Consider the following 70,941-nt stretch of genomic DNA (forward strand, 5'->3'; position numbering starts at 1 on the left):
CCATCAGAGACCTTGAGATACAAACATTTTAGGGTGTACGCCACCTTGTGCACCATGTGCAGCCCTGCACAGGAGAAATAAGAATAAGCAAATCATTTTATAAAATATATTTAGCTTTTATCTATAATTCCTAGCCATTTAGGACACTTTTCTTGCTTCTTCAATCTCCAATTGCTTTAAACTAACGGGTGTAACGTTTGGTTTTCTTTAGACTTTCTATTGTGCCCTGTGGCCATGATCTGTGATCTGTGATCCTAGTGTAGATGGCTCCATGTGATAATGTTTCCTCATTTACATCCTCTATACTCAGCCGTGGGCCATATACGTCATTGTTTTTATTTTAATCAGTGTCTGTCTGTCAGTGTGTGCGTGTCTGTGGTGGATGGGGTTTTTAGGAGTGGGCATTTTTAACCTTGTAAAAGCACTTTTAGCTGATTTTATATATATATAAATATATATATATAAAAAAAGGATTGATATTGATATTGATATTGCGACTTGAAACCCATCACCAAGCTTCGATTAACCTTTTTTTTTTAGATGTAGGGCCTGTGTGGTCGTTTTTTAATGTCTGTATGACTTACACAATAAACTTTTTCTTTTGTCTTTCATTATTATTTAGTCTGTTTCACTTTCTTTTTTTTTTTTTAAAAAAGTTGAACTCCCCTGTATTAACGTATCATCATCACCATCAGCTGCCCTCGAGTTCTTAAAGGGTTAAGTTAGTGTGTGATTTTGGCCTTTTACATCATCACGCATGTGTCACGCATTTGGGTGTTGCTGATCCTCCTTATGTTGAACAAATAAGTTCAACATAGGAAATATGCATTGAGGTGTACTATCCATCACCTAGTGGTTTTGACATAGGACTATATATTAAGAATAAACATTTAAAAACATTTCCATTCAGAAAAAAAAAAACTTTTTACATAAGATTGAATGTTATTTTAGGCTTTTCAAAATATAGGGTGTTTAAAAAAAACAACTGTTTTGTCTATTGTTGGGAAATGAAAGTAACGACTATAGCCCAATGATTGATAGTGGATTGTTGGATCTAGATTTACCAACGAGAATCTCGGTCACTGAAAATGTAGTTAATTATAAAGTCTTAGAGAAAGCAATGACACACTGCTCCAGTTTTAAATGACAAATCTGTCTTTTTTTCTTTTCTTTATTGACTTCTACAATCACACGTCACTGAACAAGCAGCTAAAAACACACAGTTTGAGAGCGAGCATCACACTTTAGCTCCATAAATCCAGCACGTCATTCTTTTTGTCTTGTCTACCACACCCAATGGGTTTGGGTGCGTTCATTTGACTTTTAACAAAAAAAGGCTCCTCTTTCAAACATGTCCCTTTTCAGCCTCACGTCATACTTGTTGCAGCTATAAGTCACACAGCTTTCAACTTCTTCATCTTCGTTGAGAGAAGCCATTTTAAAAAGTACAATTTCTATGTGCAGATTTGTATTGTGTAGATGTTGATCAGGATTTTCCTAAAATCTCTTCCAGAAAAATAAACAATTCTTCATAAAAAAACATGTATAAAGTACATTTTTCAACATAAACATTTGCTTGCTCTATTTAGAAACTGCTATAGAGAAAGTACCCTTTCTACCACTGTATAATTATATTATGAAAAAGCTTCATTGAAGCTACAATGTCTACACAAAGAGTGAAATATTCATGAAATAAAAGCTATGGTAGATTTAAAAAAAAAAAAAGAAAACCACAGTTTCATCAAACAAAATTCTTCATTACTTTGTCTAGTTATGACTTCCTTCAAATATCGGGTTTACGAGGTTAAATGGTGACGTCTACATTTCTGTTTTCACTAGCGGCTGTGAACATAATCTGGTTGGATTTGAAGCCGGGTCTTGGTTGCCATAGCGGCCTTACGGGTCATGGTGGTGCAGCGGGTCATGATCTCCTCAGACTTGGGTCGTGGTGGAATCCTGGGAGCGACCGAGGGGCCCGGCCCAGCCTTGGTGCTGACGGATTCAGAGAAATCTGAGCCGCTGTTGGAGATGTAATGGCTGGATAGGCTAAGGTCGTCAGGCTGCTGGGAGGTGTTATGGCTGCTCTGGGGCAAAGACGAGTCACTGCTTGTGGAAAAGTCTGAGAAGCTGGTGGCGGCACTGGTGCTGCTCAGCCTGCGCGTGTCGTTCTCCGGGGCTGGCCGGACTCGCTGCAGCTGAGTCTGCGACCATGGTTCTGAGAGGACGTCCAGGGAGCGGGCTTTGTGCATGCGACGGGGAACAATGTGGTCACGCTGGGATGGCACAGAGGACTCATGCTCGGGATTTATCTCTTCACTGATACTTGGTTGGTAGAGAGCCTGAGAACTTCTGCTGGTTGCCAGGTTGAGTGTGGAGCTGTGCATCTTTTGCTGTACGCTGTAAAGGCCTGCCCGTGGGTTATTGTATGGTTGCAGATACATGGAAGGAATGTAACCGGCCTTGCCATTGCATCTACGGAGGAAAACAAATGAAAACATTTGTAATTCAATAAATGCCTTTAAGCTACATCAAAGGTTTTTAGGTAAACAACATCATCGTAAGAGTCTGCGTTGTAAACAAAGAAGAAAGAAATACCTGATGAGCCACCAGCCATTGTCAGACTTCCTCAGTACCTCCACCACAGTCCCAATGGACACAGAGACCTCATCATTCTTCTTACTAGAGTAACTCCTCACAGCACAGTATAGAGCACCTGGAAAGAAGCAACCAAGAGGACAACATTGAATAAGATGTCCGCCAGATACCTAAACTAAGCAATGGCAAAGATACATGTTGGCAAAATAGACAAATCATCATTTGCTGCTAACTAGAGGTAGTGCTGGATGCTCCGTTACATTGGCAGCTTGCAAAAGCTATTGCATAAGCTAACGCAAATCTGTGTCAATAAAAGTAAACATACCTCCCAGCTGGAATCCCGTGCACTCGTCATCATCCTCTCCTTCCCATAAATCCAGATAAGGAGCCGGAAACCAAGCCAGACGCTTTTCCTCGTTCTCAACTAGCCACCATCCTGAACGGAGAAGAATACAACATGAGACGGGTCTCCAAAACAAGCAGCAGCTGATTGCTTTATGCATCTCTTTAGTGATACAGTATGTGTAAAAGAGGGAAAACTCACCCGTCGGGTCTTTGATCAAGACATCGAGTTTCTCTTCCATAGCGACTTTGAAAGGGCGATTCTTGGTGTCTTTCGTCTCATACGGGGCCACGCAGGTATAAGTCTGAGTGATGCACGGGTGGGTGACGTTCCCAGCAGCGTGGGTGACACCGCCTTCCCCATCAGGGTGAACGTCAGACAGCAGGATCATGACACTGTGAGAGAAACAAGTTGAATTATTATTTATTCTTGTAACAGTTGAGAAACTCTGACCATGCTCACATGATCCGTACCAGACACTCACCTGTTCTTGGTGAAGTCTGGCTGCAGGTCCTGGTTCTTGGGGTTGAAGAAGCGTGAGACCTCTGAGCTCTGGGTCACACTTTGGTCACACTTCAGCAGTTTGATGCAGTAGCTCTCCAGAAACTTCATCCGCTGGACGGACTTTTTGGAGCCTTTCTTTGGGAGACTGCTTCTGATTGCCTTTCCTTCAGGGAGAGAGAAGAGAGGAGCTCAGTATGTATACAGTAGGCTTATAGTATATATATATTTATATATCAATACAAATCACACAAGTGATGAGTGATTTGATACTCACCCCTAAACTTGGGGATCATTTTATCCTTCTGGCGAAGGGGGTTCAGGTTGGGAAATTTCTTTTTCAGTGATTTCTGTTTAAAAAAAACAAAGACATAATTCTAATTAAAAATAAAGAAAAAATAGATATAGATGTCGGAGCTTTATTGTCATTGCACTGAAAACAATACAACGGAATCTTGTTGGCAGCAGTCAGTCATCATACATCAGAAAATTATAAAAAAAAATAACTTCCAAATACAAAAGTAAATTTTCAAAAGCAGATAACTCAGTTTTTAGTGATTTGAAAATATGTTTTTTCATGATTCAATTTAGATTTTATGTGTCAAATCAAAGATGAGTGGCTTGGACCAAAGGGAGGACATCACTTCTCTTGTTTTTTTAGTTAATGAATTACGTATCTGCTCTTGCAAATGAGCTCTTCAAATATAAATCAATGATTCTTTTTTTCTTTTACTTACGTGAAATTCCTTAAAATCCTGGAAGGACCTGTAGATGATCCCTTCAGCCTCATCCGACCATAACACAGAGACCATGAACATCTGATGGAGAGGGTGAACAAAAAGAGGATTAAATACAGCTTCACTTTTAGACAGATATATTAAAAACAATTAGATTACGTTTAGAATAGTTGACAGGTGAGTAAAATGTTTTTTTTTAATGATTGTATGAGCTCACCTTGAGTTTCGGTGTGTCCCTGTGAACACCCCCCACGATACGGGCACTGATCACAAATCTCTGGTCGGTCATTGTGTCTCTGATGGGTCTCTGAAAAGCTGTTGTCCTCTTCTGTGAGAGTCTGGCTGTGTGTGTCCTGCAGCGGTGCGGTAATATAAGGAGGAAAAGGGGGCGGGGCCTGAGGAAAGCGATGCTGGAAGAAGACGCGGACGTGCGCGAGGGCGCGGCCATCCTCAGCAGCCGCGTTCCCAGGTCGGAAAGCATCACCGCAGGGGAGAATGCGGTAAAACAGGTATAAAGTCCTCCACTCTGACGAACCCATCTATTCCTACGCTGCTTACTGTACACACTTTGGGAAAACCCGCATCCTTTATCTTTCCATTGACTTCATCGAAGAAACTTCTAGACGAGTCTGAGTCCACGTGCTTGATTGTCACTAATCAAAAATGCCTTTTTAATCTGAGTTTATTATTATTTATATTATTGCCCTTCTGTTAAAAAAAAAAACCCAATATATAACAAAATAATGGATTTTGTCTGTAAAGAATTATAATCGATAATAAGGGGGAAAAAAAATGCATTTGCTTTGGTTAACGAATTTTGTGGAAGCTTTCATTTTAGGTTTTATAACAGTCAACCCTGTGCTTGGCATGAAAAGTGCTTGAGGCCATTAGCAATAGGTCAGTTAAAACTTACACCATGTGACCCCTCCCTATTACATCACTTATTTTTTTCCCTTTTTTTTTAAGCTGCCCAGACAGGGTGTGGAAAGAGATGAAGTCTGCTTTTTTTAATTTAAAAAAAAAAAAAAAAAAAAAAAAGTCCTCTAAGTATGTGATGGAATTTGTGGTTGTTGTTGTTTTTTCAGTTAAGATACTTAATTTTGGGTGGTTTATTACCAGAAACTTTTCAACTAGGGCAGGAAAAAAATGAGTTCTTACTGACAACAATTGTTGATATTAAGTCCTTCTTCTCATTTATTATTATTACATTAGGTTACAAGTTGATTTTATTCACTCTTAAATCTTTTTTTTTTCTTTTCCTGTTGCTTTTGTGTGCACTGTATGCTGGAAATCATCTGTGTTTTACAAAGCAATAATACAAAATAAAAAAGTTAAATTGATCATTAGGTTTTTAAAACATTTAGAAAAAAAAATTTGAGTGCAGTGCATGGATTTCTTATGAAATATGGTGTATCACCTCTAGTTTTACTCCTAGAATTAGGTGTTAATAAGAACTTTGATGTTGTTGTTGTTTTTTTTTTTACTTTCTAGGTTTTTTCCTGCATAGAAATATCAAAGACTAATATTTTGTATCAATAGGCTAATAAAATCGCTACACAGAAATATGTTACAATTTGGGATCAATTGTTCAACCATGCAGACACTTTGTAGCTAATATTTAGCTAATATTTTGTATTTACATGCCCGGGGTTGTGAGTTTGAGTCCTGATTGACAGTTTTTCAATTTTTTGAAATGCATTTAGCAGCAGGATAACACCTGGATCACATTGCAGTGTCCTCAACTGACGCCTAACAATACACAGCCCGCAGTGAGGTTTTTGAACAGGATAACGCAGGTTTTTTTTTCTAAAGAAAGGTCAAGGAAGGTTTACAGTGGATCAGTTCATGTCTGACACCGTCTGGGTTTCTTAATTCAGTGAATATTTATGGAATGTGCCACAGGCTCCCACTTGCTACTTGTAAACTATCTACATCTAAAATCAGTGCCAGGTAACATGTGCAGGGGTGTTGTGAAATTTATGGATGGCTTAGGTTTTGGGTTTGGGGAAGGTTGCCTCAATGCAGTAATAATAATAATAATAATAATAATAATAGCAATAAGCAGAGGTGTAAAGACCGCTGATATATCCTACTCAAGTAGAAGTAATTCATACATAAAATACTCAAGTAAAAGTTAAACTTAACTTAATTAAATAGTACTTAAAGTAAACGTTACTAGTTACTTTCACCTCCCATGTTTATTTTTGGTAATACATTTTTCCACAGTTCCCTTGCATACAGTAAACATCTCATGTATAAACTTAAAAAGGAAAAGACGAGATCTTGCACAATTGGAACTTAATTTATTTTTACACAAATGCATCTAAAATAAAAAGGTTTGTCTATATATATATATTATTATTATTTTAAATAAAACAACACCAATGAATTCAATTCAATTCAAAATTCAGGCTCCAAGAATAGCTACATTTATGAAATCTAAAACAGTGCCATGTGGGTAACAACATAATAGGTAGAAACACCAACCTGAACCATAGAAAGTGGCTGGGCATATTGATTATGTTCAATGTTAATGAAACAGAAATATAAAAAATTATCACAAAAAAAAATCATAATTTACACAGTAATGGTTGGGTGTAGCAATGTAACTAATTTCTTTAAATTTTTTTATATGGGGTGCCAAGTGTAAACATTTAGTATAAAAGTTGTAGCTAACACATTTTCATTATTTATCTCACTTTTCTCATATTTAGCACATTTTACTACATTTCCAAATCTAAATATTTAAATCTAAATCTAAATGGTATATGTTATATCTAAATGTTGAATCTATATCTAAATATTTAATCTAAATCTAAATTTGAAATCTAAATCTAAATTTGAAATCTAAATCTAAATGTTATGTGTTATATCTAAATGTTAAATCTAAGTCTAAATGTTAAATCTAAGTCTAAATGTTAAATCTAAGTCTAAATGTTAAATCTAAGTCTAAATGTTAAATCTAAGTCTAAATATTTAATCTAAATCTAAATGTTATATATCATATCTAATGATACTTTTAAAGCGTACCTCAATACAAGATAAATTACTGATTTGGAAATATACTAAAAAAAAGTACAAGTACCCATAAAAGCAACTCAATTACAGTAACGTGAGTACTTGTAATCCATTACTTTTGCCTTCAGTGTTGATCTAAACCCAGCCCTCGCTAATTTAGGGTCCATTGACAGTAAAAACTGAAGTGAATGTTTCTGTAACGAGTTATTGTATAGTTCCTGTCTAGTCCCTCCTGGTATCTGCGGAATCCTTTCAATATTCAACGTGATCTGCTTCGCACGTGCAGGTACTTCACACCTGTCATCTGACAGTAATATCCCTTATCAAGAACAAACACAGAGTCGTGTGTGTTATGGTGCGTGTGGGGGGGGGTGGTCTATGTGTGGGTGTGGAGAAGCAGGTGTTTCTTCAAAGTGAGCATTGCATGAAAGGGTCAGAGTCAGATTGGGTTGTCCCAAACTCTTGTGTGGAAGTCCCGGGCACGAGGGGATGCCAACCTTTTATCAAACATACGCACGTGCACGCACGTGCATAAACAGGTATCTGAAACACACACTGTAATGATGTATAAGGTCAGGACATTCCAGCTTTGTGTACGATCCCACTGGATGTCAGCACCTGTGTGTAAAAGGCTGTGGTCACAAGTATTTTATGGACATCTGGTTGCAACACACGGGTGGAAATGGAAACGCATTAACTGTATTGAATGATACGCATGCACACAAAACGCAAGTGTTCACAGCTGAAACACGAGAGGCAAGAGAAACACGAGATGTAATTACTGTTTTTTTGTCAGTAAGACATACAATATTTTTACTTTGAGCAGCTTTGTTCAAATCACCAATGACTTTACCGTAATTATTGGTTTCTTCTTAATTATTAGCTGCAATACATAATTAGGTGATTCATATAAGAATGTTCCTGTGGTAAATGTTTATTTACCGGGTCTTTGAAATGCAATCTTTGCATTTAATCAGTTGCTTCTCTTGAACTTTTGTCCATTAAAGCTGCAACTATTTTTTTTGGCATCATTTGGTCAAAAATCCATGGTCATCTCTGAGCATATTGTAATCCAAAGCGTTCTGAGTGGACAGTGAATCTCATCTCCTTCTCCTGGCCCTGTAAACAAAGTTTCTAAATCCAAGAGCGTCAGCCAATCAGAGATCTTTCTACAAACACGTGTGCTCCATGAGCTGTTATGGGCGCACCTGCTTCGGAAGGAGAGCGAGAACAGACGGGATAAATCGTGTGTAAACTTAGAGAAGCCTATTCAAGGTGAATTCATTTTACAGCCTGAATGCGGCTTGGATCACATCTGTGTGTGTTCTCTGGCAGGGACGAGCCGACGGCAGCAGCCGCTGCTCAGGACAGTAACTACAGAGTAATACGTTTGTTCATTCATGTCAGAGTTTCTAAAACACTAGAAAAATTGCCACTAACACAAGATAACGTCCCTACATTTGTCGTTCACAAAATAATATACCGGTAAGAGAGGTTCAGTTTTGGTTTTAGTTTCAAAACGGAGCGGAGATAGGATTCTACAAACTGCAGCTTTAATGAAAGACATGTTTGTTTAGTCTTGATTTCAGCTGTAGAAACCAATAACAGTGATAATCACTTGCTCAGTCCTCTGTACACCTCTCAAAGTATACATTTATTAATATAAACCTGTCTGATCAAAAGCCCAGAACCAAGAGGCTCCAGCAGGTTGATTAAATGCATTCCTAACTTGTGATTATAGTGCTATGTTTACATTTTCTGATTTGTTAAAATTGATTTTTTTAAGTAAACCTTAATACTATTGCAGATATGAGAATATAGCTGCAATAATATTGTAATTTCCCAACCACGAGATGAAAATGAAGCACTGCTGTACAGAGAAACCTGTATCAATAATGACTTAATGTTGACTATAGAATATGCAATTCAGAGGTGGTGCTGGCAGTTGCATTGAAATGTAGAGAGTGTGTGTATTGGTTTTCTCATTGTAATACAAGTGTGAAAGCCTGATAATCAGTTTAATGTGACCTGATCCAAATGTCAAAAGCACTCTTTACTTGGGGTGGGACGATGTACAAACGTACACAAGATGATATACGATACTGGGCTTGCGATACGAGATGATATTTTGGGAAAATAATAATAATGCAGTTTTGAAAAATAACCATGTGTTTATTTACCAAACTCTGGGCTGACCTAATTAACACTGTCCTCTCTTTTTATATTCTCCTTTTAATAAAGTGTTTCTTGCCCTTCCTTCGGGAGGGCTGGTGATGGGTACAATTATGCAATAAAATGCAATGATAAAACATGCATTGCTGTTGCGAAAAGATTGCACTTATTGACCTTAGACAGCATGTGCAGACGAGGTTAAAAAAAGAAAAAATGTAGATTTATCAGTAACAGAAGTTAAGGACTTGTTCTTTTTTTTTGAAAATAATATTAGTATGTCGACATTTTCTAGCAGCAATTGAGACCTTTGAACATTGACTATGTCTCCTGCAGTTGAAAAGACAGATGTAACCAGTATGAAAAGGTATGCTTCACCAACACTTTATTCTTGCAATAAAGATGGTACAAGTCGATGTATTTTCATCTGTTGTTTACGTTCGTCTATTGGGACCTTGGTCTTATTCGAGTTGAGACTAGTTAGTGTTGGGAGGGAGGATGGCATGCTGTTTGACTTCAATATGTGCATTTAATAGCTCAACGGCTGTCAAGAATACTGGCGCCGAGGGGAATTTGGTTCACAGGAAAAACAAGCTTTGAGAAACGTGTCTGGTTATACCTGGGTGCACAAGGATATAGATAAACTTTGAAGGGATCTGTATTTAATAGTTACAGTATAACTTATAGGTATGATTCAAAACTCCTATGATAGTTCCATGTGATGAGGACATTATTAGAATTGACTTTGGGAAACAAAACAAAGAAAAAGACTATTATAACAATGAAGCAACAGATTTTTAAGTCTGCACCACATCTGTTCACACGCCTGATTCCATGCATTACAAAAGTGCATCGCAATTCCAAAATGTGCATGCATCCCTTTGATAGGGTTTGTCGATGTATCCCGTGTAAAAAACAACAACAATGTGCATGTGCAGACAAGAGAAAAAAAATAAATAAATAAATAAAAAACAACAACAAAAACTCACAAAAAAACAGAAGTAAATTATTGGCCTTTGTGTGAGAAAACAACCCAGGAAGAAATAAATAACCAAGTTGTTTGGCCTTAATAGAAATTATAATTGTTAAAGAAAGAAATGTTTGGCCTCTCCTCTGCTAAAACTTGCACTTAAGTATTTCACCGTTCTTTTTTTTTTCTGCTTTATCGCCTTTGATCGGGCCATAATTATGACTTTTATTCTAACAGACATTCAACAATTAAACCAAATTACATTATAATAGATGCTTACAGTTTTGAACAAATAATAATAATGACAGCAGTGTGTTTTCTTGTTTGCATGTGGCCGAGATCTCATATCAAGTGCATTTGACACTAATAATGGTAATCTGATCATTTTCTTTTACAGGATATCTAGAGAACTTGGTGTTGTGCCTGCAGAGGTGCAGCAGTAGTTTTTCCATTGGTAAGTCACATGGAAACATGTACAGTAAGTACTTGAATATTTTACATGAAGGATTAGCCTGAGGAAACATCTCAGAGATTGTAGTGAACGATGAGTCACCTGAGCTGTCGCTTCTCTGACGAAACAGAAAAGTCTTGATAGAACAAAGAGCATTTGTTTGCACTCTGATGTCACTGTACATGTGGTTTTCCATTTACAGTTTGGAAACAATGCACGTGGCGTTTGTGCCAGAGATTGATCTAGTTTCATCCTATTGTCAAGCAGGAGCACAGGCATCGCAGAAATGATTGCCTTGTTTGCTTTCTTTATTTCATTTTTTAATTTGGCACAGTTTAAAAATATAACAAAACACAAAAATATCAACAGTGGACAGACATTAACAGAAATCAATACACCAGATATTACATTTAAACTTTAACTAAAGAGAAAAAGTAAATAATAATAAAATAAAGTCAAGACAAAATAAAAAGAATGCCAAGACAGTAAAACCGTGAAATGGAGCAGAAAACAGGAAAAAGAAAAACATTACTATCAAAATAAAAAGTTAAAAAAACAAAAAGAAAAAACTACAACAACCAATTGCAGAACAAAAAGCAATCATTGTTTGGTTATTTATTAAGAAGTAGGTTTTTGATAGAAATTTTAAATGTGCACGGATAAAGTTTGATCACATAAGGAGGGAGTGAATTCCATATTCTAAGACCTTTGGTTGTGATGCTAAATTGAGAAGTAGTGGTACGTGATTGGGGGTGGGGTGTCGGTGTGTGTGTGGGGTTGGGGGGGGGGTAGTTTCAGAGCAGGGCGGTATTTCATTAATCCCAGCTCAAGGTTAAATCCAGGTATAACCTGAGAGTCCAGCTCCGTTAAGTCAGGCTCCAACTGGAACGGCAGTTTCATCAAAGAGAAAACACCTTGGTTACCATGGTAACACAGTCGTGGGTCAAACCTGCTTCTGTCCAGGTTTAAGCGGCAAGCTTGACTTAAGCTGCTTAAGAGTCAAAAAGACTTCTGTTAAAAGGAAATGAAAGAGAATATCATGGTAAACGCTTAATGATTAATGATTTTAAATCCATACAAATGATGATATAATTGCAGTCTTATTATTTATTATTTACATCATTTACACATGTACTGTATTTTTAATGAGTTTAATTTTGAATCAGTCTTAATCTGTTTAAACAATGAGTAATAATATGCCTATATATGAATACGTGCTTATCCATCGCTTCTATTTATCCCACGATCTATGTCTATTTATTGATCAGAGATTGATAATGAGAAAGCTCTGAATATACAGAGAGGGAGAGGCTGTTCAGAGACAATCATAGGGCAGGCTTCTATCGCTTTTGCACTGTGCACACACCTCACGTTTACTGCACGCCTGCAGGGTGCTTCTGCAGTGTTGAACGTGACATCCGGCAGTGCACACAGCAGAGCTGCTCCCTCCGTTCAATTGAATTTAATGTTTATTGCTTGATTCCAAGAAACTATTCACCAACACTCACAAGTGTCATAAGTTACATATTATTTAATTGTGAGTTACAGCATCATCTTTTATGAAACGCTGACAGGTGTAAAAAAAAAAAAAAAAAAAAAAAAACGTATCAGTTGCACATGATCACATGCTTCAGTTGTTTTCTACGATACATTGACTAAATAACACCAACTTTAACCCTTTATTACATTTAAAATGTTAAAACCACAGAAACTTGGCTGAGCTGGGGAGCTCCAAGCTGAGTAGAGTATGAAATACCCCGCTGTTCTGCTAGGGTATTTATGTATTTTAGAATTTTAGAATTGTTAAAAAATGGTGGAAATGAGCAAATTCAAGTTTGTTAATTTGATACATGTTAGATATTTGTCAAGTTTGCAAAACAGGGGTTAAAGAGTGACTTCTTGGAGCTGAGAAAGTCATAATTCTCACTGCTTTTTTTTGTAAACAAACTAATAAATAAATTCAAAAAGAAGCATTTGATATACTATTTAAAATACATGTATTTACAAAGGAGACATAGCTCTCTACTGACATGAACGGAGCAGCTACTTCTCAGTTGGAGTATTGGCAGCATCACGCTAATAATAAACCACATACTATATTATACCTCAGCAGACTGTCAGTAGCTCAAATTAAAACCCACTTTTCATCTCAATAATTACTAGTGAACTTGTCTAATTTGCAGAACAATAAAACAATAATGCCTGCCTCTGTCTTTCCCTTTATTAAACATGACAAATGGCAGAAAACAGCTAGATTTTGAGTTGTTTTTGAGGAAACTTCGGACCATGTAGTGACATTTTCAGCGGTACTAATGTTGTGGTTAATTTAGCACCAAACAATAGACATTACCGCCTGTCTATTGGAGAAAAAGACTGTGGAAGAATTCTCAGAAAAACTCAAAAAATAAATTCCCCGTCAGATATCAAAACACATTTGGATTTGGTGGAATTTGATGACAGAATTTATATTCCTTAATGAATGAAAATCAGATTCGTCTCCATGCAGAAAGAGAACATTTCATAACTATCATAACCAAAGATTATTATTGAAGTTTAGAATGTACAGTATGTCTAATCTGAAGGTACATTCATTTGGGATTCATAATTGTGCTCTTTATGAAGATGATTATAGAGTTTCACTCTGCAGGAAATATTTTGCTTTTATTGTCAGTGGGGTTTTTTTTTTTTTTCTTCACAATTTTCATCATATTATCGTGCTGCACTATTTTTTTTTGTTTGCACAGTGAGTTGGTTGCACAAGCACGTCTTTGTTCTAACATTGGAGATGTCAGAAGGAAATAATCCTGCTTTCCTGTCAGGTTTGAACTGTTACAACCTGAAATGTACATGAATTATTAGAGAGCTGATTGGTGTGATAAATAGTGCAAACCCCTCAGTTTGATTACCAGTGGTAGACCTGAAACAATACTGTGTGTTAGGGCTGGGCGATTTTTCCTAAAAAAAAATATAAAATTTGATTTTCGATTTCTTTTTTTTTAACGCACTTAAAAACCACTGCAGACATCAGATATATTGTCAAAAGTGCAACTTTATTGCTGTGATTGTCCTCAAGAGTAAAAATGCATAGAATGATCCCAAAATAAAAAGTAAATGATTCTCTGTCATTCAACAATTTCAAGCTTTAACCCAGGTTTAAGCAAAAGTGCAACAGCAACTTTACAGTAGCTTCAGTTTTCAGATTAAGAAATTAAACTCAAACTCAAATTTGCAAAATAAAAATAGTTTTTATCTACAAATTCGAATCATCGATGAAATCAATTTTTTTGCCCAGCCCTACTGTGTGTAGTTTAAAATGACTCTCAGAATGTTTGGGATTAAAGGTCATTTATTTGATTTTAAGTTGCTTTGTGTTATTAATACAGATTCAAACGCTGGTGCTACAGATTGGGTGGCTGGAGAAAGGGACTGAAAGATGTACAGAAGGAAAAGTACATTGTGCTCCCCACATTGTGTGTTTAAGGTAAGTCAAAAGATTGATTTATTTTACTGTGATTTGTAAGATTGTGAGCAAGAAAAACCAAACAAAAATGAAAGTGTGTACGTGACGTGGAAAACCCTTCAATTCAAAGGCTTTACAATTGTCATAAAAAGGTGTGATAGGTACCGGAATAGGCGTGAGTTCAAACCATTACTGGTTTCTGTGCTTTGAGTTATGGGAATTAAAAAAACTAAAAAAACACAGAGATTAAAACTGAGAATTTGTCTGAGAAGAGCAAGAACTTCAATTGCTCAATTTATCTGATTCTCATAGCATACAGTGTTACCATAATTCAAATATATATATTTTTAAAATCCGTTTGGAATTTTACAGTATTACTGGTGTATTTTTTGAATATCATGGTCTGTTTATTACATTTTACTCAATGTATTTGTTGTATTTATGTTGTTATAATTTATTGGCTTACTGTGTGTGGTTATTTTATTGTATTTATTTATTTTATTTTTATTTTTTTCAACCAAATCTGTCTCTGATGATTTTTCAAACATCAACATTTTCTTTGATGATCACGTTGCCAAAACTAACTGTAAACTTGAGGATGAGGAAGCTGCAGTGGGTCACATGACCCTGTGAAGAATAATAGACTTATTGTGAACAGATAACATGAAGCTGGAGTGATTGGTAAAATGCAGACGTTCATCCCGTAAACCTTGCAACTGATCCAGAGGTCTTCATTGAAGAAAAGTCAGAATCTGCTGCTGAGAAACAGTTTGCTTTGTTTGCTCAAATACAAGGAAGTTGAGCCAATCAACTTCCAGGAAAGTTTTGTCAATGCACTCATTCAGATCTCCAAGGGCTACATTAGTCATACCTCATACATCTGTGTGAACAATATGAATCAAGCCAAAATAAATAGGCAATACTGTTTATATAAATCTGAATATATGAAAGTTTGAATATATATATATATAAGAAAAGTTTAGCTATATATGAAAGTCTGAATATACTGTATATATAAGAAAAGTTTGAATATATGTATGAGAAAGTTTGAATATAAGAAATGTTTGAATATATATCTGAAAGTCTAAATATATATATATATATGCATATATAATCAGACTTTCATTGATATATTTAATTTTTTTTATATGTATATAATCAGACTTTCATATATATATTTAAACCTTTCTTATATATATTCAAACTTTCAAACTTTCATATACATATATTTATTAACTAAATGGCTTGAGATATGTGTGTGTATATATATATATATATATATATATATATATATATATATATATATATATATATATATTAATTTCTCCCTAAAACATATACTTTTTTTTTTTTTCCCTAAAACATATACAATAAATTATACATACATGTAATAACAATGTAATAATTTTGTAATTTTTTTTTTTTTATTAAGTACCGGTAGGTATATATTATTTTAAAAAATTGTTGAAAAAGACAATACACTGTTGATTAATCCTGAATTGATGTGCGACAATCTATTCTTTTTCAAAGCAGCTTATCCACCTTTCATTATTAATCACATTATTAATTACACTCCTTCTGATTTAAAATAAACCTTTAGGCAAACAGATCAATCTGTACAAGCCAAAAATGACTTTTTTTTTACCCATAGCTGACTCCATTTAGGGTGATGTCACTGATGGCATATCAAAATAACTCCTATAATTAACTAAATAATTTTTATTACTAAGCATATTCACAATGTGGTGTGTTTTTTCCCAACCAAAGACACATGTATGTACTCTACAGTTGAAAAGACGAGACAAAAGAGGAAAATATCTAATGAAGGGGATGGAGTGTCTAACTCCACAATAATACTTATAGCAAAGGACATAATCAATTTAGATATCACTGTTTACTTATCGGCCTTCCAGTTACTGAGGTCATAATGAGATTACACCTATAAGTGGAGTAAAGGTGAACAGCAGCTAGATTCTCACAAAAAGGAAGTGAAAGGTCTTCTATTACAAAGTTGAAGCCCATTTAGTTTAATGTATGAATCAGCCTTAGCTAAAAATTGTAGTTAATAATTAATATAATAGTTACTTAGTGACACAGTTGACAGAAGGTTTTCATTATAGGCTCTCATATGGACACAAATATGCTTTACCACACAGTGATCATGAACAGAATGTATCAAAATGCAAAACATATGAAGTATATATTAAAAATATGTATTTTACATACTGTATATATAGAATATTGCAAGTTTTATTTATAATATAATATAATTTTTAAAAAAATAGTTCATTACTTATTACACACTAAGTTATCTTATTCAATTTATCTGCATGTGTTTGTTGATCGTCATTTAAATTGAACTGGATTTCAATTTTTAAACATTTTTTACATTTTCATACGTTCAGTTCATGATCACTGCGCGTTAAACCTATTGCCGTAATAATCTCAACTTATTCTGTCCATATGAGAGCCTATACCAAAAAATAAATAAATACCGCCAACTCAGTCACTAAGTAACTATGATATTAACTTTTAACGGTAATTATTAGCTCCTTTTTGAGGGGATTTAGCTGCTGTTCACCTTTACACCACTGTCAGGTGAAATGGTAAATATGATAATGTGATAACAATAACTGGAAGGCAGATATTAAAGTAAATAATGTTATCTGAATTAATAGAAGTATTATTATATTACGAAACAGCTTCTGATGAATGCTCAGATGTAAATGAAGCCCACAAGTTACACAGAAAAGTTACACTTTCTGTAAATGATAATATATACAACAATCAGAGTTTGTATACGTATTTGCTGGTCACGTGTTCAACATAAACCGGATTCTGCCAATCCAACATGTTTGGTGGTAAAACAGAAGCCAAATCTGCCTCACGTGGTAAAACGTTAATGGGTTATTTTTCTTCCAATGTTTAAAACATGTATACAAGGTTCTGTAAGAATTTACTAGCTTTCTTTTTACGAAGCTGAGGAGAACAGGGCGTGTTTTTCTCACTGCTATTACTCAAGAGTCACTTCCTTACACAGTGGAATGAACGCGATAGAACAAATTCTGCATCATCTAACTAGGGGTTAGTTTAGCATTGTTCTTCATTAATGCTAAAGAACACTGACTAAACTGAGTATACCAAAGCGTGCCTAATTCACTTTTTAAGTCTATGAGTGAGTAAACACTTGTTTCTCCTTGGCTACGTTTGTTCTTTGGCAGTCTTGTCGGGGTTTCTCTGACATTAAACCTCCTACTTGGAGTTGTTTTTTGAAAGAAATATATACACTTCTTGACCACCATTAGACAGTTTCACAAAGAGGCAACACAATCCAACCTGATAAAACTGCTTCTAAAAAAGCCAATTTAACATAACAGTTGAATGTGTGGGTGAGGGATTCTTATGCTTCAGTTTTGTGCTAGTTTAAAAACCAAGTTGCTGTTTGCACTTCATGTTTAAAACCTTAAAGGGGACATATTATGAAAAATCCACTTTTGCAGTGTTTTTGAACGCATATGGGTTAACTTGAGTGTCAGCTGGCTCACAAAATGTGAAATAAACCCACCCAGTTTTTTGTTTGTGGTCTTACAACACAGAAAAAAATTGCTCAGTTTCAAATTTTCTCAATTTGTGATGTCACAAGTTGAATCGGGAAAGAACCCCCCCCCCCGCTGGTATCTCCTCCCATGGACTCCACCCCCAACCTGATGAAAACGCCTGCGAAAGTCTGCCATTGTTTTTCTCGCTAGCGAAGGAGTGATGCTACCGGTAAAACGAAATACAGAACTTCCTTGAAGTTCAAAGAAACCTATTGTACAAGTGGTGAGACATCCATAACAAATCTGTAAGATAGTCCACTTTTAATAAACTTTTATTACGTCTGGCTGTTGTTCCCTACAACCTTAGTTTGGTTTAAATTATCCAAATGTCAAAACATTCTGTTTTAGAGTGTTGTAAAAGCTAATTTCCTACAAATAGCAGTTTTTTATCCATTCATTTTTCTTCACCATTGATTCTTCCTTTTTGAACGTGTGACATTCATCTTATCCCAGGTCAGACTGGTTAGTGTTGGACGGCAGGTTACTGGACTTCAGGAGACGCCTTACTGCCGGTCGCGTTCAAAGTCAAACTCCTTTCCGTACGGCTCAAGGTCTGGTTGCGGAGTGGGGCATCTGTCTCCTGAGAATTATTATGTTTCATAGGTGTGGGGCGTGTCTCCGCTGGAGGGTGCCAGAGTTCTTTCGGGGGATGCGCTGGCAAGAAAGAAATTGTGGTAATTATTATCACAAAAAGCAGAAAAAGAAAGTGGGAAAGTGTTTGTCTGTGACAGCCTGTATCCAGGTTTTAAAATTGATGAAAATGTAAAGGTAAAAACTCACACGCGTCTTCAACTTGTCAAGAACATAAATTTAAAAAAAAATCACCGTCAAATTATGAACTCTACAGGAGTTTGCTTTTAAAGGCGATGTGGTTTTGCAAAAAATTCTGAAAAAGTGCCAAATTTGGGATGCTAAATTCAAAATTGCAGACTTCCTGTTGAATTTAGGTTATAGGTCCAAATCACATTTTTGCTCGTCACGGTTCACTGCATATACCTAGCGAATGCCATCAAGCCAGTTGAAACCATTGAAAAGTTACAAAATCTACAGGACTTGCTGGATTGTAGGTTGCAAAGACCAGCATGTGGTTATTATATGCGTTACCGTCATTTAAATATAAGGTAAATAAACACATTAGGCTACAGCACGTTCCAGTCTACAAGGTAGTCTCCAATGCACCGTAGCCATTAATAATACAATGTAAAGACGATATGAAGTTGATAACTTACCATTCACAAACTTCGCACTACTTCGGGAGAGCCTCAGGTTCATTAATACGGCTGCACCGCTGTGTTGTCACAGCCGTGTTTTTCTCTGGGGGCACGCTGACTAGTTGCTATGGAAGCTCAGCGCTGACCCTGAGCTGAACTCGTTTCGAGGGGTGTTGGGAGGGGGAGGTCTTCGGAACTCCAGGGACACACACCCCAAAACGGAGCGCTCTGAAAGAGCTGGTTTATACAGGGTCATAAACCTCCCCTGTTGCTTGATTCATGTTATGTTTATGATCAAAGCCCAGCACAGATATGTCATTTAGTTTTAAAAGGTGAAAAATGGGTATAATATGTCCCCTTTAAATGAGCAGAAGCCTGTTTGATTCCTGGTAAATTCCCTTCAACAAAATAAGGAAGTGTTGTTGATCATTATTATTATAATTGTACATTGCTAAATTTAAGCTTTGTTTTCTTTTATTAAAGATGTTTCTAAATATAAAAGTCCTCTTATTGATAGGTACTTTTATTATATGATGTACAGGCTTGAGGGAAAATACACAACCAATAATAGCCATGTGAAAGTACCTGGGACACTCTGAATAAATCCTAATGATTGAGATTCGATGACAAAAGAACAAGAGAGCAAATTAATACCCCTGACCGTAGAGTAAATACACCACATTGTGAATATGGTTAGTCATACAAATTCTTTAGTTAATTACAGTAATTATGTTGGTATGTCATCAGTGACATCAACCTGAATGGAGTCAGCTATGGGTACAGGATAGGGCTGGGGGATTTTGCCTATAAAAAATTTCTCAGTTTTTTTTGAGAAAAATTTTAGTTTCGATTCGATTTGTTTTTCTAATGCACTTAAAAATGACTGCAGACATCAGATATATTGTCAAAAGTGCAACTTCATTGCTGTGATTGTCCTCAAGAGTTAAAATGCATAGAACAAAAGTAAATGATTCTCTGTCATTCAACAATTTCAAGCTTTAACCCAGGTTTAAGCAAAAGTACAACAGTAGCTTAAATTTTCTGATTAAGAATTCAGATAACTACATATTCTATAACATAAAACATTACAATCATAAAAATAATAAACTTGCCACATGCCTGTGGCACACATATAGCCTACTCAAAGGGTAAACACATGTAAACAAAAAGGGGGCTGGATCACATTGGAACTCGAAAAAACAAAAAAATTACTATTATTTCATTTTAAACTCGAATTTGCAATTTTATTTATTTATTTGTTTTTATCTACAAATTCGATTTATCGATTAAATCGATTTTTTTGGCCAGTCCTATTACAGGATTTCCTGTTTGCTTTAAGATTTATTTCAAATCAAAAGGAATGTAACCTTATTAATAATGAAACATGTATCAATGCAGGATTGTCTTTTGTAATTATTGTAATCACTCCGCTGCATTGCAGAACAATAGTGCTGTGTTAACTGATTCTAGTTTAGTCTTTGCTCTTGCTTTATGATGGCTGTTGTACAACCTAATGAACTTTTTGAATTACCTCCATCAAGCAGTCTTTAAAGACTCAAAAAACCCTTCAGCGTCAGAAATGGATTGATGGATTAATTCATGTTGCGTACATGGTTCTGACTGAGAACCATTACAGACATGTCTGAACAAGCATGTGTCTGTGTCTGTGTCTGTGATGACCAGGAGCCATAACCCTGAACATGATGAATATTTAAAAGATGGATAAAGGAACTTATTGCATGTACTGTATATACGCAGTCTGTCACACATATGCACTTTAGATAATGGGTCTAAAGCTGAACTTTGTGATTAACTTGTGTAAGACATTTCTTTTGTCAACTTTAAGCCTTCGAATACATTTAATCCAACATTTTAGTGCTTAGCTACGCAGTTTCTGGAACGTTTTGACATTATTCCGGATGGATTTTAACGTTGCTCAGGAAATAAGAAATTAGAGTTTGAAGTTAGATCTGATGGCATTATTTCGATGCCACCTTCCCTGGTTGCTTACTGCTCGTATAATCCAAAATGGCAGGTTTCCTAACGCTTCTTTGAAGGATTTTGAGCAGAGTAGGGGCACAGCAGTGGTTTTAAATGTGATGCGATGCTGGCACTCCTGTATCCAGGTTTTAAAATTGATGAAAATGTAGCCCCCCCCCCGTAGGCCTGGCAATGAGGTAAAAACTCACAGTTTTAACAACAACGCGTCTTCAACTTATCAAGAATTCACGTGGGAGGAGTTTGCTTTTAAAGGCGATGTGGTTTTGGCAAAAATTCTGAAAAAGTGTCAAATTTGGCCTGCTAAATTCAAAATTGCAGACTTCCTGTTGAATTTAGGTTGAAGGTCCAAATCACATTTTTGCTCGTCACAGTCCACTGCATATACCTAGCGAATGCCATCAAGCCAGTTGAAACCATTGAAAAGTTACAAACTCTAGGTGGCGTTAATGAGTCCTGAAGTTGCATCAAAAAAACTGCACGTTCAATTTTTCACCAAACCGTCCTGCCAAATTTCATGAAATTGCACCCCCAGGAAGGGCCTCAAAAATCCAAGTAAAGTGTCAGAAAAAGAATCAATGCAGTACAGAAGAAATAATATATACAGTATATAATAACTTAACTGCTCTGGAAATGATGTGAAATATTTAACAGGCCATGCTGATCATAAACTACAACAGCTGTTCTCTGATTAAATGCTTTCAGGAAGTCTTTCAAGAATTTTGACTCAAGCAGGGACAATGTCTTCTCTACGCTGCCTTTTTTCATGTCTCCCTCATTCACGCCTGCAGCAGGTGTTACTGCTGACTAGACAAAAGGCTAACATGAGCATGCTTTAGGCACTTTAGATCACTGAAATAAGGCCACAAAGTGTTTGTAGAACATCAAAGGTCCCTAACAATGAACCAACAGATCCAGAAATCGATGACAGCGCCACTTGCGATCGCACATTCATTTAATTACAAGAGAAAAGTCAATTACAAGTCAAAAACATGCATGCATAAACATAGTTTTTCATCAATGACTTAAGTGAGGAAAAACAGTTCCAACAAGGCGTACGTGACATATTTCTATCAACGTTGTTTGTTTCCATGTTGTTAGGCGGACTTTTAAAAAAATGCTTAATAAGGTTCCGGCTCGCGCTAAAGTATTTGACCCGCCTTAATTTTCATATGCTTCATTCTTTGAGAGCCATAATTATGGCATTTATTTAAAAGAAAAAACCTTCAACAATTTGACAACATTATTTTTAATGATACTTGCACAGTAGCCTTGCTATTTAGCATTCTCTCAGACATTTCAGAAATCATGCACAAATACAGCAGTAATATTGGTTTCATTTTTACAGGAAATCAACGAAGAGAGTTCTCTCTCACAACGTTTGTTTCGATGTCCAGACATAGTGAGACATCTCACTCATATTGCTCAGAGAACCGGGGTTATGTAAATAACCATTAGTTTGGTGCCATGTTTGTGGAAAAGCAGCAACTCTCAGCAACGAATGGTTAGAAAAACCCAAACAAAAACAACAACAACAAAAAAACAAACACATTTTGCATTCTTTCTGTAGCAAAAATGCAATTAGAACTCCATTTGATATGGTAGCTAGCATTCATGTTGATGTAAGACTGACCATACTGCATGGTCAGTCTTAAAGAATGTTGTTTGTCTACCTGAGAACAAACAGCATTTTGTTGGCTGCGATAATGGACATGATGTACCATTTAGGGTGAGGAAACGAGGGAAAGATGTAATTGTCAAACCTAATACCATTGGATGGGTGTCATACACAACCTTATTGTTTCAATTGTTTCAGGCTTAAAGCACTTCTTAGTCAGTGGCTTATTTACCATTGATGCCCTAATCTGAAGTTGCATTGGTTTGTGATTTATAAACCTGCTCTATTGTCAACACTGAAAATTGTGTAAACGTGCACTTTGGGAGGAACTTGATGGAGTTTCACTCTCCAGCTTGCGTTGTCTGTGTGTTTTTAGCAGAACTTTCCTCATAGCATCACGCTGCATCATTATGGTTTGAATTGAGTCTTTGTTAGACACAATAGTCCACGTTTACCTTTTTTATTTGCACTTCTACCAAAGAGGTAATATTTTTTTTAATTTATTCACCAGTATTTGTTTCTCTGTTGGCAGAGTTACATCAAAAGTACTTGACGGATTTTGTCCAAATTTTAACCAACGATAGACATCAGGCAATGGAAGATTCTGTTACATTTTACAGGGGATCTGGATCAATACACTGATTCTAGAGCAGTTTCAAATTTAGTTTAGAAATCCCTATCTCTCATCATTTGCAACATTTCAAAAACATGTACTGTATCTCTGAAATTTGACTCAGTTAAGTCACCAACACATTCTACCCCAGTGCCATACGGTTACTGAACACATACAGTAAGAGGTGTTCAGTCAATTTCAGACAGTTTGTAACTGTGCAATATATTCATCCTCATTGTTCTCACTGTTTATTTATTTGTTCATTTATTTCAATGTATTGAATGTATTGATCATTTAAAAGGGACAATGCACATTAATGAACAGACATGCTGTAAATGAGCCAGATTTGGACTAAAGAGGCCAATTTTCGTCTGGTGTCCCTTGCCAGATTTTAAAAGGCAACCTAGAATATAAAAGGACAAATGAGAACAAGTATGACAAATAGCAATAATTATGATAAAACAAAGCACCAAGTCTGGACTAAAACTTCCACACAGTATATTACAACAGGAACTTAACACAAGAGAAAGAAAATAAAATAAAAAATCTTAGTGCCCCCCCCTTGTAAATACACATATCTATCTTTCTTCTTTTAATCTTGCACCACTCTTCATTTCGTTGTACCTAAAGATTAAGTTTTGATAATGCAGGAATTGTAAGGATCAGATTGTGAAAGCAGGTTTCATCAACATTAATGATGTTTGGTCAAAAAAAATATTTTACTTTGAAGATGGGAAAACCCTCAGAAACATGCCTGTATTTATTGAAAGTATGGGTAATCTACATAATGTTGGCCACTGGGTTACGGGTTGCATGTCATGAAGGTTTTTCCCAGTGATTCAGAAAACTGTGAAAAGAAAAGCACACAGGTGCGTACGTGACAAACAAATGTTTTACGACCGCTTATGCAACTTGTGACAACAAAACAAAAAGACGTTTGTCGGGACAAGCTGACGACTGAAACCAATGGTTTCCCCTTGAAATCAAATATTTTCTGTGCTTTCATTTATGAGAGCCTGATGACGGGTAACTAAAGATTAAAGATAAGGATACAACAACAACAACAACAACAAAAATGTGTGGCTCTTTGAATTCATGTTTGAACTAGTATTAGATGGAAGTTTTATTGTACTGAGGCAACATTGAAGTTTTTGATACAATATCCTCAAAAAACCTTCCAAACATCATTTGGTTTGCCTTTAACACATTTTACCTTTTTACTTCATCCATCCATATTCCTGCATTTATCATTTGGACATTTGTTGTGTTTTGTTTTTGTTTTATGCCATTGTTTTGTAATGTTAATTTAATTTTTTCTAATTTATGTCCCACAGTTGTAAATTTGCACTATTTTCCTGGTACGTTGCATGGCATTCTATTGTTGCTGCAACATGTGAATCTCCCTTTCTACACTCTAAAAAGTAATTACTTAACCCAACGAGAAAAATTGAGGCAACCCTCTCCATTGGTCTTTTTACATTGAATCAACTTAAGTGAAATTGTCTTCAACTGATTGCTTCTTTTAATTTTAGGCAACTTGATTTTCTCAACAGTAAAACATTTTTTTAACTGAAGACATACTCAATAAATATGTGCATTGACCTACATTTTTGAGTTGCTTCCATTCATATTGTATCATAAGTTTAACCCATAATAAAATGTTAACAACTTGAATTTCCTTGATGTATATACAATATTTTTAAGTTCGCTTAACATAACTTTATCTTGAATTCTAACATGTTTAGTTACATTTTACATAGAAATGATCACAAACCAACGTATGATTTGACAAACTGTATTTATTGTGCACTTCAGTGTGTACATCAACATTTTTAGACAACTGATAGACACTGACCAGTTAACAAGTATTTCTTTACTAAATTAGTTGACAATTATTTCAACAATCAATTAGTTCCGGCTGATCGACGAAATGTGGTTTTAATATGCAAAAAAGACTGTTGAAAGGTTTCAAATGCATTCACGGTTGCACACGTTGTATTCTTTGAAAGAAAATTGTACGCTGACTAACTTAATTAGCATGCTACTCCTTGTCAGTAGCTGTTATCACAAGGTTTGTGTTTGTAATAAGGGACACCAACCTTAAAAATGTAGCTTCACAATGTTTTTTTTCGCATTTGTGAAGAGGCCAGACAGGACGAGGACAGTGCAGCCATGTGCTCTCTTTTGGACTGGCCCAGACGTGGGTGATTTTTTCTGTCAATGCAACTAGATTTTCACTATAGTTGTTTTAATGAGAAAATATCCCTCTTAACAAGGGTGTATTTTAACCTAATACAACATTCTGAGTTTTTGAGTGAGGCTAAAGATTAAAATCACAACTGAAGCACATACAGTTAAGTTCTAATAAACAATGCAAATTTTCTACTTCCAGGAACACAATAGTTCAAGTCATTGCAACAGATCCCATGGATGACTTATTAGAGTGTAGGAGATCAATACAGGTCTGTTTATTCTATTGTATTCTATTCTATTCTAATCCCCCCCACCTCACCCCCCCCCCCCCCCCCCCCCACCACCACCAAAAAAATGACTAACCAAACGTGATCGTCACATTGCTTAAACAAAGGACCAGCTGGAGAACAAGGAAGCTGCATAATAGATAGATTACCTGTTACCTAGTGTTAGGGTCCATCCTGTAAACCTTCCAGCTGATTCAGACATCTTCAGAGAAGAAGGCGGAGTCTCCTGCTGATAAATGATCTGCTTTATTCCCACAAAACAAGGAAGTCGTACTTTATAGCTGCCAGGAAGATTGTGTGAATGTGTGTATTTAGGACTGCAAGGACGTGATAAGATTACACCGTGTTTGGCTCCAAGAAAGCACCGCCTGATGCTTTAAGACAACAGCTGTTAATCAAAAACAAATGAATATGTTATATGATGTTCAGAAAAACTACAGTAAGTGGTTGAACTTTGTAAGGTTGGGCCTTCTACTTGTGGAATGTTGGGATTTACCAAATCATGTTTAGCCTTTTCTCTTCCAGAAATGGCATCATGACCAAATGTTGTAGGAAAATATCAAGTATGATCTTAGAATAATAGATTATACACTTTATGAGTTTTTTAGTGAAAGAATCACACAATCCAGATCATGATTTTTTTTCTTCTTCATCCAGTACTTACAGTATTTATTTCCTTTTTGTTACTTCCTTGTCTGGATGGATGGATGATGGATGGATGGATGGATAGATGGATAGATGAATGGATAGATGAATGGATAGATAGATCGATAGATGGATGGATGGATAGATGATAGATGGATGGATGGATGGATGGATAGATGGATGGATGGATGGATGGATAGATGGATGGATGAATGGATAGATGGATGGATAGATGGATGGATGGATAGATCGATAGATGGATGGATAGATGGATGGATGGATAGATCGATAGATGGATGGATAGATGGATGGATGGATAGATAGATCGATAGATGGATGGATGGATGGATGGATAGATGGATGGATGAATGGATAGATGGATGGATAGATGGATGGATGGATAGATCGATAGATGGATGGATAGATGGATGGATGGATAGATCGATAGATGGATGGATGGATAGATGGATGGATAGATAGATCGATAGATGGATGGATGGATAGATGATGGATGGATAGATGGATGGATGGATAGATCGATAGATGGATGGATGGATAGATGGATGGATGAATGGATAGATGGATGGATAGATAGATCGATAGATGGATGGATGGATGGATGGATGGATGGATAGATGGATGGATGAATGGATAGATGGATGGATAGATGGATGGATGGATAGATCGATAGATGGATGGATGGATAGATGATAGATGGATGGATAGATCGATAGATGGATGGATGTATAGATAGATAGATGGATGGATAGATCGATAGATGGATGGATGGATAGATGATAGATGGATGGATAGATGGATGGATAGATCGATAGATGGATGGATGGATAGATAGATAGATGGATGGATGGATAGATGATAGATGGATGGATAGATGGATGGATAGATCGATAGATGGATGGATGTATAGATAGATAGATGGATGGATGGATGTATAGATAGATGGATGGATGGATAGATAGATAGATAGATGGATGGATGGATGGATGGATGGATGTATAGAAACTAAATAAACTAAATGTAATAAAACTTGTCTGTGTTATAAAAATCATTAAAACATTAAACTGAACTTCTGCATTGTATAGTAAGTTTAGGCTCTTGGTAAATAATGCCAAGCATTATTATTTAATCAACTAATAATCAATGAGTTAATTAGTACAGAGAGTGATTGATTTGGACAAAACAAATGTATTTGTTTTTCATACTGAAGCCAACCTAATGTAGTAATTAGATTACGTAGTTAAATAAAACAATCCAAACTGTAAAAACTATTTGAAACAGACGATGAAAGAAGTGAAAAAGCTCCATCATAAGCAGTCAAAACAGGAGAGTTTATAACTTGGCTTTAAAAATGTTCACGTTTAGTTTGTCTAGGAGTTTCTCTGCAGTATAACAACTAAAAACTGCTTTATCCTGTTTGGTTTAAACTCAAATTTTATTTAAAATAAAAAAACAGTGAACAAACACATATATTATATGTATTTGTGTCTTTTAGGAGTGCTTTTTGAGATTCATTGTGTTCATTAATGAGAGATGCACGATGAGTTCCACCTCTTCCAGTCAAAAGACAATGGTTGGTTGTTGATTTTATTTCCATGTTAAAGTGCCAAAAGGACATGTGATATATGACATATGTTATGTCAAAAAATATGTTTATATGATTCAGGATGTGAAAGATGATGCACTTCTTATCTAAGTAAACATAGTGGTTAATACGAAAAAATACTTTAGTTAAAATAAACGTTGAAAAGTTTCCTTGGTTTTTCATTGCAGATATAATCTAACATTGCAGATTTCTTAAAGCGATACACAACCCATCACATGAAAACACTTTAGATGATCGCTCTAAAGTTGAATAATAAAACATGTAACTAATATCTTTAAAGTCATTTACACAAACTTTTAGCTTTCAAATACACAATATCTCTACATAAGAGGGCATCAATATTTTTAAGTTTTCAGCCAATCAGCATTAACATATTATGTTCTTTTCAAATCAGATTACTCTTTATATTTCAGCTCTCATAGAGAGTCTACAGTGAAATAACATTTCAATCTGACGTTTTAGTGCTTAGTTATTGGTCATCAGGGTCTGACGTAATCCGTAAAAATACCAAAAACATTACGATGGATGCCTTCCATCTTAACAGTTAAAGGCACGCCTTACTCGCTCGTTTCTTTTGTTGAATTACTTTCAGTAAATTATTTTTAAAAATGAATTGGTAAATTAATCATGTATTTTTTAGACCCACAGAAGCATGTTAGGGCCAATCTGATAGAGAAAATGATTTTGGTCAAATCAAGAGTAAAGTAAAAATGTCGAGAATATAGTTGAAATGTCAAAATTAAAGTTGAACTTTCGAGAATAAAGTTGAAATATAATGTGGAGCTGTACGGAAACTGATTAGGGTCAGTTTTGATGGAGACTATTGTTGTATATGAATTGACCCTCGTCAGCTTCCGTAGATTTGACTTTAATTGCAAACCTTCAACTTTCATCTCAATATTGTATTTGGGTTTATTTTCAAAATTTCGACTTTAATCGTGTCTTTTGACTTTAATCTCAACAATTATATTTCAACTTTATTCTCGAAATTTTTGATTTTAATCTTGACATTTTGACTTTTTTCTTGTTTTTCTAAAATTATTTTCTCCATCAAAATTGGCCCTAATCCTCTTCCGTATCGACCAAACTGTTGCTTGGCATTTAAAGTAAAACAATTTAGTTTGAGTCATGTTTTTTGACTAAAATGTCATTACATCAAGATTTTTATCCGACTAAACCCATTACAGATGTAGTCGACTGAAATATAAAGCATAAGAGTTGATCAACCTAATATGGGATGTTATTAATGTTTGTAATAACACACAGACAGATTTCATGTGATCAATGCGTATAAGAATGCTCCAAAGAATATACCTCCTTCTGATTTCATCCCATGTGAGCATTATAGCTTCATTTTTATTAGTTAACGACATTTTGATACAGTTTCTTTCTCACAAATTCTGATGAACTACGGCCGGGCCCGCGGAACGTCTCCGCGCCGAATAGCACGTACCACGTTCCTGTGAAAGGACTCGGTTCCACCGAGTAAAACAAATGAAATTGTGCTACATAAAATTGCGATCTAGGTTGAAAACGGAGTGGGCCCCCGTCTCCCCCCCCTTTTCAAAATGGTCTCTAAGAGCTCTTGACATCCGCTCATAGAATATCCATGTGAAATTAGAGCCCGATTCAACAAGCATTAAGCCCTCTTTTTTTTTTTGTCTTTTTGTGTACTTTTGTTGTCCTTTTCTGTAATTTAATATATTTTCTGAGTCATTTTGTGTATTACTGTTGTCGTTTTGTTCATTTTGTTGTGTTTTTTTTTTTTTTGTTGAGTATTTTCTGTGTTTTTCTCTTGTATTTTTCTGCAACGTTGTAATTCTTTGTATTTTTTTAATGTATTCTTGCTTTTTTTTTGTGTGTGTGTGTATTTTTCTGTTATTTTGTATGTTTATTTAGGGGGCCACATGAAATTAGACCGAGGGCCGCACGTGGCCCACTGTATGTCTGTTGTAACTACACCCTCTGCTGCCACCCTGTGGACACTTTACGTTATTTCCTATTCATCCTAATGGTCGTTTTCTGCAAATCCTCATAAAATTTATAGATTTTTTCAATTCAAAAGTCTCAAATATGTTCTGGAATTTAAAAATTTCAAGCTCATGTATAAATAAAAAAAGTAGCTCAAGAAAAGTCACTAAATGTGTTTGTTCCCTTTACATAACATTCCCTGAGGGTCTTTTAAGGCTGTGGAGTTGTTCCACAAAGCTGGTAGGAATAGAAATAATCAATCCAAACAGGTTCCTATGAATAAGATGATTGATTATACGTTTATTTTTTTACCATCTAAAGCAGGGGTGCTATGTTTTGTTTTATTTGAAGAGCTAATGAAAATATTTGTTGTGCTCTTTTTTTGAAAAGCAAAAGCTACTGGAATGTTTAAAAAATGTCAGAATATTCAATAAACATTTACTTTCTTTTAAAAAAAAAACAAAACATGTATTCTAGGCTAATTATGCACTATCCAAAAAAAAAAAAAAAAAAGGTAGTGAAAAACTTAACAGCGTTCCATATTTGGTATTTGCGAAGCGTTTATATTTTATTCGGCTTCGGCCACAAATTTTCATTTCGGTGCATCTCTATTTATTTCTGATGTTTTGCTCATTTTCGAATTTGAATTTCACCTTTTGGTGTATTTTAAAAAGTTGTGCAAGTATGTACGTACATGTAAAAAATAAATTAATAAAAAAATCTATAATGTTAAATAAAAATATACTGACAAATGTTTCTATGTATTTAGAGGTGTTCGAGTACCCCTAGGAGTACACGTACCCCAGTTTGGGAACCACTTACTGTATATGACATACACACAGTATGGACAACATCTTTGTTATTGTAATATTGGTTTATTCATAGGTGAAGTAATGAAATATGTAGATTTATCTGAGTAAAAAGATGATTTTGTGTGTTTTTGTGAGTTGTTGGTATTATATTTAAATTATCTCTCAGTGTGGGTATTTGATGTCATTTGGTTGTTTATCTCATTTTGTTCATTTCTCTGTTATTTTTGTGTATTTTGACGTGATCTTGTGTATTTTTTCTCTCATTTAGTTTTGTTTTTGTCTGTTCTTTTTATTATTCAGTACCTTTTTCTCTTATTTTGTGTTTTTGTTGTCGATTGTAAGTTGCTGGTAATATTTAGTATGAATATTATTTTTAACTGAAAACAAACATTATAAAACCTAATCTCTCTATCTCAAGTAGTGCCAGCGCGTACCCCTAGGGGTACACGTACCCTAATTTGAGAAACACTGTTCTATAGCAGTGTTTTTCAACCTTGAGGTCATGACCCCATGTGTGGTCACCTGGAATTTATATCTATACTTTCATTTTTGTCAAGTGTAAATATAGTATAAAAAAAAAATAAATAAATACATGAAATAAAATGGCACTTCATCTAATCTTAGCTCCTCTGTATTTATTACATATGTATAACATGATAAAAAAAAAAAAAAAAAAAATCTATATTAAATTTGTGATATCAAAATTGGGTCACGATCCAAAAAAGCTTGGGAACCACTGTACTATAGCCTCAAAATAAGTTCATTAATCTATTTATTTTAAACACATTGTGTTTCTATGGAACTTTTTCAAAAAGATGTTACTCTTCTGTATTCATATATCTATAAATCAGCCTGTATGTCAGTGCTGCACCACCAAGTCAATGAAATATATATATTTTTTAAATTAATTAATTAAAAATAAATAAATGAATTTTAAAAAAAAAAAACAGACGACAGAAATGGAGACATTGAAGACACGCTAAAGAGGTTTTCATCCTTTTTTTCTTAATTCCATAATGCACTCTGTACACTCACACAAACACAACTCAATCCAGACTTTCTTCCAAACACACTTTAGATCTGTTTTAATACAACTCTGGTAAGCTTTAAAAAGATGGCACCATCACACGGAAGGCGACATGTTCAGGAAGAAGAGTTATAGACAATTTCATAAAAAATACTTTCTTTCATCAAGATAAATCTGTTCTTTTTTCTTTCTTTTTTAAACTATAAGGACAGTTATGTTCAGCCTTTTGTAAAGTCGCCATCTTCTGTTTGGAGAGTGCTATCTTAAAGTGTTGCATAGTCAAGGAGAGGTGGGGGGTGCGGTTAATTTAAAATGGAGCGTTAGGAGCAGAAATGTTGCGGGGGGTTAAAAACACCAAAGTGTGATGATTTGAAGGAGCGGGTTTTGGCTTTTTTTTCTTTTTTTTTTCTTAACCTCGTCACAGTTAAACCTGTCCCGACGTTTGAAGCGTCTTTACTGGAAAACGTGTCAAAGTTGTCGACTGAACGCGTTTCCGTAACATGTCGTCCATCTTTGTGCAAATGTAACTCATTAGAGATTTCACAGCAATCCTGTCTCGTTATAATATAGCAAGCAGATTTCTAAACACAGGGTGAAAGATTCTCATGTTTGTCGCTCAGATTGTGTTTCTAAAAACAAAAAAAAGTGCTTTTCAGTGTCCATCATCCAATGATCGTAGAATAAAAATAACAAATGTTTAGCTTTGACAATTGTTGATCAATTGTGGGTTTTAGAGGAAACTTTGATGACTTTATCAAAGAAAGCTTTGCCTCCACTTTAGATGTGTTGTTTAAACATGATTTTAGGAGCAGATTCCAAAGGGAATCTTTGTCAAAGTGTAGCTGATGGACTGACTCGTTCCGTACGTCCAATATTCTGAGCGTCAAAAATCAAAACAAACAGCTCAGTTCATAAAGTGTCTCAGATGCTGTGCCAAGCGTTTCAAAAAAAATAATAAAAAATAAAACACAACACACAACCAAACAAAAACCAGTCGTTACAGAAGATTAGGGGGAGGAGCACTAATGGAACCTCACCCAGGCTTCTGCTGCTGGTTGGTTGGACATTTACAAGCTCCAGGCGGAGAGCTTCTCCACGTCCACTGTGTGCACACATTCATTAGTCCTGCGTTATCGCTTTTCATCCATTCTACAGCGTGAGAAGAAAATCCCTCATCGTCCTGAGCCTCGTTCTTCTCTCCACAGCAGCATCTGCAGACGTCTGCTTTGCCTCAAGTCTCTGTCCAACTAAACAAAGATCCTTGATGCCTCCTCTGGTCACCGAAACTCATAGATGGCGGCACTGTGCTCAGGGACGTGGGTGAGGTTTAATGACTGGTACCTAAAAAAAATATATTAAAAAAACATTTACAGATAAAAAGTACCTGCAAATGCCGACGATGTAGAAATAAAATGCATAGACTAAAATAGATTAGATATAGACATATTAAAAGTAGACTGATAGTCTCATCTGCTTCAGCTTATATTTTTTAGCCTAAGGCATATGTTAAACTCAAGGTACGGGGGCCAAACCTGGCCCTTTAGAGCAGTGTTTCTCAAATGGGGGTACATGTACCCCTAGAGTGCTTAGAGAGAGATAGAGATGTTTATATCACGACAATCTCAAATTGTTAAAAAGAATTCTCGCTATTTTTCCAAAATCAAATTATTCCACAAAATTACATCAAAATTGGCCACAAAAATAAAAAATGTTGCTTTAATATTATCGTTGTCATATATTCTATAATTAATGTATACATGGAAGTGCAAACTAGAGCACAACAATAACTAAAGTGAGTTTGACACATCTGGCCTAAAGAAACCCACATTTTCTCATGTTTTTCCGAGGTGCTCCAGTTTGAAACAATAATAAGTAATTGTTCTATCTAACTGGGACCAGCTGCTCATACTACACTGGGAAAGTCTTTGGTGCACTGAACTTTGGAAAGAACTAAAAGATTTGACTGAAGATTATGGTTCTAAAACCTGAAATATCTGTATTGTCTTTGTACCCACAGAAACATAGATATAGTACATGTGAAGCTACATTTATTGATTTCAGCTCACGGGATGTATTGCTCTGACCTGGAACAATGTCAATAGTGCCTCCCAGTGGTTAAACCAGACACCGTCTATTCTGCTATTGAGGAGAATCACATATATTCATTAGAACAAATACATATTTTTAAAGATTTTGGGACGTTGTGATGTTTGTCTGATAACTTGACTCATTTTTAAGTACCCTGCAGTAAATGCTACCATTGGAAGATACTCACACAGGCTAAAGAAGCTAATGTTACAGCAGCAAGAGAAGCTATTGTTCCTATTTTTTTTTTTTATGTTGGTGTACCTTTATTTTATTTTTATTGTTCTCTACAATTAAGACTGTCTATAAACATCTCTATGCAATGAAAGTACTTATAATTATTGTATTAACATGGTCAAATTTTCAATAAAACATAATGCACTGTAGCATGTGACAATAATTTAAAAAAAAAAAATTATTAAAAAAACAAACTTTGGCCTTGTTTTAAACAGGATTTTTTTTTTTTTTAAATTAATTAATTATTAAAATATTAAAAGCAAATAACTTGCAAATGATTGGTATCTTTTTAGATAATTCTCTAAAAGAATTCAATCAAAGCAAAAAAAAATAAAAAATACATACAGTATATATATATGTTTTAAATGAAAGCCTGATCTTTCAACTATACAGCAGCAAACCAGCTCCTAATCACATCATTGATAACTTGCATTACCATTCAGAGCTCCTGTGGTAGTAGTAACCCTCAATAGTAGCAGTGGACTTCTGGAAGCAGATGTAGTAGAACCCAGCGAAGGAAGCGCCGCTGATGTCTTTGATCGTGTGGTCGGGGACTAGAAACTGTTCCTGAGAAAAACAGCATTAAAAAAAATATATTGATATAAGGCTGGGGAAAGTTAAAAATGTCTATGAACAAGCTGAATTCCAACTGTATCCCACCTTCCACCTCATGAAAATATAATCAGAGTTCTTCAGATCTTCATAATCAAACTCATCAGAGTTAAACGTCTTTGCATACTGGTAGAAAGCCTGGAACTTGCCCTGAAATGAAGCATTAGTTCAGTTTAACAACATGCTTCAGTGCACAGGTGATTTAAAATAATGTTAAAAAAAAAAAAAAAACATTTACCCAGTGTTTACGATCCACGTCTTCATCTGCATCCCACTTCCTGGTGAGAAATGGTCGTTTCCTACTGATGATTTCTCCGGCGAAAAATGTAGTCAGAGTTGGATATTCCTATAAACGGACACGAGACATTTTGCTTTTTATTTTGTTACGAGAAATACAAAGTTTCATCAAATCAGTTGAAGAAAGATCTTCAATCACCCAAAAACAATCGGCTTTCCTGATTCTCTGAAGTGTATAAATGCACAGAGCAGTTCTTTTTGTTGTTTTCAATATTCCAAATCTTTAGAGTGTGACATGTGTTCATAAACAAAATGTATCCAATTGAATTTAATATGATATTGTTAGATACTGTAGTAACGAGTGCAGGATTGACCGGTTTAAAGAAAAAGAATTATCTGATGGATGGATGGAAAAAACTATTAAATACCAGTAACCAAATAAAAATAATATATTATAGTCTCTGCATTTTTGTTTTGAAGCTCAACCCAGTGAAATTCAGCCCATATGTGTGGAGGCCAGTCAGTCACAGCACATAGACACACAAACACATTCACTTCTAAAGGAGCTTTAGTTTGGAGGTTGAATTTTTTTTATTTATTATTATTTTTTATTTTTTTAAAGAAAGAAAAAAAGCATGTTTATTTATTGTGGGAGGGAGCCAGAAAAAAAACAGCCCATGCAAATATTGAGAGATAATAAAAATGTAACAAAACAGGTCCAAAGTCCCCTTAGGAGTGCTAGCCAGAAAAAGATAGATAGGAAAATAATAATAAAAATAATAATAATAATAATAATAATAATAATAATAATAATAATAATAATAATAATAATAAAGAAAAGAAGAGGAAAATCAAAACAAAAAAGGCTCTTTGTGTGTTTGGAAAAAAAATAAAATTACATATTACATTCAGGTCATATAACAAACTATTTAAAATTTTGTCTTAAGCTAATTTGTTTGCTCTGTTTTGTAGCAATGAATTTGCAATTGTGCATTTTTTATTTTTATTTTTATTATGGTGTAGTTTATGTTTACTGATGTTGTTCATCAATAAAACAAACCATGTGTTGATTTGGCCTCACCTCTGTCAGCCCTTTAATCTTCAGGTAGCCACATAAGTAGGAATCTTCCATGGTTACATGCTTTAAAATAAATGAATAAATAATGCATTAATGACATTCATATTTGTGTACGTCTTATGCATCTTCTTTCACCTTTAAAACAACAAGAAATAGTCATCACATCTATATTAAATTTATATCCAATGTATATCGGGACGATCGTGTCATTTCCACATAAAATAACACCTGAAATGTCACTCCCATTTTCTAAGACACCAACAACTGATATATGTTCTAATAAATGATTATTTTGCAGGCATGAATACACCCTAAGCTAACTAAACGAGCTACACCGGGACAGGCCGCCACGGCTGCGCTTCTTTCCAGCTGTCATTGAGCACACCGCCCGTTTGACAGATCCACTAAACCCACTGACACATCACGGAGTAAACACATTACAAGTGCACGGCACCCCACCTGCAAAACAACCTCTACGTCGTATGAGTTCCCCTTGCTTTTCTGGTAGCCCCGAAACTTGGAGCCGCTGTATAGCAGCGACGTGACAACACCGGGTTGCTGCGTGTTTATCGGGGGAGGCGGGATAAGTGAGGCCGAGGATGTAAAGGCCGCGGTAAGACAGTCGCTGGTGTATCTAGCAGGGACAGGCATGGCTCCCGCTTTGCTGGCTGGGCTACAACCTTGGTCGGCGACCACAATGGACCCCGTCTACAAAAAGATGGAGGAGGGCTGAAGAAGCCCCACGGGCGTTCAAACTCCCTGATTCCGCAGCGGCCCAGCCTGCCAGCGTACCAGTCTCCGACCAAAGTGAGCGGACTCATACGCGACGCCGAAGCCATCAGTATCCGCACCATTCATTGGTCAATTTAACTAACAATTGAAGATGTTCAAACATCATTGGTTGAGTATGCGGAAGTTTTAATCGAAACGTCCGGATGTAGTTTTCTCCTCCATTCGCTGTCCAACAAAAAGGTGCGTTTAAAACTACATTTCCCAAATGACGCAGAAATGATCCTTTTCGTATTAAGACACAGCCGAAACTTGTCATTCCGTTAATTCATTGTTTTTAAACTGAGCCTGATGTCTTGTTGTGTCTCATTACATCGTTAAACCACGAATAAAGTTCGTTTATAGTTTATTTTTATTCAAACGTTGATTAATATGCTAACTGTAGCTGCTACATTGCTGGGTTAGCACATATGCTAACCCAGTTGAACTTCCTTCACGTTCTGTCTACGTGAATCACGTGACTGCCGAGCATGGCGAACTTCCGTTGTCGCAACTCTCTCGAAACGTCTGTGCACGCAACAAGAAGGTCAGGCATGCGTTTTATTTTTAACATATTGAGAAATGAGTGCAAAACTCATCGACTTTAAATTAGCACACCGTGCTTCATATCTAAGATTAAGTCAATAATCGTTTACATAATGAAATATTTGTATAACTGAGGCATTGATATAAGCAGTTACTGTACGCTTGTGTTTGGGTTAGCTTTATCACTGGAGTCGACCTTCATTATGTTTAGGAATATTGTTAGATTTCAGAGTCTGTATGGACACATGATTTGTAAAGTGTGTCCAAAAAAGGAGCTTTTCTATTCTACAGCTGCTGCGGGTAAGCATTTTATGGACACGTGCACGTCTGATGTTAGGCTACACTGGCTAATAACAACAAATCATGTTCTATTATTTAACAGAAAGGAAGAAATTTTATCAAGACGTCAGCATATCCCAGGGTGAAGGTAATTGCTGATATATATTTATAATTTAGTCATTTAACAATATTTAGATGTATTGTTAATAAAGGTTTCTCCTACCAGAGACTTGTCTGTAGACCATTCTAATGCTAACCACTTAGTTATTGTCTGTTAATGCTGATCACTGTTTCTTTTTTATGTATTTCTATATGTTTTTGTAGGTGGTTTGTTTGAGATAAATCTTGACCGTAGAAAACTTAAAACTCCTGGTGGGAAACTGTTCACAGTGCCAAATGAAGCCCTCGCCATCGCTGTTGCAACTGAGTGGGATGTTCAAAAGGAGACGCTCAAGTTCTACACAATGCACTTGGTAGAGTATCTGATGCTGCTGTGCTTGAACCACATTTGCCACAACAGCATGTCAAAGGCATGCAACCTTCTTTTTTTTTACTGGTCCAGTTCTTTACTGCCCCAATCTTGGTCATATTTTTTTTTTTTTTTTACATTTTTAGTTTCTTTTATGTACCTTGTAAGTATCCAGAAAGCATTAAATAAGTACTGATTTGTGTCTCCTCAGTCCACTCTATGTAACACAGCTTTGGACAATCCAACCCAGCGAAACAAGGACCAAATGATCAGTGCTGCCCTGAAGTATCTGGAGACGGACACAGTCTGGTACGCCTGCTTTAATTTATCAATAATCATCCCAAAAACAACATATATAGCTTTTTTCATGTTTTCTATTTTGGAGATCATTGCTCAGTAATACGAATGCTTAAATAGTATTGCATTTATCAAATATAGTATTTATTGCTTGCTAATAGGGGTGTCCCGATCAAATATCGATATCGGTCTGATATTAGCCTGAAAACGAATATTGGATTCAAATTTCAGGATTCTCAGATTTGTACTTTAATTTTTATTTATTTTTTCCCCCAATTCATTTTTTTTATTTATTTTATTCAATTGTGGAATACTGTAGATATTATGTTGAAGGTTAAAATGTATGTAACCAATTGGTTAATAATAAATGGGTCAGTTTTTCTCATACCTACTGTTGCTGACTGTTGTTATCTGTTTGAGTGACATCACTTGATCAAGCCTTTTCTAACATTCCACACTACAAAATACGTAATTATTATTAAAAGTTATAAGAGTATGTATGATTCATGCTGATATCAGATCAATTTTACTATCGGCCGATGTGCAAGGCTGCAATATCGGTATCATATCGGAAATGAAAAAGTTGTATAGGGACATCTCTACTTGCTAATGACAGACAATGCCAACACTAATGTTTAAATAAAGCTCTGATTTAAATTTTCAACTCTTTCTGGTGAATTGATTGCAGCATGTGCTTTATGTTTGTACATCCATTTTGTATTTTTAATAATCTTTTTTGCAGTTACAGAGTAGATGAACCCTATGGTTTGGTTGAGCTGCAGAACAATGAGTGGGACCCAGTGCTGCATTGGATTGAAAACAGGTAACATCAGCCTTAGCATTAGTAAACAAGAATTAAAGAATGTCTAAAGGTTTGTTGATAAGTTTTGGTCCATTAACTTTCTCTTTTTCAGATATAATGTCACCATTGGCTCTTCGTCTAATATTTTGGGTCCAGAGATACCAGAGGCAACTAAAGACACATTTCGGCAACATCTGAAATCCTACAACTTTTGGTCACTGACTGGTAATCTTGAATAAGCAGTTTGAACTTGTAGACGGAGCGTCACAGACTGTTTCACGTTGCTTTTGTCGCGCAGGGCTTGAATTTGTGATCACACAGCTGAAGTCTGTTGTGTTGGCTTTGGGGATGATTGACAGACACTTGGGTGTGGAGCAGGCAGTGTTGCTGTCTAGACTGGAGGAAGAATACCAGGTACAGGAGGGAAATCTTTTTTTTTTTTTTTGTGCTCACTGAAGTGACTTTTAAAGATCAAACTTTTGTTGAATCAGAAATTCTGCATGTTAGAAATCATGGATAGGCAACAAGTTATTTCAACTTATATATGTTATTTCATGAAAATCGGGTTTGATTACTGGGATTGTTCATATTTATATATACGGTAATAATGTACAATAATGAGGTAGCTGTTGATAAAAAATGCAAGTTTTGCCATTACTGTATAACCATTAGGGATGGGCAAAAAAAATCACTCTAACCTGAGATGCTAAGGGAAGAGTTTATAATTTTTTTAATTATAATGTTATAAAATATGTAGTTATCTGATTTCTTAATGGGTTAAAGCTTGAAATTGTTGAATGACAGAGCCTCATTTACTTTTTATTTTGGGATTGTTCTATGCATTTTAACTCTTGTTAAAGAATTGCACTTTTGACAATATATCTGATGTCTGCAGTCATTTTTAAGAGCATTAAAAAAAAAATTGAGAATTGAAACTCAAAATTTTCTTTAAAAAATCAAAGTTTTTTTTTTTTGGCAAAATTACCCAGCTCTAACCACCCTCCACACGGCTGACATTTTCATTTTAAAACAATGTTTTACACATTTCTGGTGGATTTTGTCATTTTTGTTTGACTCATCTGTTTTACTTTGGCTATAAGACATTTGTCCAGTATACATTCTTAAGTTCCTTAAACCCATTTCTGTTACAGATTCGCTGCTGGGGAAATGTGGAATGGGCTCATGACTATGACATTTATGAGCTCAGAGCTCGGACTGCTGCTGGGGCGCTGTTTGTTCAGCTTTCATCTGAGAGTTCAACTGTGAAACACAAACTGATGCAGGACTGAGAAACATTGATAACATTGAATGACAACTTTGCCCTCCATATAAGGATTTTGCCACTGTTGTGTGAAAAATTGTGTCTCGGTATAAACACCCTCTGTCCGTCTGTTTTGCAGTGACAGCTTCTGTAACATGGAACTGTAAGGGAGTCATTCCAACACTGTAACATTTGTTAGCCATCATTTTTGACTGTTAATGTGTGACAGCGTCCCAAGTGCTATTCCTCTCGCAGTGTTTTCATTCAATACATCAGTAAATTAGTTCTTAGGGTGTTTTTTTATTTTTTGCATTGGTTATTTTTGACCAGTGCAAAATGCATCCATCTCCAGCAGCACATGTAGTCAGTACTGAGTTTTGTTTGGTAAATGTTTATTAAATGTGAATCTATTTGCTTGCAATAAATACAATATTCACATTTGGTTGGGGGATTTTTGTTACATTTCAGTTACTGAAATAGTATCTGTGGGGATGAAAGGTTTTAAAATGAGAGCAATTGTGACGGTTATGTGTAAAAGAAATGAAAATCTTAGCCAAAAAACATCCAACAGAAGACAAAAAAATAGTGTTTGAACAGGCCTTTCAGTCATAACTATGGCTTTTTGCAAATTTGAATGACATCTGTGGCCAATTTATATGAAAAAAATGTATCTTTTCTAATGTAGAGTTTCTGGGTGTATGAGATTATAATCATGCATAGTTTTGATGGTTGTAAGTTGAGACAAACATCCTGTCCAATGACTTGAGTCAAAAAAGCTTCCCCATTATCAATGACAATACAGGATACATGGATATAAGAAGATTATTTAAAATGACCATATTTAGGTTAGTTAATAGTTTAATAAAAGCTTTAAACTTCTATTAAAATATTTTTTGTACTGCTACATTTCTTTGATACGCTGTGCCTTGGATAATAATGGCTATTAAATCAGCACCAGAAAATGAGAGAACCTTCACTGCTGTTTTTGGTTGCTTTTATTTTTATTTATATTTATTTTAATAGAGCAATCTGTGGTTGTTTTGAAACATTGAGGTTACCTTAACCATTGAATTTTGCGGAAAACTGCATATTTCTCTGTCTTAATACACCCACCGACCAACAAAAGAAAAAAAGCCACCTCAATACATTGATTTCATAAATATAACTTTTTTTTTTGTTTGTTTTGTGTCCAAGGTTAAATTTTTTTTTAAAATAAATAGTGCCACAAGCTTGGATGTCCAAACCCTATTGACCGATGTTAGGACTGACCAATCAGAGAAAATGTTAGTTAATTCTGACCAATAGTATTTCACTATGGGCGGGGCTAAGGGGACCCGCCTCTTCGATCGTCGCTATCATCATAAATCCATGGACTGACTTGTTTGTTGTTAAGCAAGATGGAGTTCCTTTTGGGAAATCCTTACACTACCCCTGTTGGACATTGTATCGGTAGGTAACTGAACCTCTGAGTTATTGCTCGGACAGGTGGATGTTTGTTTTTCTGTGACTGGATTTGTGTGACAGTCTTTCGCTGCTTTAAAGGGCGCTGAGTGAGTAGTCTACAGCTGTTAGCCACCGTTAGCCGCTTAGCTAACTAGTTACGTTTACTGTCACCTAGAACACATTGGGATTAGCACACGAATAGAAAAAATACTGTTTTGTGTCATTCGCACTCTTAAATATAATAATTAAAGCTTTTACGAATACTATAATGTGTTTTCTTTAATGGTTGGCAGACATTGGAGATAGCTAACTGAGCTAGCTTCCAGTCATTGTCATTGCACTGCTAAGACTACCTTTTACATGTTCTGCCTACGCCTTACAGAGAGAGCCACCGATGGCTCTTTACAGAGTGAAGACTGGGCCCTTAACATGGAAATATGTGATCTCATCAATGAAACAGAAGATGGGTAAGTGACTATTTTTACCTCTTGTTTATTTGGTGTGCGTATATTGGTTTATTTGAGCTCTCTTAGCTATATTTACATACTGGACTGCTATGCCTGTAATTCATATTAAACTAAATCCCCCTGCTTAGTTTCCATCTCAATACCACATTAATGGAGAGAATCTAAAAATAAATGTGCATACACTGTATCTAAAATTATTAGGACATCCTTAACAGTTGACTAGCTGTAATATTTAACATTTATTAATCAGTGGATTGTTTGCTTATCACTGTTAGGCTTGTATGTCTGTTCATATCTGCCATGTGAAGCCAAAGTCTTGTTTGATAAGTGGGTTATAATTTAACTAGTCCAGAAAAGACTTGTCGTAATCGACATTTTGTAAATAGAAGTGTGATTCATGCAAGTTCATTTGGTTCGTGAGGAATGCGAAGGGCGCAACACACCCTCTGCTGTAACACTGATCTGAAGGAAGCAAGGAATGACTGTTAATGATTGCATTAAGAAAGTAGATCAGTCACACAAGTCAATATAAAGTTTGAGAAAATAGAAAGAACGTCATTTGTTTTTAGGCTACATCTTTACAGTCTGCCTCTTTGTTTGTAAGACTATAATTTCTGATCTTTTCACAGTCATTTGTGTTTGTTTTTGTTCTGTGTGCTATGCTTATTAGATTGAAACGAGCAAATATGCTGCAACAATGTTCAGCTTAGTGTGTGCTTTTATTTAGTTGTCTGTTTGCTTTATTTATTTATTTGTCCATGTGTGCACAGGCCAAAAGACGCCATTCGAGCTGTGAAGAAGAGACTTAATGGCAACAGAAACTATCGGGAAGTAATGCTGGCTTTAACGGTGCGTCAAAGACAGCTGGTTGAGTTGCAGATTAAAATGATTCATAATACAAAAACATAAAAAGCATATTTTTTTACATGCATGACATGTTAAATGATACATATACTGTAAGATGTCAGATTAAGAACTAATTGAGGTGCTTGTCACAGGATTTTCCATTCACTGGGCTATTTTACTCTATTATCTGTCAGGTTCTGGAGACGTGTGTGAAGAACTGTGGCCATCGATTCCATGCTTTGGTGACGAGCAGGGATTTTATCGATGGAGTGCTTGTGAAAATCATCTCTCCTAAAAACAACCCACCTACTATTGTGCAAGACAAAGTGCTCGCCCTAATTCAGGTAAGATAAAAATCAACACTGGCTGTTCTGTCTGCTTTTGCCGTCCATCCTGTTAGACTGTTTTCATGAAAGGTTCTGATGTGCTTGTGTGTGTGTAGATAGGTATGAGTGTGTGTCTCAGGTAGACCCACGGGTAAAAACAAAGCCTCTCCAGGACTTCAGTGAGGAGTGTCTCTGGTTACCTGCAGCAGCTCGGGTAACCAGCTGCTATGGGGGTTATATTTGCTGCTCCTATTTCCACCTGGGGCACCATGTGTCAGTGTGTGTGGACTGAAAAGGGCGGGGCATGGGTGAAGAAGAGTCCAATCGTTTCCTCTCTATCAAGTGTTATACTGCGTTCACACCGAATGCATCACAAAATGTTCATGTGATCAGATTACATAAAAAGTCAATGAATAGATGCGTCCCAGATGCAAAGTCTTTCCTGTGCGGTCCGATCCGCATGTCAAGAGTGTTGGCTGTGCGAGCACGCTCCCGATTTTTGTCATATTCGCACATTCACAAGAGTTGAAAATATTGAACTCCTGCGACTGTTTAGTAGCAGGTAAAAGTTCTCTCTGTAGTTTTCATCTTTGAAAGTCGGCACTGAGCTAGGATAGCATTAGCCGCTAATCACACCGGATTTTTTCACTGGTGGTTTATGTTTATGAGAGGAGAAAAAGGAGCGCAGCTCCTCGCTTCAGCAGGCAGTGAAACTCACACAGTTGGATGTGTCGCTGGTGGGCGGGGCTTCACTACAGACGTGCATATCACGTAAATGGGGAAATTTTTTGATCCTGCGGAGCATTTTGTGCGGCAGATGCATCTGGTGCCGCAGAAGATGCATTCGGTGTGATTGCAGCATTAGAACATTAGAAACTGTTGATTGGCGTTAGGCTCACCTGGACAAACTCTGTGGTTTAGCTTATCCCTCGTACTGAAGTTATTTTGACATTTCTTTGAACCAGATGCATAATTCTCAGCTTTGAGTGCAGTTGTGCTAAACCACCTGTGTTATCATCCAGGGGTGATGTGTTCTTGTACTTTTATTTGGGCCAAGCTGTCAAAAGTTAAAAACTGTTCCCACAGACACAAAGCCCAGCGGCCTCTTCTTGTCTTGATGTTTCAACTGTTGCTCTGAGACAGTTTACACTTGGTTCACTGGTCTTGTTTTTTAACTCTTGTACTGGCCTCCAGCTGTCTGAGAGGAATGCCAGGAGCTTTGTGGTTTGACTGGCAAATGAATCACAAGACAGCAGGCTCCTGTTACTTTTTTCACTTAACATGCTTTGTTTGCTGTATCAGCGCTCTCTTTATTTACTCCATTTTCTAAAAATCCTCTTTTTTTCTCCCCTTACACCCTTTCTTTTTCTGCTCTGCCTTTTCCAGGCTTGGGCGGATGCATTCAGGAGCAGTCCCGACCTCACAGGTGTCGTTCAAATCTATGAGGAGCTAAAGAGGAAAGGCATTGAGTTCCCTATGTCGGAGCTGGACACCATATCACCTATACACACACCGCAGCGGGTAATGTATAATAGGCTTAAGCAGTGCAGTCAAAGCCACTGTTATGAAACCAAATGTAATACCCGAACGAATGATTGAAATGCTTTCTCTTGTTCAATTGTTTTTAGGCAGCTTCTGCTCCTGAGGGTGACTCTACCCTACATAAATACAGCCCTAATGCTCAACCACCAACACACTCAGTCCCAACAGCCTACACTGCCCCTCAGGCTCCCAACCTTCAGGCCCCTGGGTCCATCAATCCCACTACTGAACAGGTAGAGATCTACAATCTGCAACATATGCAACTGTTAACTAAGACTTGTTTTGTAAAAAATAAAAGCTTGTGCTCATCAACATTCTCTGGAAAGGTCAAACGCACCTTTATCCTCCTGCCTGTTGTAAGACATCAGTTGCTAATATTTCCTGAACACTACTACACAGTAATAGTAATGTGGTTAAAGTGATCTTAGGTACTTAATTTTTGATTGTTGATGAGCTTGTGCACCTCTTTTATTAATGATGTTTCCTGTGATTTGTGTCAATACTTTATCTTAAACACATCACGGAATAATTTCCCTTAATTCCCTATTCAAACTTTGCTTTATGTCATTCAGATTTGCCGACTGCGCAGCGAGTTGGACATTGTCCGTGGAAACACTAAAGTGATGTCAGAGATGTTGACTGAGATGGTGCCTGGACAAGAGGACGTGTCAGACTATGAGTTACTGCAGGCAAGTAAAATAACTGTCATAAATTTGTTTGATTTGGTGAAAAATGAATAACAATAAATTCAATGGGTGGGTGTCCCATGTTCAAACTGTACAATACTTCTGGTTGAGTCGGCATCAAATTCATTTTAATCAGTTCTAGGTTCAGGTTGTGTTTTGCACAAATGAGAAATAACACTTATTTTTATTGAATAGGTGCACATAATGTGTTTTCAGTAATTATTACTATTTCATTATGTTTGACAATCCTTCTTCAGATCTTATTAAAAACGTAACGTGTGTGTCTTTGTTGCTCAGGAGCTAAACAGGACTTGTCGAGCGATGCAGCAGAGGATAGTGGAACTCATCTCGTGTGTTTCTAACGAGGCGGTGACTGAAGAGCTGCTGCATGTCAACGACGACCTCAACAATATTTTCCTCCGCTATGAAAGGTTGAACAATGAACAATTGCTTATTTGTGAAATTTGTACCATTAAATTTCTTTAAATTTTTGCCTTGTTTTTTTTTTCAGGTATGAAAGGTTCAGGTCAGGGAGAGCCTCAGGCCACACCATTAACAATGGGGTGAGTCAACCTGTATACTCGCACTTGTACTTGTTCTTCTGATTCACAGTCTTATTTTTTGTTTTGTTTTTCCCTCATGTTTTGCTATTTTTTTTTTTTAGTGTTTTTACATTTCTGTGCCTGTAGACCTTGCTTGTAACATTTCAAGCCAGATTTTGCTCTAGTTTTGTGCTGTATGTAATGTTCAGCCAGCTTAATATCACACATGCGTCGTAAAACCAAAGATTTATTTTTATTATTAGGTAAAAGGATTTACTTTCCAATTTGGTGCATCATACTTGTCCTGTTTGTTTGTTAAGATGTCCAATAAGGCAAGACATAGACAGTACAGGTACAGTACAGACAAGAATGGCAAAGCTTTTAGTTGTGAAAAATACTTGTTGCACATTTTTGCAAGGACTTCTGAAACTAATTACTGCCATGCAATGTTTCAACAGAAATCTAACAAACAAATGTTTGATAAGTTGGTCTCTAACTTATATTCTGGATCTTTCTCATCAGTTCTGTAAATTTTATTGTCATCGTGATTGGGCAAGAAAATGTACCGCTAGTCATCAGTCCATTGTTTTCCACTTTTTCAGGCATGATGTGTTTTCTGGATTTTTCTGCCATTGCTTTGTCCTCACACCAGCATGTTTTTGTGTACTTTCTCTTTCTTTCCTTTTTTTATCCTTCTGTTTCTGTGGCTAGCTGAAACAGGCAAGTACATAAATATTGTTAGCCTTCTTAGCTGACCAGCGCTTTCTTTATTTTCCCCCTCAAATGCATCGGTAATAAGTATTGGCTCCCTCTACTGTTGTACGACCCACATGGCATGTTAGGACTGTGCAGCCTCAGCAGCTGTTGACATTGGATTCTGGGTCTGCATGGTCTTAAACTGGCTTGTGATTTGAGGTCTGCAAAATGCTCTTTTTGGTCAGTTACTTTCTAAAAAAGCCCAAAGACTTATTCTACACATGAAAAACTGCTTTCTTAAGGGGTTTATTGACTATTTACTATTCCATTGCAGCTTAACATACAATACAAGTTATTGACTAGTAGTGATCCAATGTAAAGACTTCTTTAGAACCCTTTAAGAAGCAGTTTTTTAAGAATTATCTGTTTTTGCTTCATTCTCAAACATTTGAAATGCTTTTCTGATCATTTCGAGTCCCAGTTATGTTTTTTGGGTTGTTGATTTTTAGGTGAAATTCCCTTTATTTTCCCCTACAAATGCTGTGCAGACAGTAGAAACTGTGCAGACCCCACGCTATCTGCTTGTCTCAAAGGAAATCTTTGTTTTCCAGCAGCAAGGAAGCAGAAATGACTTTCCAACTAAATTGAATCCATATGTTCTCCGTTATTCTGCTTTGTTTAGGTCCTCAGCGAGGCTACAGAGGACAACCTCATAGACCTCGGCCCAGGATCTCCAGCGGTTGTCAGTAACATGCACAGTGCAGCTCCGACTAGCTTGCCCGCCACCATCACATCCTCATTGGGACAACCATCCTCCCCGGCCTCTTTGGCGTCCCGCCTGGCTGGTCTAGGTCTGGATAAACTCGTTGATTGTTCAACTTTTAACATTTGCTGTTGTGTGAAAAACTGTGATTGTTTGTGTCTGAACTTGAAGGTTGACTAATGCTTTGACCTTCTCTAGACGTGGGTGCAGATAGTGTGAGCTCCACCCTCAGCTCTCTGTCCAGCTCTAAGCCTCCACCTGTCCAGGATGACTTTGATGTGTTCAGTCAGAGCAGGACTGGAGCTATAGTTGAGCCACACAAGATGTAAGGATACTCAACAGACTCCATAACCAACTTTATTCTGCTGTTTTCTCACTGATGACACTCCTGTTGTGTTTCTTTGTTGTGTCTCAGTGCTCCAGCAGATACCAGCCGACCCCCTGCCAGCCTTCCTCCTACACTCAATGTCTCTCAGCCAACAGCAGCAGCAGGAGGGGTGAGTAACACTGAGCATATCTCATCAAATGTGAACTCCGTTCTACGAGGAATGAGGTTCACATTATATTTTAACCTGATTTGTTAGTTTAGTTTTCCTGCTGATTCTTTTTAGCTTTAATATTTATTAACCCCAGCTATTTATATCTAGTCACTTTATAAAAAACCACAAGCTTGAGTTGCCAGTTGATTGCAAACTTGGCGTTAAGTCTTCTTCAGGACTGAAGGCCTTCACCGTCTGTTGCTTTGAATGATGTGTGGAAATGTATTTAAGGAGTAAGCATTTGTTTGTTTTGTTTTTTGTTCTAGTGTTTTGTTTGATGCATTTTCGCTCTAGTCCGTTGTTTCCCAACCTTTTCTGTGTCGTGACCTGTGGGCGTGTACTGTAGCTGTTCCCACTTAACATTCTGGAAGCCAAAATGTGACGTCATTTAGAGCCAGTCTGCGCAGTAGGGAGCCCTGGTAACACGCCCCCATTTAGCGTACTGCGCTGATGAGTTACGCAGACCTGCTACGCCACAAACTTAAGTATCTTTCCCACTGGAAATTCTACCAACGTCTTGTTCAGATGATCAGATTATATAGGTTAGTACTGGTACTAGTAGCTCAAAAAAGACGAAAAAAACTGAATGGAAAAGTTTAATGGCGTCCCGACTTTCCTTCTCGACGTAACTGCTTATGCTATTCACAAAGAGAGATACGCAAGATCCGCGACTGTCAATTATCGTCATATATAACGTCAAATCTTGTTTTTCAACTTCAAATAACTTATTTAGAAACAAACTTCACAACTACACAACTTCACTTCAAATGAGCACTTGAACACAATGTAGGCTGATAATAACTAATGATCACAGCAGAGTTTAGATTTGGAAAAAAATTATGTGAGGAGTATTTTAACTTTACAGTTTGACCAACATCCCATCTGTTATGATTGAGGAGGCGGGGTTTATGACCTATACTGCAGCCAGTCAGTCTATGGTCATGACCCATTTTTTACATCAGGAACGCCAGAGACATTTTTTCTCTGGAACTAGTTTTTGATCGTCCTTGTTATACTGTTACAAATACAAAGAAGCCACCTCAGATATTTTTGTACTTTTAATTTATTTATTTACAATTTATTTGTACTAGATTTATATTTGATAAACTAAAAGTATAGAATACAGTTATTTGAGATTCTGTATTTGGTGTTATTTGAAAAATAATAATTTAATTATATAATTTTTATCAGTATTTTTTAATCACTTACAAGACATTTCAGGGGACCCATTTCAATTTCAGGTGACCCCACATGGAGTCACTACCCCAAGGTTGAAAAACACTGCTCTAGTCACATTACACTGCATTCTCAGCATATCCTGCATGTCTTCTGTGAATCGATTTGTGTTTTTCCTCTTTGGTTTTTCTTGTTGCCATGCCAGCGTGTGTAACAAGTTTTCAATGTTCAGCTATTTTGAAGTTTTGAAAGACATTTGATTTTGTTGTATTTCAATTTTCTTTTAAACCATTTTTTTTGTGTGTTTGCTTTGGGTTGGGGTTTTTTTCGTTCTTTTTTTTCGTCTGTGGTGGTCTTGGTGCTGCCCCCTAGGGTGTCGGAGGCCAGCCCTCTGTCATGGATGACATAGAGCAGTGGCTGTGTACTGATGTGGTGAGCCCATTGTGTTTTCATTTTTGCTTGCTTTCCTTTCCTTTCCTACTAACATAGTCATCTTAATTCACAATATTCATATTTCATTCCTTAGTTTAATAGAGTTGATAATCATTTGGGGATCTGAGTGACTGCTGCAGAATTTGTTCTTCAATGCACAGCTTTGTTCATAAATGTGTCTAAATTATTAGACTATAATTATGTTTTCAAACCACAGTTAAAAGACAATAAACCACTAATTATTACTGTTTATTTTGCACACATGTGGGAAAGTTGTGGGAGTAGCAAATGGAATCAGTTGGATGTGTTGATTGATTTAGTATTTTTGGGGCGCACACACAGATTCACTTCTGGGCATTTGGTTTCTGTTTGTGTGCAGTGTGTCTGAGTTCAGGACATTTGGTTAAAAAAAATTGTAATTGTGACACATTTGTTATTTCTCCTTTTTTTTTTTTTTTGCAGATAGGAGATGAAGGAGAGGAAGGTGTCACAAGTGAAGGTAAATAACCTTCTTTAATAATTCCTAGGTGTGGTTGAACATCATCCAGTGTGATGAGAAACGTATTAATACAGAGATATACTGTGATATTTTATTTAGTGCTGTCACGAGATTAAAAAAACTGAGCGTTTAATTATTGAACATCAGGGGGGATGCTGCTGTAGGGCCGCTCAATTAATCTAAATTTGATTATTACACCTAATGATTACAAAAATAACATAATCGAGAAAAAAACAATATATAAAATGTATACATATATATATATTTTTTTTAAATATGTTTTATTCGCTAAATAAAAGAAATCCACAATTTCAGACATCTACAAATAATAAAGCTTGGCACACACGCATGTTATTAATGCTAACTTTGAGTTGTTTAATCCACACACATGCAAGCTCCTCCCCTCCGTCCCGCCCCTCTCAAAGCCAAAGCTAGCCTGCAGGCGAACACGAGGACAGTTGTTGCTAGTGGTCTTGAAACATGGCAGGAAAAACTCAGCAAAAACGCTTTGTAAACAAGTGGCAAGTTAAATTCTCTTCTATGGGAACACTTTGGGCTTGATGATGAAGACCAAGAGCAAAGACACATCACGTGCAACAAGTGTTTAGTTTTGTACTAAAGTGAACATACTTGATTTTAGTGTTTGAAGGATTTTATAATGTTTAAAGAATATATTTTATGGGGTTTTTTTTGTACAAAAAAACAACTTTTTAGTTGACAAATAATTATGACTAAAATAATTGTGATCATTATTTTTTCTATAATCGAGCAGCCCTAAATACAGTATGTACTTTTGTCAATCTCCAAATAATAGAAAATACAAATATATGAAAACATCACCATATGAATTGTCATACGTTAGCACATCAAAAACAGTAAGAACACTTTTCTGAACAATACAGTTATTGATCACCGAACTCCTTCAGATAATGATTTTTATCCAGTGAGTTTGTTCATTTGTCACTCATGGACTTATTGATTTTGGATCTAAATCATTTTGTCCAGCGTGGATTGCAGACGCAGCGTGTTCACAGCACGTTGCAATTAGCACTGTCCGAGTGTCCACGCTAGCTGTCCATGCTAGCTGCTACACGTTTAGCAAAAGCACACAACTGGGCTTTTGTTTTCCCTCTGGTGTTCTTACAGTATAAGCCAAAATGAATGCCAATGAAAGCACAGCAGTCTCACGTCTTGTATTGTAGTCTGTGCGTCAGTTTTATGGGTATACCAGGAACTCTTGACGTGAGAACGGTTCCTCGCTGTTTGGAGTGTTGTTTTTTTTTCTGTAATCAAATAACGCGCTAAAGTGACAGCCCTAATGTTATTCTTGATGAGGATTTTGATATTTAATCATTATATATGAACACTAATATACTCTCAAGTTCAAATGTTGCTGCTTTTTATTTTCATTTATGTTTTATTAGAGTTTGATAAGTTCCTGGAGGAGAGAGCAAAAGCTGCTGAAATGGTTCCCAGCCTTCCGTCGCCACCAAGTGGAAACCCAGCTGCAGGGCAGGGAACTCCATCCCGCAAGAAGTCTGACAGACCGGAGGACGGATTGTTTGCCATGTAGCTCCCCCCCCACACTCTGATTTCTAAGCAGCTGATCAGCATCACCCCAGGACTCACTGCCCTGACACAGAAACATCCTCACCTCCATTCTGACGAGTCACTGCATTATCCAGATACACTACAGACAGTCAAACTAGCTTTACTTTAGAAAAGAGAACAACCTTATAAATAGCATATTTTGATGACGTTTCAAAGCTCTTAAACAGTATCAGGCAGGATATGGTAGCGTGCTTTATTTAACTTCCCTTTTTTTGTTTGGAGAAATCATATCCTCCAGCTAATCCTGAAGCATCGAAAGTCTCCGTCATTGGAAGAAACCATGTTCTCTACCTTCTATTAGCTCCATTAGTGGATCGTTTCTGGGAAACCAATCAGAACATTTGCGCAGAAACCTTATCCCAAGAGGAAGCACTAATCAAACCGTCATGGATCATGATTAGTTGTTTGTATCAATTCGTCTGCCTGTCGGTTTGAGGTGAATTGTAAATCTGTAAATTGGAAATGTCAAGTATATTTGTTGTTTGTGTGTGTATATATGCTACATACTGTATGTATATGAAAGAGATGGTAATTTAATGTAGACTTTTATGAAAGGGGATAATGCTCTTCTAGTATTGATGAAGGGGATGTAGCTAAAAGGGAATGTTATTAATGTAAGAATTTACAGTAAAAGAAACATTTAAAAAAAAAAAAAAGGCACCAATAGGAAAAAAAAAAAGGACTTTAGTCTTTTCCGTTTTGTGAGAGCGTTTTGATCAACTTGTGCAGTTGCTCTGTGATTTTTCTGCAGTTGCTTTCAGATTTATTGGGATTATTCTGCTGAGATTTATTAGCTCCAAGCTGCTATAGCTGTTTATTTGATTACATTTGCATTTTTGGGTTTGTCTAGGGCTGAACTCACATATTTTATGAGTTGTCATGGATTAGTAGTGCTAATCTCGGTCTGAAGAAGGTAATAATGCTAGAAGCTAAAGAGACCTGTGCTGTTAATGAGAACTGTGTGAAGCTGTGTGTTGTTTTCTGTTCAAGTCGAGGGGACCAAAAATGATGATGTCTTTATGTTTTGAAAGGGAGATTCTTTAAAATATGAAATGTGTCATTTATTTTTTCTTATTCAGGGATGTAATAGGAATTATCACACTACAAAACCCAGACCGTGCCGCGTTTTTTGTGCTTTTCGACCTTAATCCTTTACCTTGCCACCTCAAAAAGCCGATTTCTTGGAGAAATGAGACATTGTCCTCCTTTTGTAATAAATACATGATAAACAATCAGAACAAGCGTTTAAACAAGCATGCATTTTGACATCGGTTGTACCTTTTCAGTGTTTACTGGAAATTAGCAGAGCTATGGAAATATATTGTCATTGTTCAACACTATTTTAATTTTATTTTTTTTCCCCTGGAAATCAGTATCTGTAAAGGAGATTTTGTTCTGCAAAAAAAGAGAAAAGAGTTGTGTTGTTTTTGTTTTTATACTCTGCTGCTGGCTATCGTACGCTGTCTGTTATCGTGATGTATTTTGATTTGTTGCTGGTTGAACGTGTCCGTACTTCTTGAATCTTGTTGCGACGGCCAATCATAAACAACACAAGGCAGAAAGTGTCAACAAACGTGGTTGTATTACTGTTTTGCAAAGCATTGCACTTTAGTGTCTCTGTCTTTCAAGTTCTGCAGCGACAGTTTCAGGAATGCTTTTATGTTCAAGTTCTTCATACTTTCACACCTCTCTGATTTATTGCTTTGATTATTATTTTTTTTTTCCTCTGTGTGCGAGAGGTCTAGACTTCAGTTCTTGGATGAGACTTCCCTGACAAAACCATAGGAAAAGGCAGAAAGGGACTTATTTACAATTTATACTGGCTAAATTAATACGTGACCAAACTAAAGTACATCCTGCAGGAAAATGTCATCCAATAATAAAGGGATTAAAAAAACAACTATACACTCTGTTTCTATGTTAAAATAGAAACATTTCTTAAACTACTTCAGGGTTAACCAAGACTAAGGAAATATTTAGAAAAATCTTAAGTTAAAATCCCAAAAGGGAACAAACTGGAAGCTTTCGGTTTTATAATAATAATAATAATAATATGAAGGTTGTCCATGAGCTTAAGAAAACAAGCCGTACCAATAAAGCAGAACATAAAAAGGTTGCACGTCTAATCTTGATGAGGCTCATAATAAAAGGGAAATTACTTTAATGCTGATTCACTGTATTTTTTTTTTTTAACGAGCAATAGTGTTCGTTCTAACTTTCTTACTGAATCAAATCCAATGTTTTTTTCCAGTGTGTCCTTTCTCATTGGTCTTTCATACTTTACATAAAGTAATCTCTGAGCTTCTCCAGAGAGGAACGATCCTCTTCTCCGTATGTGGCTGGATAACATGGAAAGACGTACATTAGGGAGGCATTGCTGTGTGACCGCTAACTTTCCTAAGTTGCCTCGTTTCTCTTTGTGTTGTTTGATTTATGCATGAACTAAAACATTAATTAATAAAACATGAGCAGCGTGTGATCTGAGTTGGGGGTTTTTATTCTGATTCTCCACTCTCACCCCAAAGACCTTTGAGCTTTCCCATTGGTTGATATCATCCCACATGGTCTCTATGAAGTGAGGTTGCATTGCATGTTATTCTTTCCCAGTGCAATGAATTTATGTTGCAGCATTTAGTGACAAAGGAACACTCAGCTCATTACTTTGAGCTACAAAGCGATATCACAAAATAAGTCATAAATTCACCTATTTTCAATTGGCTGTTGTCTTCATATCCTATAGTAGCCAACCTCATATATACATTTTGTGACATCACTTATGTTTGGTTATGAGAATAAACATATTTCCAGCTTTCTTTGTTTTTTTAGAACTCAATTTCCTTTTTTTTTTCTTTTCTTTTTTTTTCACCTTGGCTGCACATGTTTTTTCGTGACAGCAATGCATGTTTTATTATTGCAATTAAATAAATGAAGTTATTTTATTGCATAATTGTGACCATCACCACCGAAGGAAGGATAAGAAACACTTTATTAAAGGGAGAATATAAAAAGAGAGGGCAGTGTTACCCTTTGGTGATGGTGAAGGGAACAGGGAAGAGGGAGTCAGGGTAGGACAATGGAAGGGGTGGGTAAAAGTTGACTGTTTTAAGGTGAGAGAGCAAAGCGATGGTACAGTTGTGCATCCTTTTTCTTTTTATTCAATCACAGAGGCCTATCCTCATTTAAATAATACCTTTTGCAGCTCTACCAATGTTTTCATAGCTAGAATTTATTCTTAGTTTTCTTTATCATTCTGCTAAAGCTGACTTTGGAGAGTAATAAAATAAATGTAGGAAATTTACCGTACCTGACCTGTAGCTGTCAATGTCGTGTCATTTTCTTCAAACTCTGTGATTTCTGTAATGATTCAATTCTTTATATTTCCTTTTTCTAGTCATGCCAGTTACTCCATTAAAATGGGTGTATATTCCTCATTTATTTTAATATAACTTCCTACTGTCCTAATTCCAGCAACTATACTTTTACAACTGGTGAAAGCCATATATAATGCCTTCTAGGACATAGTGTGTGTGTGTGTGTGTATCAAAGCCCTGCAGGTTATTTCACTGATTATCAAAAGTAGCTGAATTCTACGTCTCATTCATTCGTCCACGTTATTCCCCTTTATCTAAAAGCCCTGCTCCAATATTTACCTCCATTACAATTATCCAAGCTCAGCCTCTGTGAAATCCAATTTCCAAACAAGCACTCAAGATTAAATGACCTATTTGTGTTTATTATTTACTTGTTTCAAATCTTGCTGTTCAGTGGTTTCCCATTTCCATCCACATGCATCTCCACCATTTTTTTTTATTTATTTTCATTTTTTATTTATTTTTTTGGCCCTTAGCGCCTCATTTAAACACATGCATGATCAAGTCCCAAACAAAAAAAACAGCTTATACTTCTATTAATAATTAAAAAGTAATTATAAACAAGTGGTTTGTAGTGTTTAAAATGAAATGATAAATAGAAATGAATCGTAATAGATGATTATATATAGTAGCTGTTTAATAGAGGCCAGTCAGTGGGAAACTGTGCCACAAGCTACACTTTCACATATTCACTGACAGCCTGATGTGCATTGACTTTTCGGGGCCTGTTCGGAGCCTTGCGTTCACTTTAGCTGCCTCCGTAGCCTCCAAGCGCTTTATGCTAAGTTAATTTACCCAAATATATAAACGGCATCGCAGCAGCGGCTCAACATCAACAACTTTGTTAATGGAAACTCTCTGATCCATAAACGGTACCTCCACTAGACGTTTGCTGGGGGCAGTTCACATATGAATGTTCAAAAAAAAAAAAAAAAAAAATAATAATAATAATAAAAAAAATGCTCAGATCGATGAAAGGCATTTGCAAAGAAGGCATAAAATGTTTAATTATATCTGCGTCAGGGCTTTGTGGGTGTGTGTTGTTGTTGTTGGCGGGGGAGGGGGTTGGTGTTTAGACTCAGGAAGGGGGCCCTTGTATTTAAATAGGGTCACCTCTCAGCCTCACCTTGCAAGTGTTATGCTATATTAAATGCCACTCATGTTAAGTGTGCTGAAGCTTTTCTGTGATGTAGTCAAGACATAATATAAAGGTTAAATTGAAAAATGTCCCTTCAACAGCACAGGAACACGCCATGATTGATCTCCCTCGTACAAAAAAGCGAAATGTTAGTCAGACCTCAGTTTTGTTAGGCCTTGTTTTATTGTGTGAATACAACACGGCGTAATAAGAAGTCACAGAATTAGAATTTAAGTGTCAGTCAATCAAGACTTCAAAAGGTCAAAGTGAGGAATTTGCAATACGTGGACGAGAAGTGAGTTTGAAACAGGAACTATTCTAGTTTTCATAGTATGTTTTTATACATAAAGGCAATTGGTCAGCGCAGAATATTTACATTTCTGGGATGATGAAAGGAAAGTGCAGTAAAATGAAGAAAACAATTGTCTTCCTAATAGCATGCTAATGTAACTGCACGGGGGCCACATACGACCCTTGGTCTAATTTTGTGAGGCCCCCAAAGTAAATGCACAAAATGAAACAAAAACAGCAGCAATAAACAAAAAGACTCCAAAAATGTAAAAAAGCACAGAAAAATACATGAAAAGGTCAACAGAAATGCAAACAAACAAACAAACAAACAAACAAAACTACTACAAAAAAAACAATAGATGACTCATACAACACAAATCAACAAAAATATACAGAATGACCAAGAAAATATACAAAATGACAACAAAAATACACAAAACAACAATTACAATTCACAAAACAATAATAAAAACAGACAGAACACTTTGTTCTTTCTTGCATTAAAGCTCAGTTTAGACATTAAGGCTGACATGAATGTTGATAACGTGGCCTTCGGAACAGACAATCACACAACTGTGGCCCCCGCTATGATTACAGGGGCCTATGTATGTGTGCTAAGATTAATCAAAGCAGCACTGATCCATGTGGTTTCCAACATGTCAATCATTTTTTTGTCTTGGAGTTTGTTTGTTTTTTGGTAGGAATGTTGTGCATGTGCCTGTAATCATCTGTAGCATTAATAATACCATAGTATAGATTCAAGATTACACTCAACTCTTTTACTGTTAACAAGCTACAGTAATAATAATTTTTAAAAAATAATGTTAATTTACCACTTTCAGTCTAAGTGTTCAAATTAAGATGTTAAGCAGATGTTTAATACATTCAATGCACAATTTGGGAATATTACAGTTTTACAAAAACTTAGTCAACAGTGCAGAGAGATCTAAGATATCAGCTAATGTAAATATTTAAATCAACACACAGTTTCCATTTTGGTTGTTCTGAAACTTGATTCTCATATTCATGGATTTATTTCTCAGCATCTACAGAAGAAACAAAAAAAACTGGATTTCTTACATAATTTTCTTTACATACGCAGTTTGACTTTGTGTCCATAGAGTTTAGATGTGAAAGCTACACAGTGACAGAAAAACACAGATAACATACTTTTGAGATACTGTATATAATAAGGTATTGTAATCTCTTTAATGATTGATGTTGCTTAAACATTTTAACATGAGCAAATAAATAACTGTCATCAAAGAAAAAATATCTCTGAGATTATTTTCTGCTTTTTGAAAGACACTAAGTATCTTAAGTTGTTTCCTGCACATATTGTTGATGTGCCTTTGTTTGTATACATTTATACTGTAAATCTATAGATCTATGACATCACACAGTAATACAGTTTACAGAGACATGTTACATTTGATGTTTTTTTAAATCTGTTGTTTAATATTTAAATAAATCTCACACATTAAGATGATTTTTTTGTATGTTGTTGCCTCTTTAATCTGGTCCTTCTATAAAGATCTCGTCAGTGGGGGTCCTTCTAAAGTCTCACAGGGTCCAAAAGTGCAGGTTCAGGTGTTGAGGCTCCAGGACATGAAGAGCAGGGCCTGTGGGTGCAGTGTGTGAGGGACCATGAGGAGGTCTGAACCCTGGCAGAGGTGGATCAGGTGTGGAGAGGATGTAGTCTATGCTGAACTTGATCTCTGACTCTGGCTTAGCCTGCTGTGACGGGTTAGGGACGAGCTGGCTTTGTTGGGGTCGTGACCTTTCATGGTTCAACGGGCAGATAGAGGAGGTGGGTTCAGGGCGTCGATCAGGAGGTTCCTGTTGGTTCCTGCTGCTCTCCAAAGGGCGGAAAGCAGCCTCTCCTGAATCACGGAGGCCGATTTTGATGTTTCTGCGGCGCCGTCGACGTCTAAAGTTGCCATTTTCAAACAGGTCGAGCATGGATTCACAGCCAGTGGCAAACGTCCAGAAATTTCCTTTTCCTTTTTCGTTGCCTTCTGTCCGAGGAACCTGTGGAAAATGATCAGAATACTTCTACTTATTAATACTTAATATTTCTATTAAACGAAATAGGTTTCAAAATAAAGGAAATCCAAGATGCCAAAGAGCCAAAAATATATAAATATTTTTAGAATAAATATATATAAAAACAGGTTCATATTATTGAATGTATTTGTCTTATTTGTATGATTAATTCATAAATAGTAATAACATGTTAAATAAATTGCAGATTAAACATGCTTTAAAAAAATATTATGTAGATTTGTACTTGATTGATCAATAAAAAGAAAAAAATAGAAGTTGTGAAAAAAAAACTTAGATGAGATGTTAATACAGGCTGCTATAGGTTAAATATTCCAGAGGTTGCTGTAATTAAGTTGCATTTATGGGTTTGTGTACTTGAGTATATTTCTGTGTCAGTAATTTTACTTGTAAATAAGTACATTTTAGAAGAAGTAATTTGTTACATTCCTACACCCAATCGTTACTGAGTAAATTATTATCATTTTTTAAATGTTTCATGGATTGTGAAACAAGACAACCATCAAATGCATCACATCATAGCCGACCAATCAGATTAAACATAATACACCGTGCTAAAAAAGCATTTAAATGCCAGATATTTAATTGAACTAGTGTTATTTTATTTTGAAATAGAATTACAGTACATTTAGTACATCTTGACAAACTTCTTTTTTTTTTTTTCAATTACAGACGCTTTTATGGAAAATCAATTAAACAAGATTGAATCTCTTTCTTTTTAAGTTTATATGTGAGATGTTTACTGTATGTAAGGGAACCGTGGAAAGATTGATTACCAATAATGAACATTAGGGTTAAAAGTAACTAGTACTTATTTTCTTTGAACTAGTTTTTACTTGTACTTGAGTATTTTATATATGACGTACTTGTTCTTGTACTTGAGTATTTTATATATGACGTACTTGTTCTTGTACTTGAGTATTTTATATATGACGTACTTGTTCTTGTACTTGAGTATTTTATATATGACGTACTTGTTCTTGTACTTGAGTACAAATTCAATCAAGTATTTACACCAATGACATATTCCTAGTTGTGGTGGTTTTTCTGTAAAAGGAGGTTGGTTACCTTGATGAAGCAGCTGTTGAGGGACAGGTTGTGTCTGATGGAGTTCTGCCAGGCTCTCTGGTTGGATCGATAGTAGGGAAACCTCTTCATGATGAAGTCGTAGATGCCTGACAGAGTGACCCGCTGCTCTGGGCTCTGCTGGATGGCCATGGCTATCAGAGCGATGTAACTATAATAAACAGAGGTACAGTAACATACTGTCAGACAATCACAGGTAAGTTATTTCACTGTCGAAAAAGTACTTTTCATCTTATTTCACGTTTTTCAGTTAAAAAGAAATGTGATTTTGGCTTTTAATCCCAGATGTGTATTATGTTTAGAAATTTTAAAAATCTTAAAATGTACATATAGTGGGCTGGAAATATTTTAGTACTCTTAAGGTTAACTGTCTATTATTATTATTATTATTATTATTATTATTATTATTATTATTATTATTATTATTATTATTATTATTATTATTTCTTTTATTTCATTATTTCTTTACATGTCGCTTCATACTAATAATAATAATGTTTTAATTATTGCCTCTATTTTTGTGCTCTTTTATTGTATGACTGTCTGTGGTAGGGGGTGGTGTTTGATTGTCATTATTCATAATTGCCATGTCAATATTGTAAAATGTAATAAATAGTATTTAAAAAAATAAAAATACATAAATCTGCATTAGATAAAATGAAAATGGTAAGGTTATTGTATTATTATTATTATTATTATTATTATTATTATTATTATTGTTATTATTATTGTTATTATTATTATTTTATAATTTGTTCTTTAATATACTGTATTTTCTTTTCTTATTCTAGCTACTTATTTGTATGGGTGTTTGTTTTGTCTATTTGTTGTTGTTTTTTTTGTCTGTGTAACGTGATCAAATAAAGTAAGTTGTTGGTTTTTTCTTCCCTAACTTGGGTAAATTATGTTGATTCTGATTCTGTTCACATAATTCATATTTCCTTCATACTAAAACTGATTTTTAAGCACTTTGTCTTTTTTTAAAAAAAAATATACATTCTATATTGTAAAACATATTCCTTGATGATGTTTTAAAGCTAAATACATTGCCGGTAGCTTACCAAAAAAGTTTGTGGATCAATTCCAAGGTCGTCACGGTTACATATTTCTGGCAAAGTGTCTTTGAGCAAGACACTGAACCCTAAAAAGATGCTATAAACATTGAGGTGACGTGTTTACAGAACTTTAAGTGATAGAAATGTGAACTTCAAAGAAGTGCTTTACAAACAAGTTTTCTTGTTTGTTTGTTTGAATTTTTAACTTAAAATCTACAATAAATTGCTAAAATTAAAAATGTAAATTTTCATACCTGTAAGCTGGTCGGCACATTTTCTTCTCCTCATCAGTGCTGGAAGAAGGGTATCCGTCTCCATCGTAGTTAAAGCAGTTGAAGGGGTAGTGAGTGTTATCAAACATCTCTAGACTAGAACAGGTCAGGGGTGTAAAGATCCAAAGTGTTACTGATCCCAGTTCAGCACCAGCACCAGCACCAGCAGCATCAGCACCATCAGTCCCAGTCCCAGCACCAGCACCCTGTCCTGCTGCTCTGCACCCATGCTCTGCTCAGCCAAGATGACACTCACTCCCAGCTCTGCTGATGACGACCGCCTCCTGCCCCCCACCTCTCCCCTCCTCATTCCCACTGCTCTCAGGAACGCTTGCAGGTCTCAGGACAAGTAGGAAAATCTGTGAAGGTCTGATTACCCTTTAGTAATGGGTTTTATACCAACCACCAATAAAAAAGGCTGTATTAACACCCTATATATTAAAAAATAAAATACATCTGTTTAATAATGTTTCTTCATAACCATTAACTAGCTTCAATTATCTTGATTTTAAAAAAAAAATTTTTTAATCAAGTTGATTTCATGGTCAAAAATCAAACAATTGTATTACATGACATACCTGATGATCTGTCATGGTACACTGATGTTTAGCATCACAAGGGTGATTTTACACAAGGTGATGCAACTGTATCAAAATGTTATGATGGATCAATGTCTAATGCTGAGGTCTATCTTACACTGTGTTGAACTGACCAATGTATATATTATTCCTTATTAAAGGACAACAGAAAACAAGATGCTCCAACAAATACAAACAGCTATACACACAACTTCAAGTCATTTCTATATTTTGCTCAGCGCTTTGAGATGACTTTGTTGTAATTTGCGCTAAATAAATAAAGTTGAATTAAATTGTATGAAGATATCAAAGATACGCATTTCCTTTTGCACGAATGAGAGCAGTTTGTAGCTTGTATAACTGGCCGTTTCTTGCTATATGCAGACTCTTTTAATGCATAGGGCCACAGAGCCGCCAATGGAAATTTTCTGAGCAAATATTTTGTTTGTCTCAAAGATTTTTACTTGATATTCAGTTTTCTTTTCTTTTATGTATTTTATATAAAACAGTTTCCTGTATTTTAATTCGAGGTGCAGATATGTGGTTGCAGGACATTTCAGGTTGACTTAACTTAATTAAATGTATTGTTAGCTAACATCGTTGTGTAATTAGTTATGCTCTTTTTTCTTTTCTTTTCTTTTGAAAACAAATCCAATGTATTACTTCAGAAAATGTATCATATCCAGTCACAAACTGGGAATGATTGATTTCATCAAACTCCCAAAAACAACAGTCTGACCACACTTGGAGGGTAACACAGTAGCTGCTGGAAGCTGTACAGGAGTGACCACTCTACTCCATTTCCTCTCTTTCAGCAGGATTCTGGGTGGTCCGCAGCACACTCATTGGCCACCTTCATGTTTTATTTTGATACAGTTTTTTTTTTTAGCCTAATCTATCTGCCTGTACTTATAACAGCAAGTCCCAAATCAGCACACACATCTTTGTTTTCTGTCTCTGCTGAATGTGTGTGTGTGTGTGTGTGTGTGTGTGTGTGTGTGTGTCCACTCTGGCAGATGTTTAGTCAACTACGGGAAGTTTTGTAGATGCTATCTATAATGTTCTATAATGGCTATAAATTGTTTCCGTGTCTCGCGATACAGAGGATGTGTATTTTTAAGGCCTCTTAAAGGGCCAATAGGAGAATCTTCTGTGAGGCGGTGAAGGCCGTTTAAACAGCCTGAGGTCTGCCTAGGCCTTTGTGTGTGGCCCTTACTGCTACTGGAGTCTATCATAGAGTCTGCATTGCTGCTAGATTTTTTTTTTTTTTTACTTTTTCAACCTAATTCAACTTTTTCAACCCATTTTAAATGATAAATGGTTTAACTGGTTAATGCTAGGTTCTTGCCACGTTATTGCTATTGCAGGGTTAACCCTCAAATGCTAATGCTAATGCTAATGCTAACGTGAAGCTAATGCTATTGCTAGGCTCATGTTAATGTTTTCTATTACTTTTTTCAACCGATTTTAACTTTTTCTACCCGTTTAAAATGATAAATGGTTTTACTGGTTAATGCTAGGTTCTTGCCACGTTATTGCTATTGCAGGGTTGATCCTCGAATGCCAATGCTAGGTTAATGTTTTTTTTTTTCATTAATGCCTTTCTGCATTTTTAGCCCGTTGTAAGTATGTGCATTATATTTACAGTAGTTTTTAGGTTCTATTGATGGTCTTACCTCAATTTTTTATTTTATTTTATGCCTTACTAAAGCCAGACCACCAAAGTTGGGTGAGTTTTTTTATGTTTGCCATTTTTTGTGCCTTACTGAATTCTTAGCCCGTTTTAAGCATGTGCATTATAATTTTGATTTTCATCATTTTTGGGCCTCACTGCAATTTTAGGCTGTTTTAAGTATTTACAATAGTTTTTAAGGTCTATTATTAATTTTTGAAAAAATATGCCTTGCTATAGCCTTACTTTTGATTTTGGGTGATTTTAGTTTTTTGTCATTTTTTGTGCCTTAGTGCTTTCTTAGCCCTGTTTATGTATGTGCATTATATTTGGAGTAGTTTTTAGGGTCTATTGATGGTCCTAACTCAATTTTTTTTTTTTTTTTGAAAATTTTGAAAAAATATGCCTTGCTATAGCCTTACTTTTAATTTTGGCTGATTTTAGTTTTTTGTCATTTTTTGTGCCTTACTGCTTTCTTAGCCATGTTAAAGTATGTGCATAATATTCACAGTAGTTTTTAGGATCTTATGATGGTCCTAAATCAATTATTTTGTTTTTTGTAAATTTTTGAAAAAATGCCTTGTTATAGCCTTACTTTTTGATTTGGGTGATTTTAGTTTTTTGTCATTTTTTGTGCCTTACTGCTTTCTTAGCCCCATTTAAGTATGTGCATTATATTTGCAGTAGTTTTTAGGGTCTAATGATGGTCCTAACTCAATTTTTTTTTTTTTTGAAATTTTCAAAAAAAAAAATGCCTTGTTATAGCCTTACTTTTTGATTTGGGTGATTTTAGTTTTTTGTCATTTTTTGTGCCTTACTGCTTTCTTAGCCCCATTTAAGTATGTGCATTATATTTGCAGTAGTTTTTAGGGTCTAATGATGGTCCTAACTCAATTTTTTTTTTTTTGAAATTTTCAAAAAAAAAAATGCCTTGTTATAGCCTTACTTTTTATTTTGGGTGATGTTAGTTTTTTGTCATTTTATGTGCCTTACTGCTTTCTTAGCCCCATTTAAGTATGTGCATTATATTTGCAGTAGTTTTTAGGGTCTAATGATGGTCCTAACTCAATTTTTTTTTTTTTTTTTTGAAATTTTCAAAAAAAATGCCTTGTTATAGCCTTACTTTTTATTTTGGGTGATGTTAGTTTTTTGTCATTTTTTGTGCCTTACTGCTTTCTTAGCCCCATTTAAGTATGTGCATTATATTTGCAGTAGTTTTTAGGGTCTAATGATGGTCCTAACTCAATTTTTTTTTTTCTTGAAATTTTCAAAAAAAATGCCTTGTTATAGCCTTACTTTTTATTTTGGGTGATTTTAGTTCTTTGTCATTTTTTGTGCCTTACTGCATTCTTAGCCCCATTTAAGTATGTGCATTATATTTGCAGTAGTTTTTAGGGTCTAATGATGGTCCTAACTCAATTTTTTTTTTTTTTTGAAATTTTCAAAAAAAATGCCTTGTTATAGCCTTACTTTTTTATTTTGGGTGATTTTAGTTTTTTGTCATTTTTTGTGCCTTACTGCTTTTTAAGCCCCAATTAAGTATGTGCATTATATTTGCAGTAGTTTTTAGGGTCTAATGATGGTCCTAACTCAATTTTTTTTTTTTTGAAATTTTCAAAAAAAATGCCTTGTTATAGCCTTACTTTTTATTTTGGGTGATTTTAGTTTTTTTGTCATTTTTTGTGCCTTACTGCTTTTTAATCCCCATTTAAGTATGTGCATTATATTTGCAGTAGTTTTTAGGGTCTAATGATGGTCCTAACTGGATTTTTTTTGTTGTTGAAAATTTCAAAAAAAAGGCCTTGTTATAGCCTTACTTTTTATTTTGGGTGATTTTAGTTTTTTGTTATTTTTTGTGCCTTACTGCTTTCTTATCCCCATTTAGGTATGTGCATTATATTTGCAGTAGTTTTTTGAGTCTAATGATGGTCCTAACTCAATTTTTTTTTTTTTTTAAATTTTCAAAAAAAATGCCTTGTTATAGCCTTACTTTTTATTTTGGGTGATTTCAGTTTTTTGTCATTTTTTGTGCCTTACTGCTTTCTTAGCCATGTTAAAGTATGTGCATAATATTCACAGTAGTTTTTAGGATCTTATGATGGTCCTAAATCAATTATTTTGTTTTTTGTAAATTTTTGAAAAAATGCCTTGTTATAGCCTTACTTTTTGATTTGGGTGATTTTAGTTTTTTGTCATTTTTTGTGCCTTACTGCTTTCTTAGCCCCATTTAAGTATGTGCATTATATTTGCAGTAGTTTTTAGGGTCTAATGATGGTCCTAACTCAATTTTTTTTTTTTTTGAAATTTTCAAAAAAAAAAATGCCTTGTTATAGCCTTACTTTTTGTTTTGGGTGATTTTAGTTTTTTGTCATTTTTTGTGCCTTACTGCTTTCTTAGCCCCATTTAAGTATGTGCATTATATTTGCAGTAGTTTTTAGGGTCTAATGATGGTCCTAACTCAATTTTTTTTTTTTTTGAAATTTTCAAAAAAAAAAATGCCTTGTTATAGCCTTACTTTTTATTTTGGGTGATGTTAGTTTTTTGTCATTTTATGTGCCTTACTGCTTTCTTAGCCCCATTTAAGTATGTGCATTATATTTGCAGTAGTTTTTAGGGTCTAATGATGGTCCTAACTCAATTTTTTTTTTTTTTGAAATTTTCAAAAAAAAAAATGCCTTGTTATAGCCTTACTTTTTATTTTGGGTGATGTTAGTTTTTTGTCATTTTATGTGCCTTACTGCTTTCTTAGCCCCATTTAAGTATGTGCATTATATTTGCAGTAGTTTTTAGGGTCTAATGATGGGCCTAACTCAATTTTTTTTTTTTTTGAAATTTTCAAAAAAAAAAAATGCCTTGTTATAGCCTTACTTTTTATTTTGGGTGATGTTAGTTTTTTGTCATTTTTTGTGCCTTACTGCTTTCTTATCCCCATTTAAGTATGTGCATTATATTTGCAGTAGTTTTTAGGGTCTAATGATGGTCCTAACTCAATTTTTTTTTTTTTTTTTTGAAATTTTCAAAAAAAATGCCTTATTATAGCCTTACTTTTTATTTTGGGTGATGTTAGTTTTTTGTCATTTTTTGTGCCTTACTGCTTTCTTAGCCCCATTTAAGTATGTGCATTATATTTGCAGTAGTTTTTAGGGTCTAATGATGGTCCTAACTCAATTTTTTTTTTTCTTGAAATTTTCAAAAAAAATGCCTTGTTATAGCCTTACTTTTTATTTTGGGTGATTTTAGTTTTTTGTTATTTTTTGTGCCTTACTGCTTTCTTATCCCCATTTAGGTATGTGCATTATATTTGCAGTAGTTTTTAGGGTCTAATGATGGTCCTAACTCAATTTTTTTTTTTTTTTAAATTTTCAAAAAAATGCCTTGTTATAGCCTTACTTTTTATTTTGGGTGATTTTAGTTTTTTGTCATTTGTTGTGCCTTACTGCTTTTTAAGCCCCATTTAAGTATGTGCATTATATTTGCAGTAGTTTTTAGGGTCTAATGATGGTCCTAACTCAATTTTTTTTTTTTTGAAATTTTCAAAAAAAATGCCTTGTTATAGCCTTACTTTTTATTTTGGGTGATTTTAGTTTTTTGTTATTTTTTGTGCCTTACTGCTTTTTAAGCCCCATTTAAGTATGTGCATTATATTTGCAGTAGTTCTTAGGGTCTAATGATGGTCCTAACTCAATTTTTTTTTTTTTTGAAATTTTCAGAAAAAATGCTTTGTTATAGCCTTACTTTTTATTTTGGGTGATTTTAGTTCTTTGTCATTTTTTGTGCCTTACTGCATTCTTAGCCCCATTTAAGTATGTGCATTATATTTGCAGTAGTTTTTAGGGTCTAATGATGGTCCTAACTCAATTTTTTTTTTTTTTGAAATTTTCAAAAAAAATGCCTTGTTATAGCCTTACTTTTTTATTTTGGGTGATTTTAGTTTTTTGTCATTTTTTGTGCCTTACTGCTTTTTAAGCCCCAATTAAGTATGTGCATTATATTTGCAGTAGTTTTTAGGGTCTAATGATGGTCCTAACTCAATTTTTTTTTTTTTGAAATTTTCAAAAAAAATGCCTTGTTATAGCCTTACTTTTTATTTTGGGTGATTTTAGTTTTTTTGTCATTTTTTGTGCCTTACTGCTTTTTAATCCCCATTTAAGTATGTGCATTATATTTGCAGTAGTTTTTAGGGTCTAATGATGGTCCTAACTCAATTTTTTTTTTTGTTGAAATTTTCAAAAAAAAGGCCTTGTTATAGCCTTACTTTTTATTTTGGGTGATTTTAGTTTTTTGTTATTTTTTGTGCCTTACTGCTTTCTTATCCCCATTTAGGTATGTGCATTATATTTGCAGTAGTTTTTAGAGTCTAATGATGGTCCTAACTCAATTTTTTTTTTTTTTTAAATTTTCAAAAAAAATGCCTTGTTATAGCCTTACTTTTTATTTTGGGTGATTTCAGTTTTTTGTCATTTTTTGTGCCTTACTGCTTTTTAAGCCCCATTTAAGTATGTGCATTATATTTGCAGTAGTTTTTAGGGTCTAATGATGGTCCTAACTCAATTTTTTTTTTTTTTTGAAATTTTTAAAAAAAAATGCCTTGTTATAGCCTTACTTTTTATTTTGGGTGACTTTAGTTTTTGGTCATTTTTTGTACCTTACTGCTTTCTTAGCCCTGTTTAAGTATGTGCATTATATTTGCAGTAGTTTTTAGGGTCTAATGATGGTCCTAACTCAATTTTTTTTTTTTGTTGAAATTTTCAAAAAAAATGCCTTGTTATAGCCTTACTTTTTATTTTGGGTGATTTTAGTTCTTTGTCATTTTTTGTGCCTTACTGCTTTCTTAGCCCCATTTAAGTATGTGCATTATATTTGCAGTAGTTTTTAGGGTCTAATGATGGTCCTAACTCAATTTTTTTTTTTTTTTGAAATTTTCAAAAAAAATGCCTTGTTATAGCCTTACTTTTTATTTTGGGTGATTTTAGTTTTTTGTCATTTTTTGTGCCTTACTGCTTTTTAAGCCCCATTGAAGTATGTGCATTATATTTGCAGTAGTTTTTAGGGTCTAATGATGGTCCTAACTCAATTTTTTTTTTTTTTGAAATTTTCAAAAAAAATGCCTTGTTATAGCCTTACTTTTTATTTTGGGTGATTTTAGTTTTTTGTCATTTTTTGTGCCTTACTGCTTTTTAAGCCCCAATTAAGTATGTGCATTATATTTGCAGTAGTTTTTAGGGTCTAATGATGGTCCTAACTCAATTTTTTTTTTTTTGAAATTTTCAAAAAAAATGCCTTGTTATAGCCTTACTTTTTATTTTGGGTGATTTTAGTTTTTTTGTCATTTTTTGTGCCTTACTGCTTTCTTAGCCCCATTTAAGTATGTGCATTATATTTGCAGTAGTTTTTAGGGTCTAATGATGGTCCTAACTCAATTTTTTTTTTTCTTGAAATTTTCAAAAAAAATGCCTTGTTATAGCCTTACTTTTTATTTTGGGTGATTTTAGATTTTTGTCATTTTTTGTGCCTTACTGCTTTCTTAGCCCCATTTAAGTATGTCCATTATATTTGCAGTAGTTTTTAGGGTCTAATGATGGTCCTAACTCAATTTTTTTTTTTTTTGAAATTTTTAAAAAAAAATGCCTTGTTATAGCCTTACTTTTTATTTTGGGTGACTTTAGTTTTTGGTCATTTTTTGTACCTTACTGCTTTCTTAGCCCTGTTTAAGTATGTGCATTATATTTGCAGTAGTTTTTAGGGTCTAATGATGGTCCTAACTCAATTTTTTTTTTTTTTTTTTTTTTTTAATTTTTCAAAAAAAATGCCTCACTTTTTATTTTGGGTGATTTTAGTTTTTTGTCATTTTTTGTGCCTTACTGCTTTTTAAGCCCCATTTAAGTATGTGCATTATATTTGCAGTAGTTTTTAGGGTCTAATGATGGTCCTAACTCAATTTTTTTTTTTTTTTGAAATTTTCAAAAAAAAATGCCTTGTTATAGCCTTACTTTTTATTTTGGGTGATTTTAGTTTTTTGTCATTTTTTGTGCCTTACTGCTTTTTAAGCCCCATTTAAGTATGTGCATTATATTTGCAGTAGTTTTTATGGTCTAATGATGGTCCTAACTCAATTTTTTTTTTTCTTGAAATTTTCAAAAAAAATGCCTTGTTATAGCCTTACTTTTTATTTTGGGTGATTTTAGTTTTTTGTTATTTTTTGTGCCTTACTGCTTTCTTATCCCCATTTAGGTATGTTCATTATATTTGCAGTAGTTTTTAGGGTCTAATGATGGTCCTAATTCAATTTTTTTTTTTTTTAAATTTTCAAAAAAAATGCCTTGTTATAGCCTTAGTTTTTATTTTGGGTGATTTTAGTTTTTTGTCATTTTTTGTGCCTTACCGCTTTTTAAGCCCCATTTAAGTATGTGCATTATATTTGCAGTAGTTTTTAGGGTCTAATGATGGTCCTAACTCAATTTTTTTTTTTCTTGAAATTTTCAAAAAAAATGCCTTGTTATAGCCTTACTTTTTATTTTGGGTGATTTTAGTTTTTTGTCATTTTTTGTGCCTTACTGCTTTTTAAGCCCCATTTAAGTATGTGCATTATATTTGCAGTAGTTTTTATGGTCTAATGATGGTCCTAACTCAATTTTTTTTTTTTTGAAATTTTCAAAAAAAATGCCTTGTTATAGCCTTACTTTTTATTTTGGGTGATTTTAGTTTTTTGTCATTTTTTGTGCCTTACTGCTTTCTTAGCCCCATTTAAGTATGTGCATTATATTTGCAGTAGTTTTTAGGGTCTAATGATGGTCCTAACTCAATTTTTTTTTTTTTTGAAATTTTCAAAAAAAAATGCCTTGTTATAGCTTTACTTTTTATTTTGGGTGATTTTAGTTTTTTGTCATTTTTTGTGCCTTATTGCTTTTTAAGCCCCATTTAAGTATGTGCATTATATTTGCAGTAGTTTTTATGATCTAATGATGGTCCTAACTCAATTTTTTTTTTTTTGAAATTTTCAAAAAAAATGCCTTGTTATAGCCTTACTTTTTATTTTGGGTGATTTTAGTTTTTTGTCATTTTTTGTGCCTTACTGCTTTCTTAGCCCCATTTAAGTATGTGCATTATATTTGCAGTAGTTTTTAGGGTCTAATGATGGTCCTAATTCAATTTTTTTTTTTTTTAAATTTTCAAAAAAAATGCCTTGTTATAGCCTTAGTTTTTATTTTGGGTGATTTTAGTTTTTTGTCATTTTTTGTGCCTTACCGCTTTTTAAGCCCCATTTAAGTATGTGCATTATATTTGCAGTAGTTTTTAGGGTCTAATGATGGTCCTAACTCAATTTTTTTTTTTT

The 70,941-nt window shown here is 35.1% G+C and overlaps 5 protein-coding genes and 1 long non-coding RNA gene across 9 annotated transcripts; 3 read left to right on the plus strand and 3 right to left on the minus strand.

The window, feature by feature from the left end:
• Positions 1–1,137: 1,137 nt before the first annotated feature.
• On the minus strand, positions 1,138–4,509 carry noxo1b (NADPH oxidase organizer 1b). Its single transcript, XM_028476599.1, has 8 exons — positions 4,394–4,509; positions 4,177–4,257; positions 3,717–3,789; positions 3,423–3,606; positions 3,140–3,333; positions 2,921–3,031; positions 2,596–2,713; positions 1,138–2,472 (listed from the first exon to the last, which is right to left on the minus strand). Exons 1-8 carry the CDS (start codon positions 4,463–4,465, stop codon positions 1,836–1,838), a joined length of 1,470 nt encoding a protein of 489 aa, XP_028332400.1. The 5' UTR covers positions 4,466–4,509; the 3' UTR covers positions 1,138–1,835.
• A 77-nt stretch (positions 4,510–4,586) lies between these two features.
• LOC114481087 (uncharacterized) lies at positions 4,587–14,265 on the plus strand. Its single transcript, XR_003676211.1, has 3 exons — positions 4,587–4,685; positions 10,731–10,787; positions 14,168–14,265. It is a non-coding gene; the product is annotated as an uncharacterized LOC114481087 (long non-coding RNA).
• A 17,916-nt stretch (positions 14,266–32,181) lies between these two features.
• Positions 32,182–36,926, minus strand: gid4 (GID complex subunit 4 homolog). The gene is made up of 6 exons (XM_028476751.1): positions 36,551–36,926; positions 36,095–36,154; positions 35,015–35,122; positions 34,825–34,926; positions 34,601–34,731; positions 32,182–33,183 (listed from the first exon to the last, which is right to left on the minus strand). Exons 1-6 carry the CDS (start codon positions 36,740–36,742, stop codon positions 33,120–33,122), a joined length of 657 nt encoding a protein of 218 aa, XP_028332552.1. The 5' UTR covers positions 36,743–36,926; the 3' UTR covers positions 32,182–33,119.
• A 396-nt stretch (positions 36,927–37,322) lies between these two features.
• atpaf2 (ATP synthase mitochondrial F1 complex assembly factor 2) lies at positions 37,323–40,954 on the plus strand. 2 transcript variants are annotated; one of them, XM_028476749.1, is made up of 8 exons: positions 37,323–37,705; positions 37,788–37,832; positions 38,009–38,214; positions 38,365–38,462; positions 39,193–39,273; positions 39,365–39,477; positions 39,551–39,666; positions 40,404–40,954. In XM_028476749.1, the coding sequence occupies exons 1-8, from the start codon at positions 37,609–37,611 to the stop codon at positions 40,539–40,541; spliced, it is 894 nt and encodes a 297-aa protein (XP_028332550.1). In that variant the 5' UTR covers positions 37,323–37,608; the 3' UTR covers positions 40,542–40,954. The 2 variants fall into 2 exon arrangements, with proteins under 2 accessions (XP_028332550.1, XP_028332551.1); XM_028476750.1 differs by having other exon boundaries at positions 37,333–37,705; positions 38,009–38,157.
• Positions 40,955–41,835: 881 nt separating this feature from the next.
• Positions 41,836–54,558, plus strand: tom1l2b (target of myb1 like 2 membrane trafficking protein b). Of its 3 annotated transcripts, XM_028476445.1 has the most exons (16): positions 41,836–41,962; positions 42,339–42,423; positions 43,194–43,272; positions 43,464–43,613; positions 44,982–45,116; positions 45,224–45,370; positions 45,710–45,826; positions 46,121–46,254; positions 46,335–46,386; positions 47,077–47,085; positions 47,744–47,912; positions 48,023–48,149; positions 48,240–48,321; positions 49,912–49,971; positions 50,434–50,470; positions 51,895–54,558. In XM_028476445.1, exons 1-16 carry the CDS (start codon positions 41,911–41,913, stop codon positions 52,041–52,043), a joined length of 1,584 nt encoding a protein of 527 aa, XP_028332246.1. In that variant the 5' UTR covers positions 41,836–41,910; the 3' UTR covers positions 52,044–54,558. The 3 variants fall into 3 exon arrangements, with proteins under 3 accessions (XP_028332246.1, XP_028332248.1, XP_028332247.1); XM_028476447.1 differs by lacking the exon at positions 49,912–49,971; XM_028476446.1 differs by lacking the exon at positions 47,077–47,085.
• A 3,835-nt stretch (positions 54,559–58,393) lies between these two features.
• On the minus strand, positions 58,394–61,580 carry foxl3 (forkhead box L3). The gene is made up of 3 exons (XM_028476555.1): positions 61,341–61,580; positions 60,014–60,182; positions 58,394–58,912 (listed from the first exon to the last, which is right to left on the minus strand). Exons 1-3 carry the CDS (start codon positions 61,445–61,447, stop codon positions 58,445–58,447), a joined length of 744 nt encoding a protein of 247 aa, XP_028332356.1. The 5' UTR covers positions 61,448–61,580; the 3' UTR covers positions 58,394–58,444.
• Between the last annotated feature and the right edge of the window lie 9,361 nt (positions 61,581–70,941).

Source organism: Gouania willdenowi, chromosome 19 (genome assembly GCF_900634775.1).
Source record: "Gouania willdenowi chromosome 19, fGouWil2.1, whole genome shotgun sequence".
NCBI lineage: Eukaryota > Metazoa > Chordata > Actinopteri > Blenniiformes > Gobiesocidae > Gouania > Gouania willdenowi.

Excerpts from the sequence above, each read along its gene's own strand:
- tom1l2b (XM_028476445.1), top strand. The coding sequence starts at position 41,911 with ATGGAGTTCCTTTTGGGAAATCCTTACACTACCCCTGTTGGACATTGT. Across the intron at positions 43,614-44,981 it reads AAGTGCTCGCCCTAATTCAG|GCTTGGGCGGATGCATTCAG; the intron begins GTAAGATAAAAA and ends TGCCTTTTCCAG. Across the intron at positions 46,255-46,334 it reads ATTTTCCTCCGCTATGAAAG|GTATGAAAGGTTCAGGTCAG; the intron begins GTTGAACAATGA and ends TTTTTTTTTCAG.
- gid4 (XM_028476751.1), bottom strand. The coding sequence starts at position 36,742 with ATGCCTGTCCCTGCTAGATACACCAGCGACTGTCTTACCGCGGCCTTT. Across the intron at positions 35,123-36,094 it reads AGATTAAAGGGCTGACAGAG|GAATATCCAACTCTGACTAC; the intron begins GTGAGGCCAAAT and ends GTCCGTTTATAG. Across the intron at positions 34,927-35,014 it reads ACGTGGATCGTAAACACTGG|GGCAAGTTCCAGGCTTTCTA; the intron begins GTAAATGTTTTT and ends GCTTCATTTCAG.
- noxo1b (XM_028476599.1), bottom strand. The coding sequence starts at position 4,465 with ATGACCGACCAGAGATTTGTGATCAGTGCCCGTATCGTGGGGGGTGTT. Across the intron at positions 3,334-3,422 it reads CCAGACTTCACCAAGAACAG|TGTCATGATCCTGCTGTCTG; the intron begins GTGAGTGTCTGG and ends TTTCTCTCACAG. Across the intron at positions 2,473-2,595 it reads AATGGCTGGTGGCTCATCAG|ATGCAATGGCAAGGCCGGTT; the intron begins GTATTTCTTTCT and ends TTTCCTCCGTAG.
- foxl3 (XM_028476555.1), bottom strand. The coding sequence starts at position 61,447 with ATGTTTGATAACACTCACTACCCCTTCAACTGCTTTAACTACGATGGA. Across the intron at positions 60,183-61,340 it reads ATGTGCCGACCAGCTTACAG|TTACATCGCTCTGATAGCCA; the intron begins GTATGAAAATTT and ends TGTTTATTATAG. Across the intron at positions 58,913-60,013 it reads TCAACAGCTGCTTCATCAAG|GTTCCTCGGACAGAAGGCAA; the intron begins GTAACCAACCTC and ends CATTTTCCACAG.
- atpaf2 (XM_028476749.1), top strand. The coding sequence starts at position 37,609 with ATGTTTAGGAATATTGTTAGATTTCAGAGTCTGTATGGACACATGATT. Across the intron at positions 38,215-38,364 it reads GCCACAACAGCATGTCAAAG|TCCACTCTATGTAACACAGC; the intron begins GCATGCAACCTT and ends GTGTCTCCTCAG. Across the intron at positions 38,463-39,192 it reads CTGGAGACGGACACAGTCTG|TTACAGAGTAGATGAACCCT; the intron begins GTACGCCTGCTT and ends TCTTTTTTGCAG.